At 38.0% G+C, this 72,089-nt stretch overlaps 2 protein-coding genes and 1 pseudogene across 3 annotated transcripts; 1 reads left to right on the plus strand and 2 right to left on the minus strand.

Annotated features, from left to right (window-relative positions):
- Positions 1 to 26,216: 26,216 nt before the first annotated feature.
- LOC114265595 (uncharacterized) lies at positions 26,217 to 27,197 on the minus strand. The gene has a single exon (XM_028206420.2). It carries the CDS (start codon positions 27,195 to 27,197, stop codon positions 26,217 to 26,219), a length of 981 nt encoding a protein of 326 aa, XP_028062221.2.
- A 6-nt stretch (positions 27,198 to 27,203) lies between these two features.
- LOC114265585 (uncharacterized) lies at positions 27,204 to 38,716 on the minus strand. Its single transcript, XM_028206412.2, has 3 exons — positions 38,632 to 38,716; positions 35,596 to 36,261; positions 27,204 to 27,262 (listed from the first exon to the last, which is right to left on the minus strand). Exons 1-3 carry the CDS (start codon positions 38,714 to 38,716, stop codon positions 27,204 to 27,206), a joined length of 810 nt encoding a protein of 269 aa, XP_028062213.2.
- An 11,250-nt stretch (positions 38,717 to 49,966) lies between these two features.
- LOC145806961 (uncharacterized) lies at positions 49,967 to 52,804 on the plus strand (annotated as a pseudogene). The gene is made up of 3 exons (XR_014350279.1): positions 49,967 to 50,054; positions 50,414 to 52,009; positions 52,094 to 52,804. The product of XR_014350279.1 is annotated as an uncharacterized LOC145806961 (transcript).
- Positions 52,805 to 72,089: the final 19,285 nt, after the last annotated feature.

Consider the following 72,089-nt stretch of genomic DNA (forward strand, 5'->3'; position numbering starts at 1 on the left):
TTGAACAATTATATGGTCTACGCAAGCAAAACATGCGGTCTACGCAGGTAATGAAATTAACATGCATGCAATGAGATGCGCAAGACAGTGCGATGCGTTAGACAACGCGAGTGCACAAGACAGTGCAATGGATTTGAAATGCACAAGACAGTGCGATTGATATGTGATGCATAGGGGGCAACTTTTGAGTTTCGTAAAAGTCAAAAGGATACGGAAAGGATACACCTTACACGAACTCGAGTGCCACGCACAGAAGACACGACCTGAGGTCAAAACGGAGGCCGGTTGAGCGTCGGAAGCGCACTGTTTTGCACTGTTTTGAGCAATGAAGGCCCTGAACCCCACGAATAACTCAAAAAAGGGTGTAGGAGGCTCCAAAATCACTGTAGGAGACCACCGGATGCCCACCAGCCATCAGAATGCATCACCGACCGTCCACCGGCCATCATAAAACTCCATCGGCACAATATATTGCCGACTGGCAAAAAGTGTGGCCAACCGACAAAGAATTCCTGTATTGGGGCAGTACTGTCATTTTGCTACGGGTCTTTTAAAATAGGGTTTCCAACCCTATTTTTTTCACTCCTCCTTGGTCGAAAATTGCCTCTCTCTCTCTCTCCAGAGCATTTTCCTCCCTTGATTCTCTCATTTTCTTGCGTTCTAGCTCCCATTTCGTTGTTCGATTCGCGATCTCCTCCGCGTTTCGGACATTTTCAACCGAACGAAACTTCGTTTCGGTGTTTCTTTCTTGATTTTCGCCACTCGGGGCTTGTTTCCCTCGAGTTTTTCTTGATACTCGTGCCTTTTCCACACCCCGACTTTTTCAGCCTTTTCCGACCCTCTCGGGGTTTGACTTTTTGTTGACTTTTCACCTTCTCGCCCGATTTTCTGCTTTCCGGCCATTTTCACATTCTCTTCGAGATGGCGGATGATCTTCCACAGGGCGGGGCTCCTCCGAAGCTTGAGATGGACCCCGAGGCCGAGCCCTTGCCACTCCGTATCCGGCCGTTCGATCTGGAGACCTACAGGCCTGCAGTTCATGAGATGATCCCCAACGGACTACGCCAGTTCCGGAGCTTCGAGAGGCATGTGCCATGCGAGCTACTACTGCGTGAGCTTACCTCCCACCTGTCCTTCGGTGCTTCCGAGGTAACTTTCCTTCTCTGCTTTACTTTCTGCAATGTAGGATGCAAAACTGCCGTAGCTAGTTATGCTCTTTAACTGCTTAATTCTGATATGCTGTATACTGTAGTTGATTGTAACCATACGTGCAATTGATATCTGTTTGAGACTGACACATGCACACACACTGCGCTGGCTTCGAATCACCCAAACACATGGCGCACACTGTATTTCTCTGCCCACACACTGGTACCCGGTATTGGCTTGAGTATGAAAATGTGCACGCATGCTATACTGTACTGAACTACCCAAACACACTGACACATCACACGTTGTAGTTCGCTGTAAGCACACCGGCACTCGGTATTTGTTTGAATCTGTTAAAACTTGCACGCATGCTACATCTACCGTGAACCACCCAAACATGCTGACACATCACACGTTGTAGTTCACTGTAAGCACGCCGGCACCCGGTATTTGTTTGAATCTGTTAAAACTTGCACGCATGCTACATCTGCTCTGAACCACCCAAACATGCTGACACATCACACGTTGTAGTTCATTGTATGCTTCTTAGAATTGCATTTTGAATATTGCCTTGCAAGTGTTGTTTTTGATTATAGGGGGATTCCCATACTATCCGCAGGTATGGGAACACCGTTGCTCAGGACTGGTACCTCGAGCTGCCAGATGCAGTTCGCGACATCATCGACGAGGCCGGCTTTGGCATCTTCTGCAGGGGGCTCTCTCGATTGACTACCTGCAGGCCCTTACTTGCCGCTCTGGCGGAGAGGTGGTGGGATACCACCGACTCCTTCCACTTCTCCGTCGCAGGGAATATGACGATGACCCCTTACGACTTCTCGATGCTTACTGGCATTGGGGTAGGGGGTGATCCGATCCCCTTTGACACGGATATGGACGAGTGGGACGCTGCCCAGCTGTACCTGCTTGGTACTCAGCCTCCCTTCGCTCGAGCGGGGTTTGTTAGGTACTCGTGGTTTGAGAGCCACTTCCGAATCTAGCCGGCCTTGGCAGAGGAGGCGCAGATGTCCCCGGAGGAGGTGGACCAGTACGCGTGGGGCTTCATCATGTTCCTCTTCGGGACGACTCTCTTCACCGATCGGGTGAACACCGTGCCCTTATGCTTGTTGAGCGCACTGGTGGACGTCAGGCAGATCCGCCACTACGACTGGGGTGACGCCGCTCTGGCCACTTTGTACGGTTATATAAGCTCTTCTTCCCGCCTCAGCGGATAGCTCCTTGGTGGCTATTGGCGAGCCTGGGAGGTACGTCTTCTTCCTATTTTACATTCTTGTTTTCTGCTTTCTGTATTCTGTACACTGCACATATACTGTACACTGCCCCACACTGACTGCACACTCGGCACACATACACTCTGCTTTACACTGACTGTATACTGCACACACTATACACTCCGCATAGTACACTGCACAACACACGGTTCTGCTATTTCTGCTTTATTCTGTATTCTGCCTTATCTGATAGTCATACTGATATCCGTTTTGCAGTTGTGGGTGTATGCCTACTTTCCTAGGCTTGCCCCAGTACCCGATGAGGAGATCCCACTTGGTGTCCCCTTCTTTCATCGCTTCAATGTGCGATGCGTGCGGAGACCACGGGAGTCTCTTATTTTCTTCCGCCGATACTTCGACACCATCACAGCGGCGGAGGTATGTTCACTTTTAGAGTTTATTTATTTTTTTTGGCTTTGCTTCACACCGTATATTTTCAATAATGGTAGATAATAAACTGCATATTATTTTCAGATCACCTGGCAGCCCTAGGCTCCGTTGCCGGCTGTGGTGAGAGATCACTATGAGGGCGCAGAGGAGACTGCCCGTTGCTGGATTCTGTTGGAGGGCCCGGTCTGTCGGGCTTGGTACCTGGGCGAGCGTTTCTTGCATCAGACCCTAGGTTTACCGGAGCAGATAGTTCCGGGTCTGCCTCCTACGCATATGAGGCATACAGAGAGGTTCTCTCTCCAGCAGATGAGGGACTACACCGTTGGCTGGGGTACAGAGCATCACAGAGGCGAGGGCGACTACATAGAGTATGTCCGGACCTATATTATGCGACCCTTGAGCGGTGGTCTCCGAGCTGAGGGGGAGAGGCTAGCGGCGCCGGCAGCTGGAGCGGGAGCTGGGGCTGGAGCGAGCACATCGAGGAGGGCCTGAGTGCATGGCAGGAGCGAAGCTCAGGGAGGATGGGGGACTGGCTGGCCCGCCTTGCCCACTGTATTGTCATATAGAGGCCAGGATGGGGCGACCTACCAGATCCCCTTTGCTCCTCCCCCGGCTGGTCATGAGTTAGCCAGTATTCCCGACTTGCCTCCGGTATGTATTACTTCATTTTGCATCTTGCATCTGCATTTCGTTTCAGTTTATTTGATATTCCGCAGAATACTGATGTATCTTATACTCTTGCAGGCATCCTCCGAGTACACCCGGCAGTCCGTGGAGTTGAATGCCTCCATGATGGGGATGCTGCAGCGGACCTTTGACCTCCTGGCCCTCTACAGTATTCCGGTATGCCCTTCTGATGACGGTATCAAACCACTCATAAGCTGATTCACGTAATCTGATGCACGACACAACACCTGATACACTGGTCTCACAGTATCTGATACACTGCATGCACTGCATTTATACACTGTACTCTACAATGATAAACTGCCCACGGCATTCACACATTGTGTACTGCATTCTGCACTGATAAACTGCTCACGGTATTCTCACACTGTACCCATACACTGCATTCTGCACTGATACACTGCTCACGGCATTCTCACACTGTACACATACACTGCATTCTGCACTGATAAACTGCTCACATTATTCTGATGTATTTGCCCTTTTATGCTTTTCAGCCTCCCTTCCAGATCTCTCCGGTGGGTGGTGCTCCGGCTGGGCCTTCTATTCCTGCTCGAGGAGGGCGTGGAGACACTGCACGTCCTCGTACCAGGGGAGGGCATACTCATGTAGGGAGTAGTTCTCGGGCGCTGACCCCCGATGATGATGATGATAATGATGACGATGACGGGTCCGAGGCAGAGGCAGAGTCGAAGGCGGAGTCATCGGAGTAGGAGACTGGGGGTAGTTCTAGCTCGGGCTCTGATGACGATGCTAATGATGCTCCTGGACCTTCGTCCAGGAAGAGGACTAGGACAGACTGATAGCCCTCGGAGCCGCTTGACACGGATACAGATTGTTGTTGTTTTTCTTCTTTCTTGTACTTTTTCCTTTTTGTTGGTAGTTAGGATACTTTGTACTGCCGCAGGCAGATTTTTGTTTCCAAAACTTGTGTACTTGAAAAGATGATGAAATGAAACAGGCTTTTTATCTGAAAAAGTGTTTACATCCATATATCTTTACATTTCATGCTTTGCATTGCATCATACCATATTACACCTCAATGTAAATGAAATTGATTGGTTGTCTGAAGATTGAACACTTGCACTGTAATAATCAGATAACTAAACAACCAACAACAAAAATAACCCAAGCAACCCACTGCCTGATTCTGGACACACAGCCCTTACTCTACTGGGGATTAATCTGTATACAGCTCGCAACATAGCATCTGGTTCATTTTGCACACAACAAATCCTGAACAAACAGCCCAATCTGACAAGACGGACTTCGAAGGTGAAACCGACTAGGGTTAAAACATGCTCGGATGCCCCAAATTTTCCCTTCCTTCTTTCGGTTCGCCTAGTTGTAGAGAATGGCACAGCATTCCGAGCACAAATGATTAACTTTCGGAAAAGGGGTTTTCTTACCTGGGGTGTCGAGCCTACAACTGGATACAGCGGAAAAGGACTCAACAAAGGTACATGACCTAAACACGACGAGACACGCTCGAAAAGGACTCAAAACAAAGGTTGAGGTAAACAAAACAAAAGACTCGACATACAGATGCGTTTAACGAAGATGGGGGACCTCAGATCACGAGGAGCCAGTTTCTCTGGGTATTGTTTCCCACCCTTTTCTCACTTGTGATTCTCACATCACTCTGGCACTCAAGCTCGGTTTTCTCTCAAAAACCCTTCGGCTCGCTTTTTCTCTTGACTTACACCTCTCTATTCTTTATTCTCTCATTTTTCGTCCCTCCCCGAGGTGATCAATGAATGAATAGGAAGTTGCGGGTTAATGCCTAATGCCGTTAGCTCACAGCTATTTCTTCTGGTGGGTAGAGTGCCCTCTTGGCAAGTATGTTGGCGACGGGGGAAGGACAGAACGCTTGACTCAACTACACCCCTAGTTCATCATTTTGACCATTTTTTTCCTTTTGGTTTTCTACTAAAACAGTTTTGACCAAGATGAGAGTCGGATTAATATACTTGTTCGATTTTTGATTTGGAAACCATGCAAGTCAGGCTGTAAGCACTGAAAATTTTCCTTTTTGGGTCCAAGAAAATGGTCCAGTTTTGGAAAATGGAATAGTTTTCGAGAAAATAGTCAACCTCAGTAAAAATTTTCAAAAACTATTTCGCAAACAGTCAGTGCTCACCGAGCATGGGACTTACTCTTTGAGATGCGTAACCCCGGATTGGAGGCAATGGAAAATTGCCCCTGGCTTGAAAGGGGTGGATGGCAACGGAAAGTTGCCCCTGGTTTGAATGGCGGCTTGCGACGACTCGTGGCAACGGAAAGTTACCCTTTGTTTGGATGATGCCGTAGCAGTCCGCAAACAGTCTTCGTTGGTGGTGGTCGAACTCTCGGACACAGAGATGACGAAGACGGTTATAACAAATATATGGACACAGTCACCTTGGAGGTGTTGGCGACTGGACTTTGGGATGAAATCGAAACCATTGTATGGACTGAGACGCTATGAAAGCATTGGGGGCTGGACTTCAGAATGAAGTTGCCTACATATCCCAAACATGGGAATCAAGCCTTACGTAGTTTCGGTTAAGGTACACTCGGGTATTTTAACCTTCACTTTTCAGGCTCTAACTTTTGCCAAGGCGCCCGATGCGGGTTTTCGACCTTGCGAGCTTCTTTTCATTTCTCTTTTTTTGATTTTTTTTGTATCTTTTTTGTATCTTTTCATTCTCTTTTCTTTTTCGCATTTTTATTTTCTTTTCTTTTCATTTTTGTATTTTTTTATTTTTGCTCTTTTTTTTTGCTTTTCTCTTGCTCTAACTTTTGCCTGGGTCGCCCTTCCGGGTTTTCGACCCAGCGAGCCTCTCAAAGGGTAAAAGTGTAACAAGTCCATGCCAAATGGTTTTTGAAGTTGAAGCCTCTCTGTATCTAGGAGAACGGCTGTTGCAATGATTTGCAGAAGAATCCATCATGGTTGCTCCACGAGCTTCTTCTAGTGAGATCTGATCCTTTTGACTCGCCTTCGGTGCCTCTTGCTCGAGGGCTGCTTCAAAACTGGCCACACGGGCCTCCTCTGACAGTTGACTGTTGAATGTTCCGAATGAATTCGAGTTTCAAGACAACAGGTCGAATCTTGAGGCTGAGAGCGATCCTAGGCTGCACAATCTCAAGAGTGATCCCATACAGGTCTTCGCAGGGCCGCGTAAAATATTTGTTTTTGAAAGTTTTTAAGAAAGCGACAAATTGCTCGCGCCGAAGATAGTGTGGGACCAATCTGGATCAAGCCAGGGTCCTTCTCAGTACTCACGTCGACAAGCGTGATTTCATTCGTTAAGGGCTTAGCATGCCTCTCCTTTTCTCAATTTGATCAAAGTTTTGCAAAACCCGAGGAATTCCTTCCTCTTCGTTTTTATCATCGCAGTGTTCAAAAGGTTTTTTGAAAAACTTAGGCTAATGCAATGAGCTTGGTGCGCAGGAGAGCAGGCGAGATGTACTGTCAATCCATTCAAGTCCTCTGGCACAATTAACTTACTGAAAGCAAGCATGAAAATGAGATGGCCACAGTTGTTTCATTCAGATTTGTTGGTATAACTGGCCCCTCGACAAAAATAGACTCAAAAAAACAAAAACGGGTAATTACAAAACAAAATGGCGTTCGAGGCAACAACCCCGGAACCACCTGGTATTCTATACAAAAGGGACTAACTCGCTACAACAAGACAGACCCTTAAGCAAAAAGACTGACTCAAGACAAAGGGACAGACTCAAAACAAAAGACTGACTCGATACCCAAGCCAAAATTCACAAAGCTAGCGTTCACAGACGCTCAAAAATGCGTGCCAGACGCCACATCCAAAATATACCAGATGCCGCCCGCAGGTGGTTCACTTTCTGATTACATACTTGCAGTATCTGTGTCCTCAAAATCCAATAACTGGGTGGTAACAGACTTGGCTGAGGTGGGCGGGAGGATAACCTCGTTGTCAATCAAATCTTGCACCTCATGACGGAGGCGGAAACAATTGTCGGTAGCATGGCCTGTCTGCTGGTGGTACGCGCAGTACTGAGCAGCATCATGCGTAGTAGGAAGATTCTTCGGGAGAGGCCGAGGCTCCAAGGGCTTAAGGTGTCCCCTCTCGGCAAGGATCTGAAGTGCCTTAGATAGAGGCATGTAGAGAGCATGAAAGGTCCTGCGTCCTCGGGGCAGGTACTTTGGAGTCTGAGCGTTCTTACTAGCCACACAAGCAAAAGGGTCGGCAGGCACTGCTTTGGCTTTCTGGTTTTTCCCGAGTGCCGGGGGGGGGGGGAACAGGAGAAACTGTTCTGGCATGACGGGGCCTTTCCCGATTTTCTGACTGACTTGAACTACCCTCAGGTGGAGTGGGGAAAGCATCCCCCATAGTTTTTGCCACAACTGCGGATATCTGTTGCTTGTTCATCCCCCCGGCTTTCAAAGCCTTGACTGCCCACAACAGTTGTTCAATGGGATCGGCATCTGCCTTCATTTTGTCTTTTCCTCTAGCCTCAGCCTGATCAAGGGTTTGGGTTGATGCTGATATGTCATTACCATAGTTGGAGGCCATCTCTGGTTGGCTAAGTTCAATCACAATTCACCCCAACAGCGGGGGCTCCTGGGGTACAAAACTCCCGGCATATGGTGCGGCTGGAGGTGAAGCCGACATTCCGTAGACGAGATCCGCCACAGACCTCTAGAGATCACCTATCATCCCCATTAGTTCAAATGTAGTAGGCTCGCGAGCCTGGTATAGCTGGGGGGCCCAGACCGGGTTCGCGATAGGCGACCTGGGTGGATGTGGCATATCAGTATTGGTCTCACTTTGCAGAGTGATCCCTTGCTCTAATGCAGCTGTCATAATTACGATCTCTTCTGAATTCTGCGTCATCATAAGTCTTGCCTCAGCAAGAGGAACACGAGCTATCCTGTACCAGCTGTCCGAACTGAAAGAGACAACAAGCAGTATTTCAGCCCAAATAGATCAAACACGGGTGTAGCTGAACAACTATACTCTACTGCTGATCACTGTTCCCCAGAAATCACTGTCCCCAAAACTGAACCTGATACCCGCAGATAACTGATTCTCAACAACATTGATACTGGTGCCCTCGGGTCTGATACTCAAACCTGCAAACTGATATGTACTTTCCCTGTAGAGATACACTCTAAAAGCACAAAGAGAGCCAAAACACCCCTATGTTGGGGTGGGGTTTTCCTGTCCTATTTTGTCAGGAGCTAGGGTTTTACTATGCACGTGGCAGTTTTCAAACAACCTAACATCGGGTAAGCAGCTTGTCCTAATTTGGAATGGTCACTATGGATCCGAATATGCACTAGGTCGAATGGTCGAAAAAGGGTGCCTTGGTAAAACCAGGGTTTGTGTTCCCATACTGTTAGAGCCCATAACCGGTCAGCCTTATGGTCATGCCTTGACAAGACAAGCCTCCGGCAAACCGTTCAGGAATGGCAGATGGCAAACACAGTGTCCTAGGCGCACCAATGCACATGCAATGCAAAGAGACACATAAATGAAATCAAAACAGGATATCACGAGTTCGGGTCAAGCTCTCTAAGTCCCCAGCAGAGTCGCCAGAAACTGCAGCACGTCCGCGAGGGGGGACCTCGCTGCTACAGCTCGGACTCGATTTGTGTCGCGGTCCTTAATCTGAACCAAAGAGTCCAAATCTGGCAAATCGTTTTGAGAAACAGATTTTTAGAAAAGAAGTGCCAAACATGGACTGCTTTGCCAGATACAGAGTCGCCACCTAAATATTTTAAAATGGGGGAATTTAGGAAACCCTGGCTCGGTGCCAAAGGCCACGTGTCCGTCATCACAAAAGTTGCCTCGGCTTGGGAGTTTGGGTACGATTGGGGAAGGTCAGCTATGAGCACCCCCTCTCTCCCGGTCCGAAGACCGGCCTCTACTAACCGTGATATCCGATTTTGAAAACGTTATGTGTTCTTATCCCGATTATTAGCCTAGAATTACTACGTTATGCGCCCAGCAAACAAGTATAGACTAGATTGCCTAATTTGGAAATAAGCATTGCATATCCGTTTGTCTTGGGAAAATGTTTTGGAATTTGCTACCCGCAAGTAGGCTAAAACACAGATTTCAACGAGTGTTTCCAACTCAGGCAATCCAACCTTCACCCACAGGCATTCAAATAGTTTATCACATAAGCATCTAGCCACATGGTAAACATGCTGTTATGATAGCATTCACACGCATGCGATATGCTAAAACATGAAAATACTTACATCGTACTCCATGCCAAAACAATAAACTCGTTAGTAAACGATGCATGATCCAAGTCCATGTTTGAATGTCTAATGCAACACATACAGGATGCAATTAGAGTAGGCTTGGCTAACCTAAACATGGTATGTGAAATGCAATCAGTTGATGCACGTATTCAATTTGGATTTGAAATACAAATGCAGTTAGCATGATGTACCGAGCCCGGTGCATGCAAGACAAATGTATGGATGCACGCATGCATAGCATAAGGTATGCTAATTTAAATATGCCCTAGTCTACCATCATAAGCAGGTAAATAAAAGGGAAGAAAGAAGTGGGGATTGGAAGACATGCACACACTCACCCACACTTATTACAAATTTACCCTCGCTCGGAGGGACCGAAAGAATAATACAGATTAAATAACGAATTAACTAACCTAGCTAATTAATTATTACAAATCACCTAATTAGTTAACAAACTAACTAAGCTAGAGAAAACAGTAAACCGCTTCGGGAAGAGAGTTCGATGCACGCGTGCTCGGGTCTTGCTCGGAAGTGCACTGCCATGCATAGGTTGTCTCTGTTTTCCTTGCTATACTCCTTTGGAGACTGCCAAAGTCTCAGGATTGCTTCCTTGGACATTGGGAGACACCACCGGTTGAATAGAATGGCCACCGACAGTGGCATGTGATCACCGGCTATGAATACCTCCATCGGCCATGGGAAGATTGCCGGTCGGCACCTAGCACTGCCGGTCGGCAGAAAGTTCCTGCAGGATCTGCAATTGACAGTAACAGAGGGCAAGGCAGAGCATGGCAATGCAATTCAAGCCATATATGCACCAATCATGTCCCTTATCCTGTTAGTGACTCAAAGGGACATGCTCCTTGGTTCTCGGACCATCAATCGCGCATTTCCATGCGTGATGGCCCAAGGGACCAAGTGTGCACATTTTGATGTCAAATGCAATGCAAACCAACAAACCAAAGTCCAATTCCTATCACTAGATCAAGGAACAAGACATGCATGCTAGATGCCATGCAACCTAGGCATACAAGCTAAGGATGCAACATGTAAATGCAAGATGTACATGCAAGCATGCAAACAATCATGCAAGGTAAGCATGCAAGCAAGCAAGGGATGGATTTAAACATGATTTGGACAGCTCTAATTAGGCCCAAAACAGTGGCCATAGTGTCCAAAATGGAGGACTAAAACATACACACACATGCATGCAAAGGATGTCCAATACTTCAAGCATTTAAAAGCAATTCTCAAGCACATTTAAGAGGATGCAAACATGGATGAATGACATGCATTAAGCTCTGAAAATTATGCAAGAATATGGTGTTAAACCAAGCAAACAAGATAGGCTAAGCATGCAATAAATGGCCCAAGTACTTGAAGCAAGTCAAAGGGATTTGAACCATGGCTAAGCCAACCAAGCTTCACAAGGCCTAGAGGGCTTAAAACAGGTCCAAGGCAGACCTAGACCATGCAAAGGGTGGGGCCCCCTAGGTGGCATCTAAGTGGCTCAAATTCAAAGGTATGTACAATGGCCAAAACATGGAGCATATAACACAAGCTCATAAGGCATCAAAGAGACAACCAAGGCAAGCATACAAGCATGCAAAGGGGACTAAAATGGTGCTATAAATGATGCCAAATCATTAAATCAAAGCAAGTAATACATGCCATTCCCTCACATACTTAAGGCCGACAAGCCAAAAATGCAAAGGGGCTATACTAAGCATGCCAAAGTCGACCCAACCAACTATGGACAGACCTCAAACATGACAAAATAAGCACAAAAGCTTCACAAGGCTAAGCCTAAAACATGCTAGAACAAGGGTTTACAACCTAAGGCATGTTAAGACAACAAAGTGGCATTACCAGGTAGGTATGCTAAGCATGCATGGTGTACCAAAACCAACAAAAAACAGAGGCATATTATGACATAATAAGCACAAAAAAATAGCCAAGGCATGGTCAACATGAAGCTTAGCTAGGTGCTCCCTCAAGAGGCCAAAAATAGTCCATTTCAAGGACAACAAGGAGAGGGGGTGGCCCTCTCCTTCTTGGGACTTCAAGGCACCATCCTTACCACTGAAATCCCTCAAGATTTCAATGGTGAGGAGGCCCAAACACCAAAGTCTCGGAGCTTACACAAAATAGCACAAAAATGGAGGCTTACAAGGCTTAAGAGGGGTCAAACAACCTCAAACAACAAAATACCCTAAACAAAATATTTAGAGGGCCTAAAAACAGAACTTTTTTGTATTATATGCAAAGCCAAAAAACAGTTGCAAGATAGGTAAAAATAAAATGCAAAAATGGGGTAAAATGGGACTAGTTTCTTACCCTTGTTGACTTTCTTCAAAGATGAAGCTCCAGCAGCTTCTTTGAGCTCAAAACAGCTCAAGAACCTCAAGAACAACCTCTGGCCCTTCAAGAAACCAAGGAAAGGTGTAACACTATGTGTTTGTGTGCAATAGTAAGACACAAACACACTTAAACACACACAAAGGCTAAATGAGAGAGAGATAGAATATATATCAAACCCTAAACCTAAAACCAGAGCTCTCACAATGTTTAACCTAGAGCCAAGAGAGGAGGGCTCCTCTTATAGAGGAGCCAATCTTGTAAAGCTTACAAGGTAAGCTAACAAGGAGTCCATCCCTCCATACACGTGTATGGAGGGGAACAAAATGCCATACAGCTGTATTAAAATATCTGCAAAAGCAGATGAACAGTAGTCGGCTGCTCAAAATTGCCATTTTGTCAAAATTGAGTGCCGACCGGCAACAAATAATGCCGACCGGCAATATACATTGCCGATGGCACCAAAACACCAGCCGGTGGCCTCTGGCCATGGCCGGTGATGTATGGGGATGCCTCACAAGGCATTCCCTGCCCCTCCAAGGCAAAACACAAGTGTTTGGTGCAAAACCAGACACTAAACAGTCGAGTTTGGAGATCCTGAGGCAAGGCGCGTAGCCGAAACCTCCGGGAACTCCAAACGAACACAAACATGGATAATCACCGGGTGTTCAAACGGTGACGTCCAAGTCTTGAGGACGGTCAAAAATGGGGTGTCTACAAGAATGAGCATTTAACATGCTTCTAATCATTGTATTTATCAGTTAATAGTACACTGATCACCAGCTGAGTTCTTGTATCACCATCAAGGAAATACTTTTCTACTGTTTCCCAAGGAATGGTGAGTTTTTGGCTTTGAAAATTGGTAAATGATAATTGCACCGCATAGAAAAAATCTTCCTCCTCCTTGTTGTTGACCCTCATTGATGATTTTCTGCAAAGGACAGATCCAAAATAAGCCTATCTGATCATGGCATATGGTAGTTGACAATATATGTCTTAGAGGAAATACATCAAACATGTTACTATATTCAACACTATCCTATTGTTATGAACAAAAATTGGAAACCAGTGCCATGTGGTAGGTTGTATTATCCAAATGGGTAGAAAAATGATGAAACAAAAATTCACAAAGATGGCAACCCTAGGTGCTCTGTTTGGTTCTTGAGATTAGAAAGAAAGTGAAATTAAGTTGTTCTATGATCTTTTCGTCTAAATCTAACAATTTCAGTTTTTCTTGCTTGCATACTGAAGACATATGAATCATACATGTATGTCTCTATAAACATATACTAATACATATACATATATTCGTGAATGAAATAAAATAATCATCAAGTTCTTGGAAAAAGACCCAAAACACTATTGTTATAAGTAAGCTTCTGTGTTGGGGCTATGTTAGTGGAATCTATGAATCAATATTCAAACATCTACCACACTGATTGAACTTGGAAGATTGGCAAATGGATGCAAAAATGATGAAACAGAAACCCACAAAGATGGCAACCCTAGGTGCTCTGTTTGGTTCTTGAGATAAAAATAAAGAAAGTGAAATTAAGTGGTTATATAAATTTTCCAACATTTTTCAGTTTTTCTTGCTTGCAACCTAAAGGCCCATGAATGAATTCATACATGTACAGATCTCTATAAACATATATACGAGTTCTGTTATTCTTTCATGAATGTAGCCCAGAGTAGAAGTAAAGGTTACATAGATGACCATAGTATACATATATATAGACAAGAAAAGGACAGATAAATGTATAAATGAATGCATTTATAGATAGAAAGATAGATAAAGATTGAAGATTCAACACATTCATGAAAGAACAAGTTTCTTGGTGAAGGACAGTACTTACATCTCTTTTGATTTTGGTATAACATTTCTGCTTCTCTGATCACAGCTTTCTAAATCCATATGTTTTTGCTTTGTTGATGGTGGATTAACATCATCTGCCTTCTTTTCTGCTTCATCATCATATTCTTCTTCAGCGTCATATTCTTCTTCTTATTTCTTATCTAACTTCTTCATCGATTTCCCTCCTTCGTCACTGCTTTCAGACATTTTTCTTGATTGATTCTTTCTTGAATATGGTGGTCGGCCTTTCTTGTTATCATCGTTCTTGCTGGGCTTTTAAATCGAATAGCATAGTAATTGTCTTCTGAAGGCAGGACATGTTTGTAAAAGAAAATCACATTGCTTGCTTCCAATTTGTGGTTTGTAACAAACTCAGTCTAATCCATCTTGTACCCATATTTTTGTTTACTCTGGTTTGCCACTGGAGCCACATGGAATTTCATCTCCCACTTCTTGTTTTGAGCATCAGAAATTTGTAGCATAGCATGACTTGGTTTATTCGTAATTAGACGAGGGAAATGGTTTTCTGCAGCTTTTATAGGAATAACGAGCTTCTGCGAAACATCAGTAGTAGTTAAAGTCTTCTCAAAGAGGAATTTTAGATATCCAATGAGGTAATGCTAATTATGAAATGGTTGGAGGAGAGGTTTGTAAAAGCGAAGCAAATCCATAGCTTTGAAATTGTGTGCACCAAAATACTCTATCCATCCATGTATAACCAAGTTGGCACTAGGTTGTGGCGAGAATGAGAGTGTCATACGCCACTGATTGGCATATTTATCAGAAAATTATAGATTGATCTCCTGGTGAGTTCCTGTATCAGCAACAAGGAAATACTTTTTTGTAGTTTCCCAAGGAATGGTGATCGTGCTGCTATCCAAATTGCTAAGTGATAATTGCACCTCAAAGAGAAAATTTTCCTTTTTAGCTCTAGTTCTACCTCCTTGTAGTTCATTGTTGCTTCTCCTAGATGATTGTCTACAAAGGATAGAACCAAACCTAACAAAGTCAATTTGATCATGGCATAGAGCAATCGACAATACATCTTAGAGGAAATTCCTCGAACAGGTTACTGTATTCAACACTATTTTGTTGTTATATCAATCAAAAATGGAAACCAATTGTGACATATATATGCTGTCATGTGGTAGGTTGTATTATCCAATAGGTAGAAAATGGATGAAACAGAAATTCACAAAGATGGTAAACGCTAGGTGCTCTGTTTGGTTCTTGAGATAAAAAGAAAGAAAGTGAAATCAAGCTGTTTCTATAATCTTCTCATCTAATTTAAACCATTTTTCAAATTTTCTTGCTTGTAATATAAAGGCCCATGAATCACACATACATGTCTCTATAAACATATATAAATATACATATATCTGTGAATGAAATAACATAATTAAGAAGATCTTGGAAGAAGACCCAAAATTGTTCTAATTAAGCTTCTGTGTTAGGGCTATGTTAATGGAAAAAATGAACCAATATTCAAACATCAACAAACAGTAATATGCTTTACACTCATTGAACATGGTAGATTGGCAAATGGGTGCAAAAATAATGAATAAAAAATTCACAAAGATGGTAAACCCTAGGTGCTCCGTTTGGTTCTTGAGATTAAAAAAGAAAGAAAGTGAAATTGAAGTTGTTTATAATTTGGGATTTTTGGTGAAAAGCCCCTCCCATTTGGCCTATTTTGTGTGAAACCCACGGAATAAAACAATGAGCCCAAAAGCCTCTCAATTAAAAAAATATTATGAATTGACTGAAATGTCCTTCCATATAAGTGCGAAAATATGAAACAATCCCACCGTTTTTCTCCCTCACTCTGTTTGATCGATTGACAACCCTCCTCTGAATATCTTCATTCGAAAACCCTAGCCTCATTCGAAAACCCTAGCATCGATTGAAAACCCTTCTCCGAGTCTCATTACTCTCGCTCTCTAGAGCTATTTTGTCTTTTTACCCCTGGAATGTTACAGGTTCGTCACTTGCGCTCGAATTGAACTTCACATTACGCTTTACTATCTCTCTTGGACACACATTTTGCAGGTGATTTTTTCCACTTTATGCTAGTTTTTTTTGATGTTATGAAGTCTGTTTGGGTTTGTTTTCATTTTGCGAGTGGTGTATGAGATTACGTTGGCATGGTATGGGGTGGGATTGTAAGGCTGCTAAGGATTTTTTTTTCTTTTTTTTTTCATTGTCGCATTAGGGTGCGTAGAGTTTGGGATTTTGGGTTACACTAAGGATCATCTGTTCTAAAATTTTTATCACTATCTTAAAATACTCTAAATTACTAAATCATGTAAGAATGTTAAGGTTTAAAAATTTTGAAAACTAATTTAGGTATTTTAGAATGGTGTATGCAGTTTTGCTTCAATTTCGTTGCTTTGATTTCTGCAGTGTTTTGGTCCTGCAATTTCAATGCTTTCAATTTCACTTGCTTCATGAAATGTTTAGAGTAAAATTTTTCTTCCAACCAGAGTAAAATTTTACTTGCAATGAGCGTAAAGTTTTACTTATAAACAGAGTAAAATTGTACTTTAACTCTAATCTTTGCTCGTTACATGAATGTGCATATCAATTTGTATATAGATATGTACGTATTTATGTATGTGAATGTGATTGTCGTTTCGTCATTTCTCTGATTTCGGTTTGAATGTGAATTGTACATGTTAATTTCAGAACTATGTTGCGTATAGTCAAAATTGAGACAAGGTTTTCTTGATTCTTGGTTCTATTAATTTTGTATGTGTTTTTGGTTTATTTCCTAGGGTATTGTTCAGAGTAAAATTTTACTTCCAATTAGAGTAAAATTTTACTTTCAATAAAAGTAAAGTTTTACTGCCAAACAGAGTAAGACTTTATTGTCTCATTACAATGCTTGTGCATTTTCTTTAGTGCTTATTTGTTTTGTCACTTTGTCGTTTAAAGTAAAATGTTACACTGTTGATGTAGGAAAACTTTTTACTGTTTTAAAATGGTTGTTACAAAAAGAAAATGTGGTGATGATAATGATGATGATTTTGAAGTTCCACCAATAGCTATACAAAAGAAGAAAGTCCCTTAAAAAACAAAACAAAAGTAGTAAAGAAGTTCAATCCAATGCTAGTGATGATGAAGGCTGTAATGAAAGCAATCCAATGCCTTCAGCAACAAAACCTTCAAAGTTGAATATTGTACACTGAGTATGGGAGAGGGAGAACTATGTGAAACAATATAGGTCAAATATTGTCTCACTGATAAACCTAATGCGAGACACGAGGTTCACTGAAAGACATATTACTACCCTCGAGAGAAAACCTTTTGGGATGTTGTTTAAATGTTTTTGGAAGAAAGAAGATGTGGTGTTAAAGAAGTTCAAGAAAGTTGATGATAATGTCATGGATGTGATCAAATGTTATGACTTTCATGCAAAGGGATTTAAGTTTGGGGGGAAAACGTGTGACATACGGGACAGTGACGTTACTTTTATTTTTGGGATAAAATCGGGAACGAAAAAAGTAGACGTCTCATATGGAAAGAAACAAGAATCAGCTTTTGTGCAGAGAAGGTTTCATAATATGTCAAGAATATCTGTAAAGAGTTTATGAGAGGCATTAGGAGATGCATTGGAAGGCACAACGACAGTTGATGTTGAGGATGTTGCCTGAATACTGTGTTTGTTTGTTGTGGCAACTTTGCTATTACCAACAACTGGTCTAACAGTTGGATGTGCTTTTGTCGCCCTTGTAGAAGATTTGGAAATGATGAATTCATATGCATGGTCGACTGCAGTTGCATCCACGTTGACTACTTCAATCCATTCCTCATTAGGAAGTTCTGAAAATGTAACTGGATGTGTACTTCTTCTTTTGGTAAGTAAATTGAACTACTTGAAATATTATGCAATCTATCTTTAGAGAATTAACTAATTTCGATTTTTTATTTTATAGTACTAGTTATGCGAGCATACTACCCTCATTCAACCTCAAGGAAAAAAATTGTGTCCAAGGCTTCTTCGATGGGACTTATAAACGTTGAGGAAAAATCTAATGAAGAGGTCATTGCAAACACTAAAACCCGAAGAGGTATCATTTTCCAAACTCAGCCTTATTGGTTTATTTTGCTTAAAATTATACTTACATAATAGAACTTACACTTGAACAGAGTAAAAGTTTACTTAAAATTGGAGTAAAAGTTTACTTACAATCAGAGTAAACTTTTACTTTGAAACAGAGTAAAATTTTACTTACTCTTGAACAGAGTAAAAGTTTGCTTACAATTAGAGTAAACTTTTACTTACAATCAGAGTAAAATTTTACTTTGAAATAGAGTAAAATTTTACTTACTCTTGAACAGAGTAAAAATTTACTTATTATCAGAGTAAAAGTTTGCTTACAATCAGAGTAAACTTTTACTTACAATCAGAGTAAAATTTTACTTACTATTGAACAGAGTAAAAGTTTACTTACAATCAGTGTAAACTTTTACTTACAATCAAAGTAAAATTTTACTAACTGTAGCATGTCCGCGAGGGACCCCGCTACAGTTCGGACTCGATTTGTGTCACGGTTCTTAATCTGAACCAAAGAGTCCAAATCTGGCAAATCGTTTTGAGAAAACAGATTTTTTTTTAAAGAAGTGCCAAACATGGACTGCTTTGGCAGATACAGAGTCGCCACCTAAATATTTTATTTTTGGGGGAATTTAGGAAACCCTGACTCGGTGCCAAAGGCCACATGTCCGTCATCACCGGAGTTGTCTCGGCTCGGGAGCTAGGGTACGATCGGGGAAGGTCAGCTATGAGCACCCCCTCTCGCCCGATCCTAAGATCGGCCTCTACTAACCGTGATATCCGTTTTTGAAAACTTTATATGTTCTTATTCCATTTATTAGCCTAGAATTACTATGTTATGCGCACAGCAAACAAGTATAGACTAGATTACCTAATTTGGAAACAAGCATTGCATATCCGTTTGTTTTGAAAAGCGCTTTGGAATTTGCTACTCGCAAGTAGGCTAAAATACGGATTTCAACGAGTTTTTCCAACTCAAACAATCCAACCTTCACCCACGGGCATTTAAACAGTTTATCTCATATAAGCACTTAGCCACATGGCAAACATACTGTCATGGCAACATTCACACGCATGCGAGATGCTAAAGCATAAATACTTACATCGTACTCCGTGCCAAAACAGGAACATGTTAGCAATCAATGCATGATCCAAGTCCATGTTAAGTGCCTAATGCATCGCATACAAAATGCCACTAGAGTAGGCTCGGCTAGTCTATGAATGACATGTGAAAATGCACAACTAACATGTATTCAATTCGGAATTTGAAATACAGATGTAGTTAGAATGATGCGCCGAGCCCGGTGCATGCAAAGCAAATGCATGAATGCACGTATGCATAGCATAAGGTATGCTAAATTAAACGTGCCCTAATACTAACCATCAAAGCAGGTAAATAAAAGGGAAGAAAGAAGTGGAGATTGGAAGACATACACACACTCACCCACACTTATTATAGATTTGCCCTCGCTCGGAGGGACCAAATAAATAGTACAAATTAATTAACTACGCAATCTAATTAAACATTACAAATTTCATAATTAGCTAAGAAACTAATTAAGCTAGGAAAAGCAATAAACCGCCTCGGGAGGAGAGCCAGATGCAGCGCGTGCTCGGATCTTGCTCGGAAGTGCACCGCCATGCATAGCCTGCCTCTGTTTTCCCTGCTCTGCCCCTCTGAAGACTGCCAAAGTCTCAAGGATGCTTCTCTGGATACTGGGAATCACCACCGGCTGAGTAGAGTCACCACCGGTAGCAAATTGTGGTCATCGGCACAAAATTGATCCATCGACAGAAGAATAATTGCCGGTCGGCAATGTACACTGCCGGTCGGCAAAGAATGCCTGCAGAACCTGCAACTCACAGCAGCAGAGGACAGAACTTGCATGGCAATACAATTCAAGAAATGTATGCACTAATCATGCCCCCTATCATGTTTGTGACTCAAAGGGGCATGTGTCTCGATTTTCGAACCGCCAATCACGCATTTCCATGCATGACGGCCCAAAGGATCAAGTGTGCAACTTTCATGTCAAATGAAATGCAAACCAAACAAACAAACCAAGGCCCAATTCCCATCACCAAATCAAGGAATAAGGCATGCATGCAAGATGCAATGCAACCTAGGCATGCAAGCTAAGGATGCAACATGGCATGGCAAGACACTTATGCAAGCATACAAGCAAACATGAGGCAATGCAAATTGATGGAAATGTGGACCTACACATGATTTAGGCAACTCTAAATAGGGCCAAAACAGTGGCCAAAAGTCAAGGAATTGGAATCAAACATACATACACACATGCAAGTAAGTTGGACCAACACTTAGGCACAAATGCTCAAGCCTCAAAGGGCTACTTCTAAGCACATTTGAATGAGGCAATCATGGGCATATGGCATGCAAGGTAAGCATTGAAACTCATGTTAGAATGGTGTCAAACCAAGCAAACAAAATAGACCAAGCATGCAATGGATGGCCCAAGTACTTGAAGCAAGTCAAAGAGACTTGAACCATGGCTAAGCCAACCAAGCCTCACAAGGCTAAGAGGGCTTAAAATAGGCTCAAGGCCGACCTAGACCATGCAAAAGGGACCCCTAGATGGCATCTAAGCGGCTCAAAATCAAAGGCATGCACAATGGCCAAAACATGGAACATGCTACACAAGCTTTCAAAGCATTAAAGAGGTGTCCAAGGCAAGCATACAAGCATGCTATAAGGTCTGAAATTATGCTATAAATGATGCCAAATCATTAGAATGAATCAAGTAATGCATGCTATATACTCACACACTTGAGGCCAACAAGCCAAAATGCAAAGGGGCTATATTAAACATGCCAAATCCGACCCAAACAACTATGGATAGACCTCTAACATGGCAAAATGAGCACAAATCCTTCACAAGGCTAAGCCTAAAACATGCTCGAATAAAGGCTAACAACCTAAGGCATATTAAGGCAATAACATAGCATTACATGGTAGGTATGCTAAGCATGCATGGTGTACCAAAACCAACACACAACAAGGTTATATCATGGCATAATAAGCATGGAAAACAGCCAAGATATGATCAATACACACTCTAACATGATGCTCTCTCAAGAGGCCAAAAGAGGTCCTTTTCAAGGACAACAAGGAGAGGAGGTGGCCCTCCCCTTTTGGAGACTTCAAGGCACCATCTCCACCACTGAAATCTTGGTGAAGAGGCCCAAACAACAAAGTCTCGAAACTTGCACAAAATAGCACAAAATGGGGCCTTTCAAGGCCTAAGAGGGGTCAAACACCTCCAAACCAAAAAACACTCTTAATAAACAATCAAGAGGGCTAAAAAATAGAACTTTTTTGTATTATACACCAAGCTCAAAAACGATTTTAAGACAGGTAAAAATACAATGCAAAAATGGGGAATATAAAGGTAAGATTGTTACCCTTGTTGACTTTCTTCAAAGATGAAGCTCCAACAGCTCCTCCAAGTTTGAAACCACTCAAGAACCTCAAGAACAACCTCTTGGAACCTCAGAAACTAAGGGAAGGTGAAACACTATGTGTTTGTGTGCAATAGTAAGACACAAGTGCACTTAAACACACACAAGAGGGAGATATAGAGATAGAAAGTGTATGGTTTCTAACCCTAGAACTCAAAACCCTAAAAATGGCTGTCTAAAAATATCCTAAGTCTCTCAAGTGTCTAACCCTAAAGCCAAGAGACAAGGCTCTCTCTTATAGAGCTTCTTGTCTTGTAAAGCTTACAAGACAAGCTTCCAAGAGAGAGATCTCTCCATACACGTGTATGGAGGGGAGCCAAAAGCAAGACAGCTGTGATAAAATATCTGCAAAAGCAGATGCACAGTAGTCGGCCGGCCAAAAATGTCATTTTGACAAAATTGAGTGTCGACCGGCAACAAAAAGTGCCGATGGCAGCAAAAACCAGCTGGTGGCCTCTAGCCACTGCCGGTGGTGTGTGGGGATGTCTCACAAGGCATTCCCTGCCCCTCCAAGGCAAAACACAAGTGTTTGGTGCAAAACCAGACACAAAACGGTCAAGTTCGGAGGTCCTGAGGCTGGGCGCGTAGCCGAGACCTCCGGGGACTCCAAACGAACACAAACATGGATAATCACCAAGTGTTCCAATGGTGACGTCCAAGTCTTGAGGACGGTCACAAATGGGGTGTCTACATTTACTCTTGAACAGAGTAAAAGTTTACTTTAAATCAGAGAAAAAGTTTACTTACAATCAGAGCAAACTTTTACTTACAATCAGAGTAAAATTTTACTTACTTTTGAACATAGTAAAAGTTTACTTTAAATCAGAGTAAAAGTTTACTTACAATTAGAGTAACCTTTTACTTATAATCAGAGTAAAAGTTTACTTTAAATCAGAGTAAAAGTTTACTTACAATCAGAGTAAACTTTTATTTACAATCAAAGTAAAATTTTACTTACTCTTTACAGAGTAAAAGTTTACTTAAAATTAGAGTAAAAGTTTACTTACAATCAGAGTAAACTTTTACTTTGAAACAGAGTAAAATTTTACTCTGGTGGTTAAAGTTTGCTTCATTGCTGACTTCTTTTCTTTTTCTATTTTTTAAATGCAGGTAAATCACGATGAACTGAAGCCCATTTCCAGAGAAGAAATGGATCTCATTCGCAATGATGAGGAAGAAGATGCATTGGACATGGAGGAAAATTTGGAGACTAAAGAAGATGAAGATCATGTAGCTGAAGCTTTAGGAGATGATCAACCTTTGAAGGACTTCATTGATCTTGGGAAATTAGAATGAGTTCAAAAAGAAAACAAGAGGCTGAAAAGTGAGAATATGGCATTAGTTGAAGAACTGAAGAAAATGAGAGAAACAATGCAAAAAATACAAGAGTATCAAGAGGCAAAAACAAAAGAAATGATGGAAAAGATGAGCAACACAGAGAAAGAAATGGAGAAACTGAGAAAGGAGTTTGAAGTACTCAAATATGAAAATAAACAGTTGGTTGAACAGATTGAAGAAAATGCAGTTCATGCGGTTATCCAAGCTTTTGCTTCTATAGAAATGCCACATGCTAAAGGAGTAGAACAAGAGCAAAACTTTGGGATTGACACTACATTGAAAGAAACACCTATAGTCGTAGAGCCATTGCAAACATCCATGGTCAAGAAAATCAAAATCAAGGCGAGGAAGAAAAAAGAGATGTCTGATTTTGAATGTGAGCCAAGAGAGGCAAAGAAAAAAAAGACCACAAAACAGGCGATTGAAGTGATATCAAGTGAAGTGATTTGTGTTGACAACTTGCCTCTAAGCCAACTTGTCTCTAAGCCAACCAAAGCCAGTCGGAAGGGTTGTGTTTCTAGACAAGGCTGCAATATGCAAATTGTTTGATGAGAATGATAAGTGTCTACTGAACAACATTTACAATTTGGAAACCATAGAGTAAGACCATTTTAATTTTATTAAACAACATATTTTTATTATTATCAAACTGCAACGTGTTAATCAACATTTTTTTTTACCTTATGACTAGTGCAATCATTTGGTCCGGCACAGGAAATGGAGTATATGTTACATTGCATGATGTGGATGCAATTATGAGAGATGTCAATACTGCAAATAATGTAAGTGGCCATACAATTGTCAATGACTAGTGTTCACTTCAATAACTAAAAATAGTTCATTTTACTAATATATATTTAATTAATTTTTGTTTTTGTAGGTCATTGACAGCTTTGTAGAAATGCTTCAGATTGAGCAACAAGTGAAGAAACTAGAAAAGAATAAGTCATTCTTTTTCTCAAGCTTTTGTTGGGTAAGCCATCAATTTGTGTTTAGTTTGAATGGTACTATATTTTCACTATGGTTTAGTGTAACATTGTACTATATTTTAGAGTTAATTTTTACTATTTGGTTTGCCAAAGATTGGCAACTCACACAGTGTGTCACCAACACAACTTGAGACATGGCACTCTTATGTGATTAAATGCAGTCGCTAGTGAAATGGGGTTATGGAGATTTGAGAAATCATTTAAATGACAAAGTGCTTGAGTAAGATTTGAGTGGATACAGATACCTTCACTTTTGCATGAACTCCAATGGGAACAAGAAGGAAGAAAAACCCTACCACTGGACACTTCTTTTATTTGACACTGAATTTGATGAGTGGAGACATTACAATTCTTCAAGGCCAAGAGACAACAGAGAAGATCCTTATCTTAAGGATGCAAAAAAGATTGTAAGTGCTTTGTATCATATTAACAGTAATTTTTTGTTGTGTTTTATTCTTGAATTTAATTGTGACCAAACAATTATGCAATGATGTTAGATAACATATGTGGAGAACAAGTTGGCCAACAAAACGAAGAAAGGTAGAAGAAAGTTTGCAAACTTGGTTTCGGTGAAAGATAGTCCACAACAACGCCCAACATCGCAAGTATTTCACGCTACTATTACATGCTTGAATTGGTAGTTTTCAAATTTGACTAAATCTAACAAGATGTTGATTGTGGAATTATTGTATGTTATATCATGCACCAAATCATAAGAGATGAGCCTATTGAAAATTCTATGGAAGAGGATGAAATTAACAATTTCCGAGCGTCAATAGTGCATCAATTTTTGAATGATTATCCAAAAGCATTGACTGAGGAACAATTCAACCTCAAAAAAAAAAAAAAAAAAAGGGCAAGAGCTAAGACCTCAAGATGAGAATGTGGACAACTTCTGGGGAACTACTGTGAATGATGTATGTAATTTCAATTTTTATAAATGAAAGAATAGTGAAAAAGTAATTGTAAGTGAAAGAATACTAAAAGAGTATTAGATAGTACATGCTATGTCTATTGTTCTAGTACATTTTACTGTGGTTTAGTGATTAATACATTATTATAGAATGATATTGTTTTGACTAGGAATGAACGTTGTTATGGATAGAATACAACGATACAGGTTATACTTGCGTATCTTTATTGATATATGTAGTTATGTTGTTAGATTATTTTTGCACAAAGATTGCATGATGATCATCAGGGGAGTTTGTGTATTGTGGTAAATTTTGGTGCAGGTTGGAAATGTTTTTCTAAAGGGCTAACATATTTTCTGAAATGAAGTAAAATTTTACTTTGAAATGAGGTAAAATTTTACTCTGCATAAAAGTAAAATTTTACTTTACTCTGAAAAATGAGTAAATTGTTGCACTCTGAATCTAAAAGTAATATTTTACTCTGCATAAAAGTAAAATTTTACTCTGAAATAAGAGTAAAATGTTACAAAAAGAATCTGACAGTAAAATTTTACTCTGCATAAAAGTAAAATTTTACTCTAAAATAAGAATAAAATGTTACACTCTGAATCTAAGAGCAAAATGTTACAGCCTAAATTTAAAAGTAAAATTTTACTCTGTATAAAAGTAAAATTTTACTCTGAAAAATGAGTAAAATGTTAGACTTTGTACAAAAGTAAAATTTTACTCTGAAAAACGAGTAAAATTTTACACTCTGATTCTAAAAGTAAAATGGTACTCTATACAAAAGTAAAATTTTACTCTGTATGAAAGTAAAATTTTACTCTGAAGGGCGAGTAAAATTTGGACTCTAAATTTAAAAGTAAAATGTTACTCTGCACAAAAGTAAAATTTTACCCTATATAAAAGTAAAATTTTACTCTGAAATAAGGTAAAATTTTAATCTAAAAGCAACATTTTACTCTGAAATAAAGTAAAATTTTACTGTGAAACCACAAGCTTATCACACCCATAGACAACGATTCAACAACATAGTAAATTTGTACTTTAAAATGCAATAAAGTTTTACTTTCATGTGAGTGAAGGCAATGCTTTACTTTGGAAAAAATAAAATTTTACTTTGCAATAAAGTAAAAGTTTACTCTGAAATACTAAAAAATTTTACTTTGAAAGCACAGGCTGAGCACAACCATTTCAAACTTTCACACCTACTGAACAAACTTCATTATAAGTTCATTTACATGAAACTTATTCAACCACATTAAAAAAAATATTAAAATGTCAAACTCAACCACAAAGCAAATCAGAAACTAGAACAGACAACCATTCAAGAACATAGTAAAAATGTATTATATTGCAACGTCTCCTTACAAATCTAGTCTAAAAGACTATACTATTATTGCTATAGACTATTTATTGCAGAAGAACTGCATTTCATACTTCTATTACAAAATCAATAATGTCTTTCACGGCAATGTCTCCTTGCAAGTCTTCCTATTATGATCGTACTTCTCACATCTACCACACTGTACTCGTCTTATCTTCTTACCCCTAGATGGGATCCTATTCTTCCTTGGCCTACCAGGTGGCTTCTTACAAATTGGAGGAAGGACAACAAGATCATCCATAGCTACAAAAGGTTTCTCAACAGTGGGTATTGGATAAACGGACTCAGCATAGCAATCTTTGAACTTGCTAGTGTAATAAAATGGTTCTACATGCGCATACAAATCACCTCCGCTCTTTTGGATAGCGGTCGCCGCGTGAGCACAAAGAAATCCATTCAATTGCCATTGGTAACATAAGCAAGTTCTATTCAAGAGGTCAACGCTAACCGATGGCCGGGATTGAACCTCAAAAACATGATCACTTGAACGACTAACCAACCAAGTTCTTCCACTTTTAAAAGCATTTACTAATGTTGAATCCATCTCTGGACAAAGAAAAGTATTCCATTTCTTAGCTTGTTCTCTCCTTCTCGACATCAAATCCATGAACTTCAATCTAATTGAATCAATCATCTTCGTAGTGGGCAAATGACGAGCTTGGCAGATCCATGAATTGAAATACTCTATCACATTCGAGTGCATTTCACCGTATTTTTGTGCTTTAAAATATGTATTAGTCCACTTGTCATAGGGCAAATTGGAAAGAAACCTACAAACGATCCCTTTTCCCTCATCTTGTAATTCTTTCAAGCATTGATTAAAACATCCCACTGTCGGAGCATAAGCATATGAAGAAAACAAAAAAACTATTATACTCCTGAAAGTATTGCTAAAACTTGGACCAGAGAACCTATCCCTCAAATTGCCCTTCAAGTGTTGGAGACAAAAATAGTGGTAAGCAGTAGGTAAAACCTTGGGTAAAGCCTCCAAAAGTCCTGTGTTCCGATCAGATATGAAGGTAATTGGTCTTTCATCCAACAATATATTTGACAAATGCATAAAAAATCATTCCCAACTATTTGTAGTCTCCATATTGACAATTGCCATTGCAAGAGGGAAAAAACCTGAAAAATAACATTTTACAATTAGTAAGTTGTGGACGCTCCCCGAGGGATTTATGCTACCACAGTTTGGACTCATTATGTCACGGTTCTTAATCTGATCTCGCAATATGCAATGTAAGACTGATAAATCACCAAAGAGTCTAAATCCGGCAAATCGTTTTGGAAAATAAATTTTTAAGAAAGAAGTGCCAAACATGGACTGCTTTGCTAGATACAGAGTCGCCACCTAAATTTTTTATTTTGGGGGAATTTAGGAAACCTTGACTCGTTGCCTAAGGCCACGTGTCCGTCATTACCAAAGTTGCCTCGGCTCGGGAACTTGGGTACGATTGGGGAAGGTCACTTCGTGAGCACCCCCGCTCGCCCGATCAAAGATCGGCCTCTACTAACCATGATATCGAATTTTAAAAACATTATGTGCTCTTATTCCGGTTATTAGCCTAGAATTACTATATGATGCACACAACATACAAGTATAGACTGGATCGTTTGAGTTGGAACAAAACATTTCATGTTTGTTTATTTGAAAGATGGTTTGATGGTGCTACTCGCAAGTAGGCTAAAACACGGGTTTCGACGAATTATTCCAATTCAAGCAACCCAACGTTCACCCATAGGCATTCAGATAGTTATATCACATAAGCACATAGTCTCATGGCAAGCATGCTGTAATGTTTAACACTCACATACATGCAAGATGCTAAAGCATAAACACTCACAGTGTACTCCGAGCCAAAACAAGGAACATGTTAGTAATCAATGCATGATCCTAGCTATGTTTAAGATGGCTAATGCAACGCATGCAAAATACAACTAAAATAGGCTCGGCTAAGCTAAGAATGGCATGTGGAATGTGACAACTCGATACACGTATTCAAGTTGGAATTGAAATACTATGCAGTTAGTATGATGAGCCGAGCCCGGTGCATGCAATATAGATGAATGATGTAAACATGCGAGCATAAGTATGCTAATTGAAACATGCCCTAAACTAACCATCAAAAGCTAGTAAATAAAAGAGAGAAAGACGTGGGGTTGGAAGACATTCACACACGCACGCACACTTATTACAAATTCGCCCTCTCGACGAAGGGTCCGAAAGAATAATACAAATCAAATAAATAACTAACTACTCTAGCTAATTAATTATTACAGACCCTTAATTAATTAACAAATTAATTACAAAATAAACTAAGCATGAAGCTCAAAAGGCCACCGCAGCTTCGCCTCGAAATGATTGGATGATGCATGCTTGATTTGCCCTGCTCGGAAACCCGTTGCCATGCCTCTGTTGCCTCTGTTGCCTCTGTTCTGCACCTCTGATAATTGTGAAAATCCTAAGGTTGCTTCTGAACCACTCCCTGAGCACTTTGGGATGCCACCGGCCAAGATAAAACACCACTGACCATGTAAAAATGGTCATCGACCAAAAATGGGATCACCGGCTGGATATTTTTGGTAGTCGGCCGGCACTGAAAGTTGCCGACCGGTCATTTCTTCCTGCAGAACACTAGTTTTGCTGCAACAGAGGACAGACAGTGCATGACATGGAATTTGCAAGCCAAATGTATGCACGACCACCCTCCCTATCATGTTATGAACTCAAGGGAGTATGGCTCTCGACCCTCGGGCCACCAATCACACATTTCGATGCATAATGGCCAAAGATGTCAAGTGTGCAAATCAATATGAATGAATGCAACAAAACAAATGAATGCTACACACTCTATCATGTTGAATCAAGAGTGTCGGTGACCGAGGATTGAGGTACGTTTCGTCACTTCAAGTACGAACGTCCCTCATTCCTTATGTTTGGTTTGACACCCCAAACCAAACATAATGCAATGTATGTATGCCATATACAATGCAAAGCATGTAACCAATGCAATGCAACATGGGAATGTAAGACAATGTAACATGAGTATGCCAAATACAATGTGATGCAACCTAACATGCAAACATAATGGCAATGCAACAAGTATGCAATACTATAATGCAACCTAGATATGGGAATACACAAAGTCATAGGCGTGCAACAATGATACCAACCACAAAGATGCGACAGCATGCAATGCGGTAAGCCTACAACAATACATAAATACATGATCCATGGACTTACACTAAGGATGGATAGGCCTCAGCCATGTCCAAAACAGTGGCCAAAGTGCCTGTAGACACCCCATTTTTGACCATCCTTAAGACTTGGACGTCATCGTTTGAACACTCGATGATTACCCTTGTTTGTGTTCGTCTTGAGTTCTCGGAGGTTTCGGCTATGCGCCTTACCTCAAGACCTCTCGACTTGTTTGTTTTGTGTTTGGTTTTGTATCAAACACTTGTGGTTTTGCTTCTGAGGGTGGGAAGTAGCTTGTAGGCCATCCCCACACCTTACCGGCCATGGCTTGAGGCCACCGGCCTTGTTTCCTTGCCACCGGCCATTGGTGATGGCCGGTCGGTACTATTGATGGTCGGTCGGCATTGTGTTTGGTCGGCTGGCCACTCTTTCTGATCAATCGGCCACTTTTCTTGGCCGAGACCTTTTCTTGAGGGAGCTTGACCCTTTTGAACTTTTTTTTTAGCTTCTTGAGGAAGCTTGAACCTTTTTAGCTTCTCCAAGAAGCTTGACCATTTTTTAGCTTCTCTAAGAAGCTTGATCCTTTTTTTTAGCTTCTCCAAGAAGCTTGAACCTTTTGACCCTTTTTTGGCTTCTCCAAGAAGCTTGACTCTTTTTTTTTAGCTTCTCCAAGAAGCTTGATCCTTTTTTTTAGCTTCTCCAAGAAGCTTGAACCTTTTTAGCTTCTACAAGAAGCTTGACCCTTTTTTAGCTTCTCCAAGAAGCTTGATCCTTTTTTTAGCTTCTTGAAGAAGCTTGAACCTCTTGACCCCTTTGGCAAGCTTCTCCAAGAAGCTTGGCCCTTTTGCTCCAAGCTTCTAAGAGAAGCTTGGCCTTTTTGCTCAAACCTTCTAAGAGAAGCTTTGCCCCCTTGGTTTCTCTATAAAAGAAGGGCCTCTCCTCCCATTTCAAGGGTTAGAAAAATCTGATATATATCACATATATATCACTCCCTCTCTCTCTACATTTGTGTGGATTAGAGGGTCCAAAAGCGGCTTGTTCTTGGCCTATTGCACACCACTTCATAGCCACACACTTGCATCATCACTTGGAGGTTCTTGGAGCTTGTTTTCAGAGGTTGAGGATTGGTTTTTGCGACCTAAAGGCTGCTGGTTCTTGCTGGTCTCCAAAGGTAACTTCTTACCCTCTTTATTCCCCGTTTTTGCACACCCTTTTAGCCTGTCTTACTTACGGATTTGGGATTTGTATATAACATAAAAAAGTTCTATTTTTTTTTGTGTTTAAGATACTTCATTAAGACCACTTTTGTGTTTGGGGTCATTTACCCCTTCTTAGGCCTTGTTTGGCCCCATTTTTTGTGTGATTTTGGTGAGCTCCGGGACCACCTTGTTTGGGCCTCCTCACCACTGAAATCTTGAGGGATTTCAGTGGTGAGGATGGTGGTTTGAGGTCCTAAGAAGGAGAGGGGGCCCTCTCCTTGTTGTCTTGTTTGATGCCCTTTTTGGCCTTACAAAGAGGCCTATATTTGCATGCTTCCAAGCCTTGTTTCAAGCATTTTTCAAAGGGTTTTAGGACCCCCATAAGCCATTTCCAGAGTTGGTTTGGTCTTGTTGAATGTCCTTATTGCATGTGTAGAGTAACCCTCTTGTTGGCCTTTCAAAGGAACACCCCATTCTAGCATGTGTGGACCTTGTTTCCATGGGTTTTTGGGGCTTATTTGACATGCCATATTATTGTTTTTTCTTGGTTTAATGGTCCCTTGCATGCACCTTACACTTGCCTTGCATTCCTTTATTTTGCCTAGAAAGGCATCTTGCATTTGGACAACCATGCTTGCATGTTTTGGCTTAGCTTTGTGAAGTTTTTAGTCATGTTTTAACATGTTTAAGTTCTGTTTGGTGTCGTTTTGGTCATGCTTGCCATGCTTTGTATAGCCTCTTTGCATTCTAGCTTGTTAGCCTTGGATGTGTGTGTCACTAGCATGCTTTACTTGGCTTGTTCTCATGATTTGGCATCATTGGAGACCATATTTCAGTCCATGTTCCATGCTTTCATACTTGCATTTTCCATCCCTTTTCATGCTTTGGAGAGTTGATAGCTTATGCTCCATGTTTAGGCCTTTGTGCATGCATGCTTGTGTGTGAGTTTTCATGCCTTTGTTACATCATTTTGGCCACTGATTTTGGCATGCTTGAGAGCTACCTATATTAGTTTAAGTCCATCTTTGCATGATGTTGCATGCTTGTCTTGCATATTGTCCCATCCTTGCTCCATTTTGCATGATTGTTGCATGCTATACATATTCACATGTTCATGTTGCATACTTAGCTTCCATGCCTAGGTTGCATAGTATTTTGGCATGCATACTTTTCCTCTTGAATGGAGTATGATAGAGGTTGAGTTTATTTTTTGTTTATGTGCATTTCATTCCACATTGAAATTGCACACCTTGGTTTCTTGGGCCATCACGCATTGAAATGCGCGATTGGTGGTCCGAGGGTCGAGGGCCATGCTCCCTTGAGTCCCTTGCATGATAGGGAGTGTGGTTGGTGCATACATTTGCTTGAAATACATTGCCATGCCTTGTCTGCCCTCTGTTGCTGTCAAACAGGTTTCAGCAGGAAGAATTGGCCGACCGGCAGTGTTTGGTGCCGACCGGCAAAACAGGTTTGGCCGAGAGCACAATGTTTAGCCGATGACCATTCTAAATGGTCGGTGATGATCTCACTCAGCCGGTAGTGTCCCACAACACTCAGCGAAGCAACCTTGGAAGTTGTGCAATTTTCAGAGAAGCAGAACAGTCAAAGCAGAGGCAAACTTGTGCATGGCAGTGACTTTCCGAGCGGAGCCGAGCGCGCATTGCATCAGGCCCTCTTCCCGAGGCCGTTTACTGCTTTCATTAGATTAGTTAATTTGTTAATTAATTAATTGGTCTGTAATAATTAATTAGCTTGTAGGTTAATTAATTTGTATTATTCTTTTGGTCCCTCCGAGCGAGGGTGAATTTGTAATAAGTGTGGGTGCGTGTGTGCATGTCTTCCAACCCCCACTTCTTTCTCCCTTTTACTTACCTGCTTTTGATGGTTAGTATTAGGACATGTTTACTTTAGCATACCTTATGCTATGCATGTATACATCATTCATCAGTATTGCATGCACCAGGCTCGGTGCATCATACTAACTGCATAAGTATTTCAAATCTAACTTGAATACATGCTACTTGTCCATTTTCACATGTCATTTATAGACTAGCCGAGCCTACTCTAGTGACATTCCGCATGTGTTACATTAGCCATCTCAACATGAACTAGGATCATGCATGTGATTACTAACTGGTTTCTGTTTTGGCTTGGAGTACTAGGTGAGCTTTTATGCTTTAGCATGCCGCATACGTGTGAGTGTTGCCATAATTGCATGATTACCATGAGGCTAGCTGCTTATGTGATATAACTGCTTGAATGCTTGTGGATGGAGGTTGAATTACCTAAATTGGGATAACGCATTAAAACTGTGAGTTTTAAGGCCCACCAAATAGTGGCAAAATCATCTTTTCTAAAGCCCACTCGAGGGTGGCAAAACCTACATTTCAGCCTACTTGCGAGTAGCAAACCATTTTCAAAACAAACATGCAATGTTTTGTTCCAATTTAGGCGATTTGGTCTATACTTGTTTGCTGTGCGCATAACATAGTAATTCTAGGCTAATAATCGGTATAAGAACACATAATATTTTCAAAACTGGATATCACAGTTAGTAGAGGCCGATCTTTGGATCGGGCGAGAGGGGGTGCTCATAGCTGACCTTCCCCAATCGTACCCAAGCTCCCGAGCCGAGGCAACTTTGGTGATGACGGACACGTGGCCTTTGGCACCGAGTCAGGGTTTCCTAAATTCCCCCATAAAAATATTTAGGTGGCGACTCTGTATCTGGCAAAGCAGTTCATGTTTGGCACTTTTTTTCAAAAATCTGTTTCTCAAAACGATTTGCCGGATTTGGACTCTTTGGTTCAGATTAAGAACTGTGACACAAATTGAGTCCGAACTGTAGCGGGGTCCCTCGCGGACGTGTTACAGTACCAAGAAATGATAGAAAAAACACACCCAAACGTGCACATGTGAAGGTCCAACACTTAGGCATGAAAAGAGTCGACTCTCAAGCACATTAAGAAGAGACAAATATGGACAAATCACAAGCATGACAAGCTCTGAAAATGTGTAAAGGATGATGCCAAATCAACTAAGCAAGACAAGCATGGCATGCTAATGGACTTAAAGCTCAAAGCTAGCCAAAGGACTTGAACCATGGCCATATCAACCAAGTCCCATAGGACCAAGGCGACCCAAAACAGTCCCATGGCAGGCCAAAATAATACTAGAACATGCATGGGATGAGGCCAAAACATGCTAGGAAATGAGTGCAAAAATGAGAGGCATTCAAAGCCACAAAGAGGGCACTCCACTACAACTACCTTAACCACACATGGCATGGATTATTCAAAGAAAAACAGAGTTATAATATGCCAAAAGGAGCCCCAAAACCCACTGATATGGCAGCCCAAGGACTTAAACAAAGAGGCATGCACAATGACCTATTTTAAGGCACAAAAGAACAACTCTTCAAAGCTTTGAAAGGATGGTAAATGCAAGCATACAAGCATGGAGCATGGACTGAAATAACATGATAAATGATTCCAAATCACTGAAATAACTCAAATAAAGCATGCTCATGACTCATACACTCTAAGCTAACAAGCTAAGGTACATGGTGGCTATACAAAACATGGCAAACATGACTGAATCAACAACAAACAGAGCTTAAACATGTCACAACATGGCTAAAAGCTTCATGAAGTCAAGCTAAAACATGCAAGCATGATGGTCTAAATGCATGGTACATGTTATGACAATAGAGGGGATTACAAAGCAAGTGCATGATGCATACAATAGGCCATCGAACCAACATGAAACAGAGGTCTAACATGATAAACTAACACCAAATACCCTCTGAAATGGAGCCAAATAAAGCTATGCAAACATGCTACCTTTATAAGCCCTAAATGCAAGCAAATGAGTCATAAGGGGAGAGGGGTGTCCCTCCCCTATACAGGACCTCAAAACCACTTCTCTACCATTGAAAATCCTCTGGATTTCAGTGGTGAGAAAGCCAAAACAAAAAGGTTACAAAGCCCAAAGAGGAAGGCACAAAAAGAGACTAAACAAGGCCTAAGAGGGGGTGGACGACCCCCAACACAAAAGTGACCTTAATGAAACATCTTAAGCATGAAAATATATAACTTTTATTAGTTATATACTAAGCTCGAAACAATATGCAAATAGGTCTAAAACCTTAAGAAAAAATGGGGAATAAAAGGGTAAGTTCTCACCCTTGAAGAACACTTCAAGAACACCAACTCCAACACCTCTTTTTGATCAAAACCCAACTCAAAACTCTGAAATCAACCCCTTAAAATCTCAGCAACCAAAGTATAGTGTAACACTAGGTGTTTTAGTGCAAAACTAAGAACAAAAACCCTTTTTGAACACTATTACACACACAAATATATAGAGAGAGTGATATATAAGTTATATCTCAGAGTTGTTCAACCTCTGGAAAGGGAGAGGAGGCCCTCCTTTTATAGGAATTCAATTCCTAAGCTTCTTGGAGAAGCTAATACAAGGGAGCAAATCCCTCCATACACGTGTATGGAGGGGGTGTATTGTGGATGCCAGCTGTGACAGTTGGCATAAAATATCTGCCAAAAGCAGATGGAAAGGGGTCGGCTGGAAAATATGGCCGATTGACCAACAAAAATGACCGGTCGACCAAAAACATTGCCGACTGACCAAAATATTTGGCCGGTAACAAGAAAACAGGGCTGGTGGCCTCAAGCCAAGGCCGGTGAGGTGTGGGGATGGCCAACAAGCCATTCCCTGCCTTCAGAAGCAAAAACACAAGTGTTTGGTGCACAACCAAGCACAAAACAAACAAGTCGAGAGGTCTTGAGGCAAGGCGCGTGATCGAAACCTTCGAGAACTCAAGACGAACACGAACATGGATGATCATCGAGTGTTCAAACGGTGACGTCCAAGTCTTGAGGACGGTCAAAAATGGGGTGTCTATATAAGTATATTAAACAAAAAAGACAAATATAGTAGATTTTTACTCTGAATAACAGTAACATGTTACTCTGAAAATAAGTAAGATGTTACTCTGAGAATAAGTAACTTGTTACTTTTGAATAAACTATAGTAATATCTACCTTGATTCCCATCATTCGCTGTAGCTGTTAACAAGGTGCCCTTATATTTCTCCTTCATAAAAGTTCTATCGATAAGCAATAGAGGATGACAATGCCTAAACTCTTGAATGGAAGCATTAAATGCAACAAAAAACCTCTTGAACCATCCACTTTGATGGTTATAGTCAAGATGCAAATAGCTACCAGGATTTGTGCTCATCACAATATCCATATACCATTGAATCTCATAATAAGACATAGAGAAATCTCCAAAAGTAGTAGTCCTAGCTTTCTCAACTCCCAACCAAGCGAGATTGTACGTAATGGTGAGCCCGTATTGATCTGTAAATTGACGCACAACATCAATTGGACAAGTTTGGGGATTCCCACGAACTTCATTAACAATCAAACTTGCAACCAAATTTGAACTCATCCTTAAGTTTTTAGAAGTACGAACTGCAGCTCCACAAGTATGCTCATCATGAAGAGTCCTAATGTAGAAAAAATTATTAGCACTTTCTAGAGATGCATGTACTCGCCATAAACAAGCTTTGGACTCCCACATTGAACACACAGCAGTGACTCGACACTTTTCATTCTTCACATACACAAACTCAAATCCTATCTCAATGGCATATTTACATAATGTAGTCCGGAAATCCTTTGCACCGACAATAAATCTTTGACCTACATGAGTAATTCCATTCACCAATCCACAAAGACAACAAAGTCCTTTCTTTATGTTGACAAAACATAGGGAGTAAATCCATTTCATCATCAATAATGTTGGATCCACTAGCGTCCCCTGATTCTCCAACTCTATGTTTTTCATTTGAAATGCCCATTTTAGTAATAGTCACATCAACCCGGTCAACACCAAGAGGATAAACAAGCGACAACATATTTTGAAAATCAGAATCATCATCAATCATGCATTGCGAATGTCCAGGCAAACAGTACGATAACAGTATGTCAAACTTCTTCAATTTACAACTTAAGAAATCAGTTCAATCCTTCAACGTCTAGTTTGACACAACCTTGAACACAATGGTACGATCACCATACTTGCATAACAACATAAGAGGTGGAACCATTTTACAAATATGCAATCAATTAACAGTAAAAATTTACTGTCAATCAAAGTAAAATTTTACTATCACTATCAAAGTAAAATTTTACTGTTACTACAAGTCCAAAAGTCAATTTGTGTTCAGTTTGAATTGATAAAATTTTACTGTGGTTTAGTGTAACATTGTACTATATTTTAGAGTTAATTTTTACTATTTGGTTGGCCAAAGATTGACAACTCACACAGTGTGTCACCAACACAACTTGAGACATGAACCTAAAAGTAAAATTTTACTCTGCATGAAAGTAAAATTTTACTCTGAAATAAGAGTAAAATGTTACAGAAATAATCTAAAAGTAAAATTTTACTCTGCATAAAAGTAAAATTTTACTCTATATAAAAGTAAAATTTTACTCTGAAATAAGAATAAAATGTTACACTCTGAATCTAAGAGTAAAATGTTACCCCCTTAAATTTAAAAGTAAAATTTTGCTCTGTATAAAAGTAAAATTTTACTCTGAATAAGAGTAAGATGTTACACTCTAAATCTAAAAGTAAAATTTTACTATGAAAAACGAGTAAAATGTTACACTCTCAATTTAAAAGTAAAATTTTACTCTGTATAAAATCAAAATTTTACTCTGAAAAACGAGTAAAATGTTAGACTCTGAATCTAAAAGTAAAATGCTCTTCTGCACAAAAGAATGTTACTGTTAATATGATTTCTGTAGTGTTTTGATTTCTGTGCTTTATAAAAATGGTATTATTTGCAGAGAATGAACTTGTTTGGTGCAATTTTTTGCTACTTAAAAATTGATAACTAAAACGCAAAAGCTAAATAACATATCTCTCCTATCTTCTCAATAATCAAAATTTTTGCTTATCTAAGCTATTTTTGCCTAAGCAAAAGTTGCAACAAACATGATCAACGTCAGCGGAGGTAGTGTTTGTGGCGGCTGAAGTGTTTGGCAATGACCACCTCTTGACAGTAAAATTTTACTGTCATTCTAACACCAGAGTAAAATTTTACTCTCATTCTAAACAGAGCACTTACCAGAATAAAATTTTACTCTAATTCTCTCAAACAAAAAATAGAGCAATAGAACTAGAGTAAAATTTTACTCTCATTCTTTGAAACAAAAAACAGAGCAATAGAACCCGAGTAAAATTTTACTCTGATTCTGTCAAATGAAATCAAATCAAACACAACAAAAATAAATAAATAAATAAATAAATAAATAAATAAAACAAAAACAAAAAAAATTAATTAACAAATCAACATACCTAATTAAGAAAAAAAAACCTCTAAAACTCGATCAACAGTCACAAATCTCAATGAAACTCTCGTTTAATTGAGAGTGTTGATCGTCGGCGGCGAGATCGTCTATTGTTGACCAAGTAAGAGATGTTCGGCTGCGAGATCTTCAGATTTGGAGATCATCTTCATCGATTTCATTCCTGCAAAATCTTCAGCTCAGCTTTCAAATATTTCAAATGTATGATACGTATATATAGAGGGGCAATATTGTGATAAAAAAAAATATAAAATATAAAATGTCCTTATTAAGGTAGGCATTTCCTACTCAGGGAAATTTGATTGGGTTATCCTTTACCCTAATAAAAAGGCCCAAAAGAGGGGTTTCACCAAAAATCCCTTATAATTTTTCCAACATTTTTCATTTTTTCCTAAAGACCCATGAATTCATACATGTATGCATATCTCTATAAACATATATACAAGTTATGTTATTCTTCCATGAATGTAGCTCAGAGTAGAAGTAAAGGCTACAAAGGATAGATAAATGCATAAATGAATATATCTATAGATAGATACAAAATGAAGAGTTCAATACATTCATGAAAGAACACGTTTCTTGGTGAAGGACAAGTAATTACCTCAATTTTGATTCTGACAGAACATCACTGCGCCTCTGATCAGAGCTTTCTGTGAAATGCACACCTTTTTTGCTGCTTTAATGGTTGATTACCGTCGTCTGCCTTCTTTTCCTCATCATCATAATATTCTTTTTCTTCTTCATCATTATTTGAGTTGTTCACATTGCTTTCAAACATTTTTCTTGATTGATTCTTTCTTGAATATGGTGGTGGGGTGTGTACTTGGCTGAGTCTTGGAAAGAGAGAGAGAGAGAGAGAGAGAAGTTTTAATCAATGGAACTGGTCACTATATATAGTTGACAGGTATGATATTGTTGCTTTCTTGGCAGTTACCATCTTGCAGTTACAGTTGGGTACTTGTTTCTTGAGGTGGGAAAACTAATTTCAAACAGATGATAGTACAAGCGGTTCATGCACCAAATTTGTACAAGCGACTCATGCATGCAACGACGGTGTTTTACTAGTTTCAAAACACAATTGAAAAACAGAAAGAGAGAGAAGACACCCATAACGACCGGACACGCTCTCCATCTCTCGTCGGAGTTCCGCCACCTGTTGTGGCGGGAATCTTTCAAAGCTGAAGGAGAAGAATAGGTCTCTCTCTCTCTAACCCTAATAATTGATAAACATGTTAGAAAATTTCTTCATTTTAGTGTGCTTGTTTGGTTTCCAAGAAAATTATATCTTAAAAGGATTAAGAATTGGATAAGTTGTTGTTATTGCAGTTGAAAATTGAATTTGTTTTGTGCAACCACGTGATTTTATAATTTTCTTTCTCCTTTTATTGGGGAAAAAAAAATTGAACTTTGGGTTGTACTTTGTTTATGATTCTGATGCTTTGAATTGGATATGTAAATTAGTTTTGTGAGAGGGAGTTTTTATGTGCATTTGGGCCGAGCTAGGCCCAGGCGTAGTAATGCGCTGATCTATGGGCCGTGGTAAAAAGGGCTTAGCAAAGTGTACCATTGCTGTTAGCTCGGTCCAAGTATGGTTACAATCACCACGGTCGTAGTGGTGATAATTAGCTCGGTCATAGTATTCGGGGCCGAGGTGCTTGGGCTTCTTACGGTGGACCTTACCCTTGTTAGCTCGGTCAAAACTTGCTGCAGCTAGCCCGGTCTAAACAGACAAAACCGAGGTACAAGTGAAACAAGAGCCGAGCTATGTCGTACAATTGGGAAGGCACTGGATTAAGTATGACAAAGGGCTAGTGTTAGCTCAGTCATACTGTTGTCCAACCGTGGTAAAACCATCTCACTTGGTTTAAGTAGTAAGAGGGGTGTTGAAGGATAAGCATTATCTTTCAGGAGTGCGATTCCTAGGAGGACTCTATATGGAGGAATAAGAGTCCTACTAGGATTGTGCCAGGCAAAAGCTATAAAAGCTCTTAGCAGAACCTATGTACAGGTAACACAACTTCAATTTTTGGAATACACAAAGCTTTTGTCTATTTGTCTATTTTACTGACTTAGGCATCAGAGAGGTATCCGGCACACACCTGCCGGCTAGCTCACGTTTGTGTTTTTAGGGAATAAAGCGACGACGTTTGGAGGAGCGCAAACTTGATCAACAGGATTATACGAGAACATTATTTCGTGCTCGTACACTTAGGTTATCACACTCATGCATAGATTAGGTAGCTGATTGATTGGGATTATTAAATTTAACGGATGTTGAATTGTTTGTAGATTACTAGCTTGGTATATGCCAATTTCTTTTTTGTCTGCTTTAGTACACTGTTGATCTTGTTGAGAGGCAAACCCGGTAGTTGAATTGTTGGTAGCTTCATAGAAAGTCAGTTTCTCTTTCCTCTGTTTTAGCACACTATTGAGTTGTTGTCAGGGTAGAAGGAGAAGAGGAGGAGAAGGGGAGGGGTGGGGTCGTTGGGAGGGAAGGGGAGTGGCGCCGGAGACGGATAGGGTCTCCGGTGGGTGTGGGTGTCTTCTCTTTCTCTCTCCTCGTTATGTCATTTAGATTAATTGTAGGAACACTCCAGCAAAATAAACTCTAGAGGATCTGGACACAGAGGTTTATTCCCAAAGAGCTGACAAGGGGTTCCACTTCGGATTTGAATCCTAGTATTTCATAGATAAATAAAGATCTCCATTCTATTCATGAAATGGAAAGGATCTGAATCTCACTACTAAAAATTCTAGTGCTCTCTGCTTGTTGAGAAAAGAAAAGAAAGGAAAAGAAAATTATCAGCAAAGAAGCTTTATATTAGTACCACTCTAGTTCTCAACAGTTTTCTGTTGTGGTCACAATTTTTTCCTTGGTTTAGTTGGCTGTTTGATCTTGTCCACAGATCTTAAATCATTTTATTATAAATTAACTTCGAAAAATAAATCCAAAACTTTCAGTTGCTCTTAGTACTTGCCTCAATTTACATTGCTTGCAAATGAATCCCTACTTAATCAGCACAATGAAACAGTTGTTAGCAACTGTAACCAAGTGATCATTTGTTCTCTTGTAATTAAGATAGCGCACACCACATATCTTATAGATCAACCTACTTACTAATCCTAGACTAAACTTTAATTACTTGAAGCAGCATAAATGAAATAGGTCCATTTGATATGCACATTTCAAGCACTTGACGTTGTTGTCAAATTTGCTACTTTCTCATAATTTTCAAGGTTGCCAATGCTATATTCTAAATGACACCTATGAATGAGTTCTTGTACCAATCTATAAGGACAGGGCAGTACCACCAAACCATAGCAAGTAATTCAATGATCCATCCGCAACCCCCCTCCCCCCCCCCCAAAAAAAAAAGAAAGAAAAGGTTGCGAACTACAAATCTGAAAAGAAGACCGATTAAGGTTTTCTGAAACATGCATCTCAACACTGATTTCGGCAGACTAGGTTGTTTTTTATTTGTTAACTAAGATTCCATTTTGGCAACATATACCAAAGAATTCTCCAGTATGTGAAGAAGGGCTGTAAAGCATAATACTGTTTATTGATGAATATATGTATGAAAATTGAAAATTTACAATCTCAGTGCAGTAATGTGTATAGGTAAGCTCATATACCTTGTACTTTTCAATGAAACAATTCCTATACAATTATTTTCACAAAAAATGAGCTTAGTATCCAAGTATTAATCCTACTATTATCCGCATCACTAATCTGACTACTCAGGCTTGCTCTGAATCATCACATCAATGGTGCTGCAACTTTCAGCCTTGTCCTCAATCAGTTTGACTACAATTCTCTGGATGTATCAGTATTTCCTTGCCAAAGAATCTCCAAACCCTAGGTTTGTTCCTTCTTTTTCTTTTCAAATCGAATAGCGTAGTGATTGCCTTTCAAAGGCCGCCCAGGTTTGTAAAAACTAATCTCATTGTCCACTTCCAATTTGTGCTTCTTAACAAAACTTTTCCAAGTAATCTTGTAGGCATCAGAATTGGTACTAGTCTCCGGATACACTAGTAATTTCATATTATAAGTCTCATTTTCAGAATCGTAAATTTCTATCTCCACTTCACTTATTTTATAGGTATTTAGAGCACGGAAGTGTTCTTCTGCCTCTTTTTGAGAATATAGAGCTTGTTCTTCGTAATATTAGTAGCCACTAATTTCTTCATAAAGAGAAAATTTAGGCTATCAAGAAGGTAATGCTCATTATCCGGAAGCTGGTAGAGAGGTTTGTAAAAGTGAATCAAATCCTTAGCATTTAAATTCTGTGCAGCAAAAAATTGTGACCATCCAGTTATCTCAACCATGTGGGCACCAGGCTGTGGAGAGATTAAGAGTTTCATCAAAGGTGACTTCATGTTATATTTATTGAAAAATGATACATTGATCTCCAATTGACTGCCTGTATAAGCAGCATGGAAATACTTTTCTACAGTTTCCCAAGGAATGGTGAGCGTCTTCTTTTGATAATCAATAGGTGATAATTGCACCTCAAAAAGAAAGTTTTCCTTTTTGAAATCAGCGAAAATACCTTGAGGTCTAGTGGAAGAAGATTGATCAGCCTCATTCTTGTCCTGCCTAGATGAGTGTCTGCAAATGACAGAATGAAAAACCTAATTAGTCAATCTGATCATAGCACATGGGAGACAATACACCTCAGAGGAAATACATCAAACAGATTACTGTGTCAACAACACTATATTGTCTAATTATCAACCAAAAATTGAAACCAACTGATCTATCAATTGTGAGATATGGCAAGACACGGGTATCATCCAATTGGGTGCAAAAATGATGAAACAGAAAAATCAACAAAGATGGCAACCCTAGGTGTTCTGTTTGTTTCTTGAGATAAACAAGAAAGAAACCGAAACTAAGCTGTAATTTCATATTATATATACATGAGTGTTTGCTTTACAGATTTGAGTATAAATTCGCTTCTATTTTTCTTTCCCTTAATTTTTTTTTAAAATTTTTTTATTGGAAAGTGTTAGCACCATAAATCTGTAATTTTTATTATTATTTATTATTTATATAATTGCAGGACACGTGACATCCTCTTATTCATTTGGAAGTTAAAAGGAGTTATAGAGATAATGGAGAATATAAAGGACAAAGTGGATGAGTGGGAGGACAAAGTGGATGAGTGGAAGGACACATGGCAAAACAAGAATGAAGATGGAAGAAATGGGTAGTTACTAAGTAGTTATTGCTATATTTTTTCTTCTATAAATAGCCATTAATGGCCACATTGTAAAGGATCCAGAACTTAAATCAAAGACACTTGATTTCAATATTTCTTGTCATTTTCCTTATCTTAGGAGTAGTTTAACATAGATTTATATTTCGAAGCATTTATTTTCAGCATTTCCATTTCGATGCATTTTATGCACTTCCTTTTCGAAGCATAGGAGTAGAGGTAAGTAATTATTACTTTGATTGTTCACTCAATCGTCCTTCTCCGTCCCTCATTCTTCTTTTAATTTTTCTTTTCTCTACACTTTGGCAATTTTGAAGTCCTCTTTGTTGAGGCAAAAAAACCGTCAACACAATCGCTTGATAATTGGCTTGAATTTAATCTGTAAGGATTTTTCAATCCTTGCTGGCACGCTCGCATTTATGATATTTTCCTTCGTAGGAAAAATAAGCCAACAGTTTTTGGCACGCCCAGTGGGACAGCCAAGTGTAAGAAATGACAAACAATTTGGATTTCGCCATTCGAACTTGTCAATATGAAATATATTGGCGTGAAAGAGAAATTTTGGATCTTCAAGAAGAGATCCATTTTCTTGATGAAATAAACTTTCATCCCTTACAATATTATTTGGTGGAAGAAAAAAGACACCATTTAATTGGAGAAATTCATCAACTTGATATGGAAATTCGCCAATGGAATAATGAGTTATCAACTCTCACTACCAAGTCTTTAACTGAGGCTTTAATGGCCGGAATTGGTGAATTTTTTCAGAAATTTTCCATGGTTAAAAATAGCAAAAGCAAAGAGTTGATTTCATCAATGGCTGGGGGGGTTCAAGAGTCCGTTTTAAAAGAGCCAAATTATGAAATTAACACAATGAAAGAGCATATTCTTGAGCCAAATTTGGCTAAGAATGATGTTCCATGTATGACTATGGGTGATTTTCATAAGCCATTAATGGCTAACATGGAAAAACAACCCACTTTGCCAAATAATTATGAAAACCTATTCAGCAAAAGTCATGTTTTTAAAACAAACATGGTCAAGAATAATAAACAAGTCACTGTTCATGAATTCAAAATTTTTGACATTTTTCAAAATGTCAAAAAATATGAATTTTCATGGTCACACTATACCATGACTTTTGGTGTTCAAAATCCTTTTTGGATTTGTGGTTCACATCAAAATATAATTCTGATGATGTGGCTAATAAAATTAACAAATTGTTCTTATGAGTTCGAAGCACTAAGAAAAAGGGATGACCATTTAAAATGCATGAACTTGGCTAGAAAAAGCCTGAGCATTTAAATAAATGGTTGAGAATGGCTTATCTTGTCAAATTGATGGCCAGTTGTTTGTATGTACACAATCAAAGCATCGAAGATACATTCGAAGCATCAAGAGTTGTTTCGAAGGTTGATTACTTCACCTTTGAAGCTGTATAAAGCTTTGAAGAGACATTCGAAATATCAAGAGTTGTTTCGAAGGTTGATTACTTCACTTTCGAAACTGTATAAAGCTTTGAAAACTTTCGAAATGTGTACATCTCTTCAAATATATGTAAAATGACAATTAATTAGTTGTCGAATAATGCCTGTTTTTGGCATGATAAGTTGGTTCGAAGAACAACAGTTTTGGTGTCTTCAAAGAATTAATAATTGGTTCGAAGCACGAAATTAATATTTTCATTAATTATGTATGAACCAGAACATACAAAATGTGAATAACTACAATGTTGGCCAAAAGCTGCTTCGAAGGCTCTTTTGCCATAATTTTGTAAGCTTCGAAGCACTCCATCTTGCATTAACAACTTCGAAGAAACAATAATGGTGGTTGTGAACCTTCGAAACTTTGCCGAGTATTTCTAAAGATGTAATTTGTCCTTTGTCGGCACTTTCAACATTCGAAAGATGATTTTGGTCCTTTGTACCACTTTCGAAGCTTGTTACTAGTCCGTAATAGCTAGCATTCGAGACATCTAGTTATAATTTCATATTCATCCGAAACACTTCATTGGTGCTATTATATCATTCGAAGTACTTTGTTGATATTATTCGAAGCATTTTATTGCTTAGATTAGTCATGTGCTTGGTTCGGCCATTCAAAAATTCAAGTAAACATCATTTTTAAGGGCTGTGGGGGGTAATGTTGGCATCATAAATCTGCAATTTTTATTATTATTTATCATTTATATAATTGCAGGACACGTGGCATCCTCTTATTCATTTGGAAGTTAAAAGAAGTTATAGAGATAATGGAGAATATGAAGGACAAAGTGGATGAGTGGAAGGACACATGGCAAAACAAGAATGAAGATGGAAGAAATGGGTAGTTACTAAGTAGTTATTGCTATATTTTTTCTTCTATAAATAGCCATTAATGGCCACATTGTAAAGGATCCAGAACTTAAATCAAAGACACTTGATTTCAATATTTCTTGTCATTTTCCTTATCTTAGGAGTAGTTTAACATAGATTTATATTTCGAAGCATTTATTTTTAGCATTTCCATTTCGATGCATTTTATGCACTTCCTTTTCGAAGCATAGGAGTAGAGGTAAGTAATTATTACTTTGATTGTTCACTCAATCGTCCTTCTCCGTCCCTCATTCTTCTTTTAATTTTTCTTTTCTCTACACTTTGGCAATTTTGAAGTCCTCTTTGTTGAGGCAAAAGAATCGTCAACACAATCGCTTGATAATTGGCTTGAATTTAATCTGTAAGGATTTTTCAATCCTTGCTGGCACGCTCGAATTTATGATATTTTCCTTCGTAAGAAAAATAAGCCAACAGAAAGTAAGAAATTTTATAAAGATTGAAAATAATACATCATACAAGGGGCATTTCCCACTACACAGAAGAACAATGAAACAAACAAGAAGTCTACATTTTATAATCAGCCAGTAAAGAAAAGAAAGGCCTCCGTAAATTTCTACTCATTCAATGTTGCTGATCCAAAAAAAAAAAAAAAAAAATTCTACTCAAATTCAAGATTCAAACAGAAAAGAATCAAGAAGTCCTTGGAAGAAGACCCCAAAACTTTATTGACACAATTAAACTTATATGTTGGGGATATGTTAAATTAATCAATGAGTCAATATTCAAACATCTCAACCACACTCATTTGAAGTTTCAATGTGGAGATATTGCCCTGCTATATGTTTAACTGACCGTGCATATGATGATACTTTCTCATCACAATGGGTTGAAAAATGAAAAACCCAACAATAAAAAAAGTTGACAACCATAGATGCTCTGTTTTGTAGTAGAGAAAAAAGAAAGAACTGTGATGCAATTCTATAATCTTCCTGTAACTACGACATCAAGTTTTGTTGTTCTTCTATGAATGCAATCCAGAGTAGAAGTAAAGGTTACAAAAGATAGATACACATTGAAGATTCAATACATTGGTGAAAGAACAAGTTTTTTAGTGAGGGAAAAGTAATTACCTCAGATCTGGTCCTGACTTAACATTGTTCAACTGATTAAGGCTTGCATATTTTTGCTTCTTTGATGGTAGATCATCATTTTCTTCTCCAGAAGACAGCACAACCAACTTGTCAGAGACCTCTGCATCAGCAGCAGCTTCTGTATCTGTTTCTTCTTCTTCTTCTTGTACTTCTTCTTCGGTATCTGTTTTCTTGTCTTGTTCTTCAGTATCTGAGTTCTTCATTGATTTCCCTTCTTCGTTACTGCTTCCGGACATTTCTTGATTAGTTCTTCAATATGGTGGTGGATACTTGGCGGGGAGAGAGAGAGAGAGAGAGAACTTTAATCAATGGAAGTGGTTACTTACATAGTTGACAGGTATGAGTGGCAGTTACCTCTTGCAGTCACAACGGGTTCTTGTTTCTTGAAATGGCAAAACTAATTTCTAACGGATGGAGGTACATGCACTAGATTTACCTGTATGAATTTAATTTAATTTTTTTTTTAAATTTTCCACCTTTTTAAAAAAAAAAATTTATATTCTTTTTCAAAATAAATGGTGATGAGTTGTTAATGAGTGTCTCAAAATGCAAAAATTATTCGGTGACCCATGCCACAAACCAATCACAATCCATTTGGCCTCTACGGTCTCCTGTGTTTTCTTATTCTCAGTTCTAAATTTTTAATTTTTTTTCCTAGTTAACTAAATGCAGAGAGTAAATTTGGATGGTGAAATTGTTTATTTTTCCAATAGTATTGAGTTTTTCAAGGAGTTGAGAAGGGTTGGAATTTTGGATTTTGATCTTATCTATATAAAGTAAAATGGAGATGTTCGCTTCATTTTCACAACATTGTACGACTTCATTGAGGATCACACTGTGAGACAGCGAAATAGAGAACTCAATTCATTCCATGAAATTAACAAATTATAATCTCTTATATCATCCTATGTATCTGTGCCATCATGAACATATCACTGCTTAAAGATAAATTTATGTAAGAAAATCTTACATTCGACTAAACATATTTTTATTTCTTCCTATATATCATGAATTTACAAAAGAGCTATTGATTAATCTCAGGCCTATTCTTTGATCACCAATCGCACTACACTCACACATATCTCAGGCTTGCACTGGTGCTGGTCCTTGATTTCCACGATGACCACCATGTTTCTTGCTGTCATCATCCTCATTGTCATCGTGTTTTTGCTCACCCGATCACGTCACTCTTAGTCTTCTTTGCTTTTACACATTTGACAACATAGTGGTAAACCTCCCAAGGATACTTAGCTCCGTAGAAGTGAACCACATCCATGGCTTCCAAATTGTGGGCAGCTGCAAACTCCTGCCACCCCTGTTGAATCAAGTAGTTACTATTCCGCGGATTGATTGCCACTGTCATCTGCCAATCTTTGTTTTGACTGTCGGAAATGAGAATCGTTGTTTTATGGGGCCGTCTATGGGAAAGGAAGTGCTGTCCTGCAATTGTCCATGGGATGGCAAGCCTGCTGCGTAGCATGTCATCTGGCTCAACTTGCTTCTTGAAGAGAAATAATTGTGCATTCCACCAGCCAGTGAACCTGCGGATTGTGTGTGACCTTTTTTTTCTTCTGGTTGACCAATTAGAAGGTGGAAATGGAAGTGGAAGTGGAGCACCAGGCTCTGGTGATTGCCTGCAATGAGAAGGATACGAATTAAACCACAAGAGATGCTGAAATTGGGGAATGCAAGCAAGAGAATGAGGAAATACAGAGAAACAGGACATGGAATGTATACCCAATGTGAATTCGGTGTCAATTTCTATGTTTGGTTTGTGTTAGTATGTGAGATATCTTTGTTGGTGTTGATCCGGCATATGCCATGTAGTGTCTCATGGAAATTACCAGCGTAGCCTCACAGCCACTTTACGTGGGTTTAATTGCGAACTCCAAGTTCAACTGACGTATTGATTATTGACTCTATAATTAGATATCATCCTAATCTATGCAAACATGATATAATACAGAAACTCAAAAAGATGGCATTGGCAATATGTGCTCTGTCTGCTTGTACAGGGAGGGAAAAAATAAAAGAAAAAGAAAAACATCAGAAAGAAGGTCTATATTAGCAGCATCTAGTTTGTGATTCCAAGATATTTAAACCTAAAGATCTGAAGATGCTACATATACGTATATGTAAATTTATACCTTCAAATGTATTTGTGTACATGAAAAGGAACAAAACTTGGAGAGAGAGAGAGAGAGAGAGAGAGAGAGAAGTTGTTCTCTTAAAACTTTCTTGGTGAAGAACAAGTATGCAGTTTACCTGGGATTCTGATCATGGCCAACATCAATGGGGTTCTGATAATGGCCTTCTTGCATTTCATCAATGGCGTCCTGATCATGATCTTGTGTGACAATCTGGCGCTTCTTAATCGGTAGAAGCATTTTCTTGATTCTTTCTTGAATGTGGTGAGCCATTCTGAGTGCTAAAGAATCTTGGAGAGAGAGAGTATACTTTGGGAGTGGGTAGATATATATAGTTGATGGTAATGGGATTTTACAACTGTCTGTCAAGATGACACTAAGAGAACACAAGCTAATTGCTGTGTACTTCAACTATTATTGGGGAAATTAGTTTCTCTGCAATTACCAACCACAGTAAGACTGGTTCTTGAGTGTCAAGAAGATTAAAAAAAGAAAAAAGAAAAAACTTTATTGCCTGTGCTACTGTATCTCTTGTTTAGTTACTAGGTTGATCATCTCCTTTGAGGACCTTATAATGTGTGTATAGACAGTGGCGGAGGGAAGGGGGGTCGGGGGGTCTTGACCCCTGCAAAGTCAACAAAAATCATACATATATATATGTTAAATATATATTTTTTATGTAATCTCTTAACAGTGGCCCCCCTTGTTTGTATTCACCTCTGGTCTTCTTTTCCTCCCATTTCAAAGATTGGGCCCCACCTCATCCAATGATACAAACAAATATCTGTGAATAAAAAAAACTAAAAAACAAATAAAAGTCATGTGATACAAGTTACAACTCACAAGTGAGTCACGTGATGGGATGGGATGTCAAGCTTGTAGAGGAAGTTTGGAGTTTTAACAAACAAGCAAACATCTCAGATTAGAGCAGTTCAAAAAAAAAAAAAAAAAAAAAAAAAAAAACAAATAGAGCTCTCATTTGAAAGGGTTTTCTCTTCCTTTTTTTTCTGCTATGAACTAGGAGAACAATAACTCTTGACGGCAAAACCCACCTTTTAGAAAGCAATTGACAAAGAAAGGTAACATTCAATAACTCATGAACTCACTTTGTTTTTATTAATTTATTTTAAAATTAAAATATTTAGTTAATATATAGAGAATGAGATATTCATTTTTATTTTGGTTTTTTCCTTATGATTAGTAGAGAAGATGACTCCCAGTTTTTGGACATGTTCTCACTTATCACTATCATCAGTATTTCTCCTTTTTTCTCAATAGAAGGTAAGTCTTCTTGTTTTTATGTTTGTTAATTTTAATCTATTTATATAAATTGTATATTTTATGTTTGAATTTATTTAATGTTTTGTATATTGTTAAAGATGATATGTGCTTGTAATATAAATAAAATTTGAAGTTATCAAAAGTTTAGATTCATAAAAAAAATAATGTATAAATAAAATTTTCAAGTTATCAGAAGCTTAAATGTGTTCATGTCATGGGGAAGCTAAAAACAATTGATACATTCTTTAAAAGAAAGAGTGTTGATAATTCAACATCTGATGTGCCTAACTTGAACTTTAATATTGAGACTTCAATTCCTGATCAACATCCTTCAAAAAATCCATGAGTTGAATGTCAAGATGTAGACACTTCTTCCTTAGAGCGTGATCCTGGGATACGTCCTCAAATATGGGATTATCCAACTAATCAACAAGATGAAACTCGAAGGGCTTATATCAAGGCAGGACCATATCAGTTTCTTTTTTCAAAATATCCTCCGTCTGGTTCTATAAATCATCCTCGTCGATTTTAATCATCTTGGTTCATATATTTCATTAGTTAGAGTACTCTCCTTCAAAAGATGCTGCATATTGCCTATCATGCTATCTTTTTAGTAAAAAACCAACTGGTCGGCTTGGAGCTAATGCATTCACTATTGATGGATTTTGAAATTGGAAGAAAGTGAATGATGGAATTAATTGTGCCTTTCTATGCCATATGGGTAAGGATCCGTGTCCAACTCATAATAATGCCGTGAAATGTTGTGATATTTTGATGAAGCAATCCCAACATATTGATAAGGTTATGGATAGGCAATCTTTTGAACAGATTATGAATAATCGTTTGCGACTAAAGGCGTCAATAGACAGTGTTCGTTGGCTAACTTCTCAAGGTTGTGCTTTTAGAGGCCATGATGAACGTCCCAATTCAAAAAATCGAGGTAACTTTCTTGATCGATAAAGTTTTTAGCCACATACAATGAAAAAGTTGTTGATGTTGTCTTGAATGCCCCTAAAAATGCCAAATATACTTCACCAACCATCCAAAAAGAAATCTTACATATTTTATCAAGTATGGTGCGAAATAAGATTCGTGAAGAACTTGGGGATTCGAAGTTTTGCATAATTGTAGATGAAGCTCGAGATGAGTCCAAAAAGGAGCAAATTGCTATTGTTTTGAGATTTGTTGACCAAGATGGTTTTGTAAGGGAGCGTTTCTTCAATCTTCTACATGTTAAAGATACTACTTCCTTGACTCTTAAGTTGGAAATAGCTAATGTCCTTTGTAGAAATAGTCTTGATGTTCAAAACATTCATGGACAAGGATATGATGGTGCTAGTAATATGCGTGGCGAGTGGAATGGATTACAGGCTTTATTTCTAAATGAATGTCCCTATGCATATTATGTACATTGTTGGGCTCATCAACTACAATTAGCACTAGTTGCGGCATCAAGAGAGGTAATCCCAGTTCATAGTTCTTTTCTAAGTTAACTTTCATTGTTAATATTGTTGATGCATCTTGCAAGCGTAATGATGAACTACATGAAGCTCAAGCTACTGAAATTGCACACTTGATTTCCATTGATGAACTTGAGACTGGAAGAGGGGCAAATCAAATTAGCACTTTGCAACGAGCTGGAGATACTAGATGGAGCTCACATTTTAAATCAATATGTAGTTTAATAAAGATGTTTGGGGCAACTTGTACAGTTCTTAAAAACGTATTCAAGGATGGATCCACTTATTCTCAACGTGGGGATGCCGATGCAGCGTATGATATGATTTCATCCTTTGAGTTTGTTTTTATTATGCATTTAATGAGGGAAATTATGGGTAGAACTGATATTCTTTGTCAAGCTTTGCAGCAAAAAACCCAAGACATCTCAAATGCTATGCATTTAGTTGCAACTACAAAAGCACTTATTCAAAAGTTGAGAGAAGATGGTTGGGACAGTCTCGTTGGGGAGGTAAAATTATTTTGTGAACGATATGAGATTGAAATACCTGACATGAGTGCTCGATACAGTGCGAGTTGAGGTCCACCTCGTAATCAACAAAATCACATAACAATCGAGTATCACTATCGAATAGATATCTTTACTGTTGTAATCGACTCTCAGTTACAGGAACTAAATCATCAGTTTAGTGAGCAAGCAATGGAGCTCCTTAATCTTAGCTCAAGTTTGGATCCTAAGAGTGCATATAATTCATTAAAAATTGATGAGATTGGCACGCTTGTTGAGAAATTCTATCCTCAAGATTTCACAGAGCAGGAAAGAATTCATTTGAAATTTCAGTTGCAACACTTTGAGCTTGATGTGCCTCATCATCCGGATTTACAAAATCTCCCCACAATTTCTGAACTATGCCGGGGGTTAGTTGAAACGGGAAAGTCAAAAACTTACCATTTGGTTCATAGATTGATTCTTCTCATATTGACACTTCCTGTTTCAACCGCTACTACAGAAAGGGCATTTTCAGTAATGAATATTGTAGAAACTAGCCTTCGCAACAAAATGGAAGATGAATTTCTTACAGATTGTTTGGTTGTTTACATTGAGAAAGAAATCGCAGAAAATTTTAGCTCAGAAATGATTATAGATGATTTCTATTCTCTGAAGCATCATCGAGCACAACTTTGATAGGAAATTATGTGCCTTTTTGTTAGTTTTACAGTAAAGGAGACAAGATATAGTCATTTTGTAACACACTTTTTGTTATATCATGGTGTTAATATATAAAGAATTTTAATCTTTGTTGTTTCACAAATGGTTATAGCTAGTGGATATTTATTTATTTATTTATTATTTAAGTCCACATTTATAATATTAATTTGGCCCCCCCAATTAAGAAATCCTACCTCCGCCCCTGTGTATAGATGTATTATATAATATATATGCATATCATCTTGGTATATATAAAAATGGATAAACAAAATTACAAAATCTTAGGTAGATGAAGTTGTAGGAAATCTCAAGTGTCATTTTGTATTTGTTAAAATCATGGGCTATACATTTTATTTTACTCCGTTAAGCTCAAAGTGAGACAAAATCCCAAAAAACAAATGGAAAGAAGCCAAAGTTTTGAATTAATGGATGAAAATCTCATAATGGACTAGTGTTTGCATAGAAACACTTGTACTAATCTTTTTCTTTCTTCCTATAATATCATGATTTTACAAAGGAGCTATTGATTAATCTCATGACTATCCCTTTGATCACCCTTTCTTGATTTCCAACATGGAGACTCGACCCTCCATGCCCATGTTTCTTGCTACCTCCACCACCTCTGTCATCACTGTCCCCACCTCTATTTTTTCCTGGTGTACATGATTGAGTCACAGTAGCCCCTGCAACATCTTCTGCTTTTACATAATCAATGAAGTATTGATTGGCAAGCTCAAGCTTGGAAACTTTGAAGACGCGAATCACATCTGATTCCTTCAATTCGTGGGCATCTATGAACTCACCCCACCTTCCTGCAATCATGTAGGAGTAGAAGACGTCACAAAGCTTGCAGAATTTGAATCTTATCCAAAACTTCTTATATCCAGGGTCGTAAACTTGTATCCCCACTTCCATATAATTTCCGTCACGCTTCTTCAGGAGAGGGAAATGCTCTTCGGCTTCTTTGGTTGGAATCGGGACCATCTTGTTTGTAACATAGTTATGAGTTAATTGAACTTGAAAGAGATAATTCAACCTGTACCCATCAATTATAATATCGGATTTGGTTGAGACAGTTGAATTTAGCACACCCCCTTTCTCCTTTTTCTTCTGATGAATGAAAGTTTGCGGAAAAATAATTTATTTAAAAAAATACTTTTCAAAGAAACACCACCTGATTACACAATCTAAAATACCTCAATCCAAATGTGTTGTTGATAATACCTCACCAAGCGATCCAAGTGTCTTGCCTCCAAAGTGATTCACCTTGCACCCTCTTACTTTTTATTTTTGTGTATATATTTTCTTCAGACCTTAAAAATTCTGATGGCCAATTTTTGTATCAAATACATCTGATATATATACACAACACATGATAAAGTTTGCATGTAGGTGGGATCCTTAGGGATCTCTATCTTTTAGTTGTGGGGATAAAATAAAAGATGTATCTTTTATCTTAAATATGCAGGATACAACTTATCCAATTTTTCATTAATTATCTTTTAAACAGATAATATAGAACTTCCACTAATTGCAATAATGTCCATCAACACATTACAATTAAACCCCTAAAAGTAGAGAATTACAAGTGAGGCCCTTTCTTACAATTAATCACAAATTTCCTTCCACCAAACTATATTCCACATGAGCTATTAGGTATGGACAAATTTATCACTATCAAAAGCCCTAACTCATGTAACCGAATTCTAAATTTTTCCGTCTTCTAATTGGACCCTAAAAGCATTTTCCAAAAAATAGTATTTTTACAATTATATATGTATAAAATATTTTTATGAAAAAGTAACCATCTGGTTTTTCTTTTGGTCCAATGTTAATAGAAAAATTACTTGAATATACTTTCTCACTTTGAGAATTGTGGATTCCATGTTAAGCACCTATATAAATCAATTACCACTCACATAACCCAACATGTCCGTGTATAGCCTTTGGTTTGGCGTCACCGATTGACAATGTCAAAGTTAAATGAATAGTTAATTAATTTATACAAGCCTCGCAGGTCAAAGGAAAATAAGTGTATTGTAATAGAACTACCTTTTAAACTGACAGTGATCATTCCATAGGCGTTCTCAAAACCGATCCTGTTCAGTGCATGTACTTATTGCATAACACCCACCTATTTGCCTAAGGTCATTACCTCAATGATGGAGTTAATCATTCTATCATATAGCAGCAAAACAGGTGTAGGCCATAGTAGTGTGATGCCCAATCAACACCCATAGCCTAGAACATTAATTGGGTCTACAAGGCACCGAAAAATCATAACTCCCAGCTTTTGGTTCATTAACCATTAGCATGTTTTCCTACAATGTTACCCAAGGGACCTTATGTTCACATCATATGTAACATTAAATATAACATTACCCATAATAATAATAAACAAAGTGCAAAATAAAATGCCAAGCAATTATTTAATCAGTCAATAAAGTCAACAAATTGGTTTTTGAGGGCACAAATGCTAACAGCACTGGTATTGTTATCTTTTCATTTTTTCTGCTAACAGCAGCCTTTGTGCCCTTGTAGCTACCAGTAAGACTAATTGGTCTTCCATGATCACCCTGTTTCTTGCTCAAATTCTCATTTTTCTTCTCATGAAGTACTGATGGTGTTGGATTTTTGTTTCCTTCAATGACGATACCCTTGGCGCCCTTGTAGCTACCAGTAGGGCCAATCAGTCCTCCATGATTGCCCCGTTTCTTGCTATCATCCTCATTGCTCCTCCCCTTGTTCTTCTGATTCATTGGTGTTGGCTTTTCATTTTCTCTAATAACAATACCCGTGGCAGCCTTGTAGCTTCGACCAGGAGGACTAATTGGTCCTCCATGATCACCTTGTTGCTTGCTATCATCCTCAATGTTCTTCTCCTTGTTCTTCTGATTCATTGATGATTGGCTTTTCATTACTCTCAGTCTTGTTTGATTTTAACCTTCCCTGCCTGGTTGGCCTAACAATTCATGGAAATCGGGGGGATTGACGCAAGTCATGGAAAAATGCATTTTGTGAAAAATAGTTGACATACACACCTGAGCCAAATCAACCATTGAGCAAATAATCAATCATGGTTTGAGTCTTTCTTTCAAAAGTGAAGTTGTTTAACAAATATCAGAAAATTATCACAAGTCAGGGCAAATAAAAAAAAAAAAAAAAGTAGTATCATCTAGTTCTATGATTCCAAGATTTATTCTTTATGGCTCAAGAAACTTAAATGTCTGAGCATGCTACTCAGAACTATCTGTAAATTTATATCTACAAATGTATAACAAAACTTATTTGTACATCAAAGAATCAAGAAGTTCCTGAAATAAAAATATAAAAAGGCCATTGTAATAACAAAGCTTCTTTGCAAGTATCTAGTCAACAACATGACGAAGATGCTTTATTGTTCCTTTGTGAAAGATAAATTTGGCAATGATGACAAGCCCAAGTAATGTCTTTGGTTGTCGAGAAAACGAAATAAAAACTGCAATGAAAATCTATTAAGTCTTTTAGTAACCAAGTTTTTTTTAAAAAACATTTCTTGGTGAAGAGCAAGGATTCAGTTATACCTCATAACATCAATGGGGTTCTGATGATGGCCTTCTTGCATAACATCAACGGGGCCCTGATCATGATCTTGTATATTAAGAATATGCTGGTGCTGTCGCTTCTTATTCGGTGGAGACATTTTCTGATTCATTCTTGAATGTGGTGAGTATTTCCTAGTGCTAAGAATCTTGAAGAGAGAGAGAGAGAGAGAGAGAGAGAGAGAGAGAGAGAGAGGGAGGGAGGGAGGGAGGGAGATTATACTTTGGGAATCGGTAGATTATATATGGTTGATGATAGTAATGGGGTTTTATAACTGTCTATCAAGATGACATCAAGACCGCTGCTAAAAAAGATGACACTAAGACTGGTTCTTGAGTGTTAGGAAGAGAAAAACCTTATTGCATCTATTACTGTATCTATTGTTTTGTTAATGGGTTGATCATCTTCTTTGAGGACCACAAGATGTGTGCATAGGTGTATTATATATGTATATAATATTCGTATATAAAAATGGATAAACAAAATTACAAAATCTCAGGTGGTTGAAGCAGTAGGCTTTTCATAGAAATACCTGAAAGCAAAATTAGCAAAAACACTGACAGTTAGTAATGTTGCATTGGAATAATAATTCTGTTTTTCATACATTTCATGCACTTGATATTCTTTGTCAAATTTGAGTTCCAAAGAATTTCATAATTTTATATTTTGTTGGACCATATTTGCTGTATATACTGTCATTATGTTGGGCAATATACCGCAGCCCAACAGTGCTGTGACCACCCTACACATATAGTAATTAACTTTTAATTAATTAAGGAGATTTGAATTTGAATTGTCTATTATTCTAATTTAATTTGGGGTTTATAAGAATTATTCAGTTTATATATGATTGTATTGAGGATTTATTTTGGAATTAGAAATTGAAACCCTACATGGCTTAAGAGAGTATAATTAGTGAATTGAATTATTTTAATTTCGAGTATCGGACTGTATGAGAGTTTAATTAAATATTCGATTCAAATTTGTAAAATTGAGATTTGATTAATTGGATCCGAATTGGAGTTAATTAAGTTACGAGAATTGAGAATTAAGGTTATTATGAATCAAATTTATTTATGAGGTATTCAATTGAGTATGTAATTTATTGGCGAAAATTTTGAAGTTTAATCTGAAATTGAAGACCTTAATGATTTAAGAAACCAAATTGAGGATAAAAATAAGTTTAATTTAATATTTGGAGCCTTTTGAGAGTTTGATTAAAAATCTGATTCAGAGTGATAAATTTTAATATAATTAATTGAGCTCTAAAGGAAGTCAAATTAGATTAATTAAATTATGTGAGATTTATGGTTAGTTATGATTTGTTTAATTATGTGTTAATTAAGATTTGTTGAGAATAAGTGTTATTTAATTAAATTAATTTTAACCATAAATTAAATTGTAGAATGATTTAGAGTTTGAGGATATATGTTGGTGTGTGTGCTGAGAAGTACGTGTGTGTGTGTGCAGAGAAATTTGTGTGTGTGCACGTGTGCCTGTGTGCAATGGCGGAGCCAAAAAATTAAATCAGAGGAGACACTTATTAATTGTAATATTGAAAATTTTTATAAAAATATTTCACATAAATTTTTAGGATAAATTACAAACACACCCCCTGAGATTTACTTAAATTACAAATTATCTCATGTAGTTCTAGAAATTACATTATGCCCTCTAAAGTTTCTAATTTCATAACAAATAGGTCATTTTACTAATAAATCATCTTGTTAATTAACAGTTTTTAATAATGTTAAAATTTTATTTCAATTAATAATTCAGATAATTTTATTATTGTATAGGTGAATAGTTATAAATTTTACTTTTTCAATTAATTTTGTTAAATAAAAAATTCTGGCAAGGAGGTATTTATAATTTTCTAAACTACATGGGGCAATTCGTATTTTAAGCAAACCTCAGGGGTGTATTTGTAATTTATCCAAATTTTCACCATGGACTTCAAGAAAGATAAAAAAAATAATGTTATTTGTATTAGTGTATCATGGACACTATTAAAAAAAGTCATGGATATAAAGTTTTAAAATAAATTATATAATGATAAAATAATTTTTTATACAAAATGTGTAAAAATTCAATATAATAGTCATACCAGGTTATCATTAACATGTGATATCACCAATCAATAATAAATAAACACATGGAGGATGAACCCTACGTATCAAATGTAACGAACAATTCAATAAATTCTATTATTTCATTGAAATTAATTATGTTTACATGTCAATAATAATAGACATCACCATTATATTGGAATTTTCATAAATAGTAATATCGTAGTCTCTTTATTTTTAATCAAAACAACCATTATTGTTCTCATAATTTTAAAAATCCCATTAATATTTTACTTTAAATAATATTGTTATAAATTTTTTTATTTAAAATATTTTCTTAATATTTGCAAAAAAAAAAAAAAAATTCAAAACCCAAGAGGGGCATGTGACCCCCCTAGACCCTTGTTAGCATCGCCCCTGCCTGTGTGGGTCAAGAGATGAAGGTGTGTATATATGTATTATGTTGAGGGATGGCTTTCAATTCCTTTGTTGGAAGAAAGAAGAAAAAGGAAAGAGAGAGAGAGAGAGAGAGAGAGAGGTGCTGGAAAAATGCAACTAAAGAATCCAAGTATGGAAGAAGAACAACAAGACTAAAGGGAAATCACTTCTAATTTTTGAATTTGAAGTCTTAGGTAAGAATTCTAAGTATAAATTTCGTAGATAATCCTCCATGCATCGTGAATTAAGAAAGTTATGGAATTAATCTCATGGATTTTGTAAGAAATGAGATTTTAAGTAAGAAATTAAGTTAGATTCATAGTTATGAAAATTAATTTGAAAAATTAATTATTTTTGATTTGATTTTGTAGTATTTTCTTATAATACTTGAGAAGGATTTGAGATTTTATTCATGGAATTAAAAGGAAATTGGGTTCTAAACATGAAATGGGCTACATACATGTTTACGGTTATGGAAATAATTGTAAGAATTCTTCAAATTGAGCTTAGGTTTGGAAACCTTGATATGTGAAACCCCGTATTTTTGAGGTATTAATATTTTAGTGAGCGGTATTGGTGGTGAGATATTTAGATGAGAATCTAACTTATTTTCTCTATTTATTTTATCTCTTTTTCTCTCCACCTCATTATTATTCATCTCCTTTGTTTTCTAATATTTTTTTTATTATTCTTAGGCACCAAGTAAATTTCATTTCTTTGGCCTCAAGTCTTTATTTTCTTTTGCCCCAAACCAGTACATGTACTTTTTATACTATAGTACTACCAAATTAATTTGTGAATCTCTATATATACATTGGGAATATGCCCATAGTACTCATATATTGAATAAAATATTCCCCATTTCCCTTCCACATGGCCGGCCAACCTAGGAGAGTGAGAAATCAATTTTTAGGCTTGTAATCATGGCAATCTAGAAGCAAAAGTACCAAGTACCCCTAAATCAAGGGTTGTGTTCCCAACCTAGTTCCATTCCAATTAGAGGCCAACTAAATCTTGTCTAATCACATAATTAAGTCCCTTAATCACTCCCTATTCTTTAGACTCCAAGTTACTTTGTCTCCAAGGAAAGTTATTTTTCTTTTTCTCCAAGTACACCCCTTTCTTGCCCACCAAGTAAACTTTATTTTATTATTTTTCCTTTTCTTTTGTCTCAAGTATCCTTGCCTATAAATTGAGCTCACTTCTCAACCATTTCTATCATTCTTCTTCTTGGTCCATCCATATCTCTATCTCTCTCATATTGTTCTCTCTTAAATTATAGAAATTTTGAGTATAGATTAAGAGTGTATAGAGTGAGTGTAAGCATTTTCGTAAAGGAGGAGAGTTGTAGATTTTGTGAAACCTTACATACCTAATGCCACTTTGGAGATTCATGGAGAAATATCGAGATTCGAGTGTTGGAGATGGAGGAGATTGATTTGAGGTAATTCGGTGGTATACAATATGATTCCTTTAAATCTATTTGCAAAGAGTGTTTATTTTAATTACTTCCAATTTGTATTCTCTTGATTATTGTGATCATTTGATAAACCCTGTGAAATCATTTTGTTGACACGTTTGAGTACTCTGGTCATTTGATAAATCCTATGAAGTTGTTTTGTGTAGTCAGTGTTGATTTTGTCTAGCTAAATGACATGGAAATGCTCCGTATATGGATTGAGTAGACCTTGCCAATAGCTTGCACCAATAGCCCGGATAAGCGGTTGTGCTTGGGTGAGGTGGGTGAGGCCGGTCACTGGTCATGTATCGAGTAGGACCGGGTATTTAGTTATGGATAAATTATCATATGTCGAGTTGACTTGTTTGTGCAATTTAGTAAATTGCTTGATTATCGAATCTAATCAGTTGTGTAATTGTTGGATTTCTGTTGATTTATTTTCTGTCCGAGCCTTGTTATTCCTGTTGTATTGTATACTTCCTGAATTAATTTATTTTTCAGGCGTGAAGCAAATTTAGTGGCGATTGGGGTTGAAGCATCTAAAGAGATTATTTGAGTTGGAGATTTTTTTTAGTCCACAACTATATATTATTTTTGGAGATTTGTATAATTTATGTCTTGGAGACATTTGAGTTAATTATTTATGGAGACGATTTGTATATTTGAGATTATGAGTTATCTGAAATTATAAATTTGAGGTTGATTTGATTTATTAATGGCCCAGAAGTTGGGGCGTTACATGATAAATATGAGATGTATATTTGCATGCACCACGAGTTTAAAAAGGGTTTCAGCCATGCAAGTTTATTATGCATTTGATTTTGAAGAAAAAGTTTTGAAAACATTGAGCTCATGAAAAGGGTTTAATCATGGAGTTAAATGAGGTTTTGATTTTATTTTGAAACCTAAAAATTGGTTTTATTTTAATCTCTAATCCGTGCATGTAATGTAATTTAAGAGTTTTATTTAATTTAAACATGTTATGGAATATATTAAATTAGTTAGTTTTATTTGAATTACATATATGCAATGTTTGTTAGGAAAATTGACAAGAAAATGAAGAATTGGAGCTAAGATCAAGTTTATGAAATTTAATTAGAAATTAATTATTTTGGATTTGATTTTGAAAGTTGTAATTAAATTAAGCTCCATCAATTATATGCAATTTTATTGTGCATTTAATTTTGAAAAAATCATGAGTTCATGGGTTTTGATTTAAATATTGTGATTCAAGATTTTGAGCAAATAATTTATAAATAAATAAGTGTTTATGTTTTCTAAAGTATTTTCAAAGTTTTGATCAAGATTAGTATGGGTTTAAAGATTGAAAATGCATTGGGAAGCTATTTTTGGGAAATTTAGAATTCTGAAATTTTACAAACCGCTCGAGCGAACAACTATTTTCAACATATTTTGAAAAATCACACTTTGTTCATATTTTTATTCTCATCTCTCCCAAAGCATTCTAGATATGATTTATGGCTCAATAAAGATTAATAAGCTAACAATCAACATTAATTAGTTGATTAAAGAATAAGTCATTGACTTAGTGGTAATTGATTAAGAAGCCAAGTAAGAAATTGGTTTATCTAGAAAAGAATGATTTAGTAATGAAAGAATATGTGAAATGAGAACTCAATTCATTTAAATAAAGAAAGAATAAGCATAATAGACTTTTGGATTATTTAGACAGAAGACAAGAGAAGTCAAGTTTGATCAAGGAAATAATATTGTGTTTCAATGTGTATATATTATGTATTTGTGTAGGTCACGCGCTATTGTCTGTCTAATCCATCTGTTCTACTCCTGGAGCTGTCTGTGAGTAATAACTCTGTAAAGTTATGTTTAACTTTAAGTATTTTCTGAATGACTTAACATGATCTGTTTCCTGAAATGTTATTTTCTGTATGAATGAATGATAGTCTAAATTTTTGAAATGTATTTGTGGTACTCTTAGCAAAGGTCCTCGCCCAGGGAAAATAATACTGTGGCTTATGGTTATGAAGCCCTTGCTCGGGGGAAACAATACTGTGGCATGAGGCCCTTGCCCTAGGGAAACAATATTGTGACATAAGGCCCTCGCCCGGGGGAAACAATACTGTGGCCTACGTAAGTTATATGAAACCCGGTATCGGAGGTTCCATTATGGAACTCGCTATGATTGACCAATATGATTTGTTAACACTGATGGATGTACCACACATGATTTGAATATGAATATGAAAATGACTCTATTTCTGATACGAATACGAACATGACTATGTTTCTAATTTGATAAGAGATTTGAAATCTAATTTTTGAATCTGTTATGGACATAATTCATTAAAATCTTTACTCTGTTATTATTCAGTAGGCTCCAACTCACTGTCTATATTTATATATGTAGGTGATCAGGCGCGTGACCTGGCCTAGAATTTCTGCTTGGAATTTGTTTTGTCAGCCAACCTATGTGCCTCTCGTGCAGGTTATGGATATGTCAAGTGGTTATGGCTATGTGCATAAAGTTCAAGTTTTGTTTTCTTGTTTTGGTTTAACAAGTGTTTTACTTATTCTGTATTTAGGGCTAAGTCCCTTTTTGTCTAGCCTACATATATGATGATGTGTAAATGTATGTATATAAAGTTTAAATTTTTTTGTCTCATATAAGTCTGCGTAGCTCAATGGATGTTGTATATTTGTTATTTGCTTCCGCTAGCCCCTAATATTATGTTAATCTGTCTTAGAGGCCTTCAGTAATCCCAGGATTACTGGCTGGTTATGATGCTAAACCTATAGGGCCGGGTTTGGATTGTGACAAGTGCCCTGCTTTGCTTTTACAGGCTAGTGATGGTATCAGCTGTTAAATCCCCAATTGATTTTACAAGAACCCATATGCCCATATCCCCAATTGGTTACTAATCAAGATATGTATGGAAGATCACAATCATACATTATGCAGACGTCTTAACAATCGAAATGTAAAATTTCATGTTATAATTAACTGGCTCTGTTTCTTCATTTCCAGCAGCAATAATGTAAAGAAAAATGTGGTAAAACTATATGAGAATTTTTTATTATTATTTATTTCTAGCTATCATTTTCTTTTTTCTTGTCAAGGCTTCATATCATTTCTTAAGAATGTGATGTAGTGTCATGTGCATAGCATGTGTTAGATAGTGCATCCTATAAATAGAGGAGTATCACATCACTCGTAACTAACTTGGATATATTGAATTTGAATTGAATTGAGAATTTCTCTCTCTAATATCTCTCCCTAAGTTCCTCTCTCTCTAGTTCTTGATTGACCTATCATATTTTGGTATCAGAGCTTCAGGTTTATTATTCCTAATTCATGTTCTGAATGCATGAATTATGGGAGAGATACTTACCTGAAATTTGAAACCCTAATTACGAATCACAATCACGATCATAGTTGTGTGAGAAGCCATCACGAAGCAGCAGTGGAAATTCCGTCGAACTCAAGACATAGAATTGAAGTTCATGGTTCACAAATCTGTCTCAAATCGTGATTCGCAACTTGGGGTTGAATTGATTTCGCGAGTTGTCCTTCGTGATTTTTGGGAGCTCGATTGAAGATTTTTGGTTCTTTCGTGATCAAGATTCAACTTGCGATTCTTCGAAGTTGGGCTTCTCACAGTCGAATTCAGAGCCAAGATTCGACCTCGAGTCCAAGCCCTAGTCAAGATTCGAGTCACAGCGGCAAATTGAAGTTGTTGTTTGCATTACGATTTCAGAATCACAGAACACATCGATTCAAGTTTGTTGGATTTTTGCAATTGCGAATTTGGGTTTTGTTCTCTTGCGATGAAATCATACCCGGATTGTTCTTTGAAGTTGTTTTGGACTCGATTGACTGAAATCAACATGTGGGCAAATGATTCTTGGAGTCTTTAATCCATCTATGTTGAATTTCCTATGTTATATCAAGTCTTGAATTCTTTAGATTTGTGTGCATCAATCTAAGTTCAATTCTTGTCTTCATCATTTTGGGTTTTGCCTCTGTTGTGACATTATCTGTTCACCGTGCTGAGATTGTATATTGGTGCATTGTTTTATTAATATTCAATTGGGTGAGATTACTGTATCTGCAAATTCTTGGGAATTGTTCAATGGCTCAACGAGGTCAAGGTCGTAGGGGTGGTCGTGGTAGGGTTTATTGTTAGGATTATGGATACCCAGAAAATGAACAACCAGTAATCACACACACAAAAGAAACACAAATATTTAACGTGGTTCAGCCCAATGCCTACGTCCACGGGAGAGAAACCAATATCACAATAACAAAGAGATTACAAAGAGAATACAATAGAGGAGGAGACTGACTCTCTCTCTCTCTCTCTCTCTCTCTCAACTTAACACTCAACTCTTTCTCTCACACTGAAGGAGCTCTCTCTTTGCCACAAAGAGTCTCTCTGTTTTTTTTTTCTCTCTCTCTCTCTCTCTCTATACATTTTGCTCACTCTAAGGTTTTCTCACTCATATCATCTATTCACACTTTCTCTATTTATACACAAGGATGAGAAAGAGAGAAGGACAAACCTACCAAGACTTCCATCTCCTTTTGGTGGAAGTCAGAAATGGAAAGAGGAAGACTCATTCTTTCTTCACTTTCGGTGGAGTTGATCACTTGCTCCGTGACTTGAGCCAGTCTTCATTGTTAAACTGCTTAGAAGAAGAAAGATGATCACCCTTTTCACATGGGGTGACCTCACAACAATCACCCCTTTAGCCCATGTGAGGTGATCCGTAACAAAACATGCTGCCCATCTTGTTACGCTCAAAACTGGCATAGTTTGCATCTCCACACTAAGACACCTGCAAAGCCTGACAAAATACCTGACACCCCCTTTATTCAAGTGTCTATGGTAGAAGCTAGAGATAAATACCAGAGAAATACAGAGATACAAGAGGATGAGGGAATCTAACATCCTCAACTCAACTCACACCACTTTTTGATTCTCTTCTAGAGAGAGCCCTGCTCTATCTCACACACATCTCTTCTACGTTTTCCTGTCACGGATGTCTTCACTTGCCATGCTTAAATCCGCGTGATCAAAATATTCGGCACCCCTAATTGGATGCCCAGCACCCCCTGCCCAGGATGCCTTGCACTCCCTTAAGTGCTTTGTGACACTATAGCTCTTTCCTGAAATGCCATTATCCTGCCATGTATTTATTTGCACGGCCAAAACTGGGGCAACAGAAAACTCTTCATTTGCTTGGTCAACATTCTTGGTTTTCTTTGCTCGGATTTTCCCCTAAACTATCCTGAACTATCAGCATTTGCCCTTTGCACTCCTGAACAACTTCCCAGTGTTTCCACACACTTGTTGTTCATGCCTTTTACAATCCTTGATCTCCAGTTCAGCGATACGCGTTATATGCGCATCTTTCACTTGTACTACCAGATTGCCAGTTGACAGTAGCTCTCTCTGCCAAATCAACTTCAACAGATTTGTACAAGTCACCAACTATGCAACACCTAGCATAGTACTTGTAACCATACTCCTTGAGTGCTTATCGTGGTTCTATCTCTCCTCCTGCGCTTGAGCACCCCTGAGAGATCCGCAACTACTTTGTTTCATCAAGAGGTGCGTTCGCCGCCACGGAATCAAAACCGATACCATAACCTAGGTATCCAACCATTAGTCAAAACTGAATGCCATCTGTTATACAAAACATAAGCACTCTTCCAAAACGCAGCAGATTCTATTGCTCAAAATGACATTGAGCCAATGCAAAGAACATGCAGAACTAATTGAGCTAGCTCTTCGATTTTCTACAACTCAAGCTCCATCATAGTGCCAAGTTCCGATTTCCGTAGGCACCAAACAAGTTGTCCTTGACAACTCCAAACAAAACACGATGAGCAACCCGCTTGAACTAGTATTGAGGAGACTAAAGAAGAGAGGCTTCAAATTCTCCATCAAAGCAACTTTAAAAGCGGTACCAAAAACATCATGTCCGATTAACCATTGAACACAATACTGCTCTCTTCATGCTCAAATTAATCAAAAGAGCCAAACAAATTCTCTGAGAACTAAGGCAAGTTCTCTACCAAACAAAATTGGACTGTGGATGCAATTAGGCTCTAACCAATTTGGAAGTATAGGAACAAACTTCAAATGAACTAACAAAATACCAAGAGCTAAAAAGTTCTGAAGTGTTGAGCAAACTCCAGATTCCTCTAACTACAATTCCAACCAACAGACACAAGATGATGCACCATCTTTACAGCTGTCAAAATCACCCAAAGGTGCATGTACTGTAAATGCACAACTCCAACAGTCCTCATTGACTCCACTGAGTCTGCAAACGATTTATCTCTTCCAAATCCAACGGTAGATTGAGGGATGGATCCCAAACATGAGATTCACAATCACCATCTCGATGTTTCTCCTCACCAATCTTCAACGAACACCAACGATCACACCGCTTCCACAGAAGCAAACATACGGAGTTTGAATCGTCACCCAGATTACCAATAGTTGATGTCTTCAAAACGATCAAGAGAAAGAAACAATCAAGTCTCACGAACCGGAGACACCCATGGATCTTGAAACGTCCCAAATTTTCATGCCCAAATGATAATACAATAATCATGGCTCTTTAAAGTAAAACTGAAAATAAATCCCACTCTTGCATTTCATGATACAAATAGTCTTCATGCGATAATACATTTACTTCAAATCAAAATAACATAAACAAATAAATACCCTCATGGGTTTACAAGTTTCCAAGGCTTAGGCCCGGTTACATAAATCGGTTATTCAAATCCACACAAATATAGCCCTTGGCTTACAAAATAGAGTCACGCAAAATGAGAGCATTGTACTCCCAACACACACACTTTCACGCTTTCAGTTAGGCGGAATCACCACATCTTTTCCTGCACAAAAATCCCGTAGGGTGAGCATAAAGCCCAGTAGGAAATCCTTAACAAAGTATATACATTTTATACAAGTCTCAAGAGATGAATGCACATACCATGCCATGCCATGCCCTTTTGAAAATAAAACACGTCTTCATCTTTTGGAAACCATCATGCTCAATGATGTCATGCAATTTCAACTGTTCAACATTTATCAATTTTATTCAAGGGGCGGTAAATACAACTCTGTAAATCCCTAGGTCTGTGTCTGCAAGTAGACTATATAAGTACTACCAATTTGTCATTTTTACTAGTATTAACTGGAAGGCTCGACACTTGTAATCTGTCATTTTTACCAGTATTAATTGGAAGGCTCGACACCTCTAATCTGTCATTTTTACCAGTATTAACTGGAAAGCTCGACACCTATCCTCTACACCACCTTTCAAGACTTACCACTGTATTTACCCGAAAACCATTTCATGAAAACTTGTTTCTCAACATTCGTTTCTAAATGCAAAGTTTTCAAATCAAATTTCAAAGCTCTTCATTATCAAATGAATTGATATGCCAATGCAATGATTAATAATACAATGCAATATTTCTTCCACTATCAATACTCCCACACAATAGTTCCATTGTGATCAAAATTCTCATTTCTCATTTCAATGCAATTTCACAAGATAAATAAATACTTTTATTTCAATTCATCCAAGGGATAACATAATTCCCACATTTCAAACATTCTTAACAATTTATTCATCTCAAGACTATATTAATACTTTTAAACAACAATTTCCAAAACTTCAACAATTCCCATATTCCATGAAAACATCATTTATATGTAAATCAATAAACAATTTTCTAAAATCATTTATTTTGGCACAGAAAATAAATATAATAATATCTTCCAAAGATTTTCACCATTTTTCTAAAAACCCCCAATTTCTAGGTTTTCTCACCAAAACCAACAATTTTCAAATATTTGAGAAGATCTCACCAAAAACATCTTTCTTTCATCAACATAGTTCAAAAACCCTCAATTTCTATTTTCAAAGGAAAATGAAGTAAACCTACTTTCAAAATCACTCATCTTCTTGAATCAACAATCAATTTTCAAAACTAATCAAAGGATGATTTCGAAAATCATCTAGATCTTGCAAAAACATATATATAACTCAAAGAAAATCCCTACCTCAAGCTTAGAAGAAAAGATGAGCAAAACAAGGTTGAAATTCCAAAGATGTCGAAACCAACTTCTACTTGGATCAAAACGAAGCTCTTGACAAGATTTACACTTAATCTCAAAGGAGCAAGGCAATGAGATGCTTCCAAGTGAGTAGATCTAAAGATCTTTGACCAAAAAGTGATTTTGAAGAGGGAGAGAGTGACTCACGACTTGGAGAGGGAAAAAGAAAAGAAAAAGTAAAGAAAAGGTTAAGTGAGGGACCTATTTATAGTGCTAAAATGAAGTCCCAAAGTCAACCCAAAAGATCAAGTCAAAATCCCCAAAAAGTAGGCCCAAAACCAGACTGAAATCTGAAAAAAAGTTCGTAGGTGTCGACCCTTGCAACACAGGTGTTGACCATTATGAAGAAAAGCTGGAACACTTATGTTTGACAGCAACACAGGTGTCGACTCTTCCCCAGACTAGTGTCGACACCAAAAAACAGTAAGCAACTTCCAGATTCAGCAACACACAAGGGTCGACCCTTCCAGACTGGTGTCGACCCTTAAGGCCAAAAACAAAAAGCAAGTGTTGACACTACCAAGATTGGTGTCGACCCCCGAACAAGATTTCTAAGTTCCCAAACAACTTTGCAACGTAAACAAGCGTGAACGAACAATCCCAACAAGTTTAAATCGGTTTTCACTCATCCAAAACCAAAATACAACAACACAAAAAATTTCCAAAATAAAAATAAAAGGTTCAAATACTTCCCTAAAAGCTTTGAAGGACACAAATGCTATAGATCTAATCAAACACGATCATAGATCCTAATTGTGATAGTGAATCTCAACAAACCATGACTCCAAAGAAGTTGCCAATAATCCGTGAAAGACCGCTAACAACAATGCCTCCAATAGACATTGAAGGAAAGAACGCCAAAGCTCCACCAAAATCTAAAGTAGATTGCCACACCTTCTCTTTCAAATCGGCAAATACGGAAACCAAGGCTTCACCAGATACTGGTCTTCTAACAATGATCCATGAAGGATCTCCAACACCTCCATAGAGGCCAATGCCAATAAAGTACTACTATTTGAACTTATTACACATGCCAAATCTTTGTAGTACACTCTGCCAACACTGGTTGTCTCTATCCCCTAGAGAAATCCCAATGAACTTTGAAGTTCTGCAACTAACCCGAAAGTCTCTAAATGAACTGATAACTTTTGCAATTGACTCTGAAGGGTCTTCAATTCGCTTCCAATTGGCTTCAACTGGGTGAACAAAACTTATGACTCCCATCACCTACATGGGTGGTAAAATACCATTGTACAAACAAGCCTCCATTCCATTGAGCATCCGAAGTGAATCTACACCCCCTACTTAGAATGTCTTCAACCACCACACAGTATCCTGCATGGCTCGCACCTCTATCATCAGGAATGCTCATAGTTTCCATGTTGAGGTAACTCCACCTAAACTCCTGGGTGTTTGTCGTGACTCCACTGCCACGAACCAGATTCAAGATAAAGAAAAAAAAGATCTGTCTCTTACTAGGTGCACATTGTCGTGTCTTATCCATCTCAATTTCTCTGTCTGGTGCTTTCTTCTATGAACTACACTACAAAAAAAATCACTTTTAGCGACTAAAATATTGGTCGCCAATTGTCTGTTTTTTGGTCACCAATGACATTTTGCGACCAAAAATTTTGGTCGCTACGTTTGTCGTCAAAACCTTATCGGGAAAGGTCTTGAAGGGTTTTGCCGGCCAAAAAACCTTTGGTCGCCAAAAAACTTCAATGACCAAAATTTTGGTCGTCAATAGTCAATTATATTTCTTTAAAATTATACATTTACCGACCAATGTTTTAGTCGCCAATAGTCAAGAAATCGCCGACCATCACCTTCAGTCGCCAAAAGCTTCAAACGTGGAAAAAAAAAAAGGTTAACTTGATCCGCTCTTGCGAAGACTCAAACCACCAACCTCCCGCACTATAAACCTTATGCACCACACTCTTCCTATTATGCCTTTATAGCACCACATGACTGTATATGTGACATATATTATTTACATAGTACATACACCCATATTTATATAAAAGTATATGTATAAACATAATTATTTTATTACATAATTTATGTAAAATAAACTATTTAGTAGCAAAATAAAAATAAAAATTAACTTTTAGTGACCAAAATAATTTTAGTCGCTAAAAATGACCACTTTTGGTGACTAAACTTATTTTTTTGTCGCAAATTGTAGACTTTTGGCTACTAAAATTTTTTTAGTCACCAAAAATCTTTACTTTTGGTTACTAAAAATTTTTTAGTCGGTAAAACTCATATAATCAGCAACCAAACTTATTTTTAGTCGCCAATTGTAGACTTTTGGCTACTAAATTTTTTTAGTCGCCAAAAAGCTTTACTTTGGTCTACTAAAAATTTTTTTAGTCACTAAAACCCATATAATCAGCGACAAACTTATTTTTAGTCGCCAATTGTAGACTTTTGGCTACTAAAAATTGTTTAGTCGCCAAAAAGCTTTACTTTTAGCTACTAATGCTATTTTGGTCGCTGAAAGCTATACTTTTAGCGACCAAATTTTTTTTAGTCGGAAAATTTGGTGGTTGAATGTGCTTTTTCTTATAGTGTTAGTTGCTACTACTAAGCCAATATCCTGCATACTGCACCTCTGTACGACTCTACTGCATACTCTTTTGTACTGTTGTACATTTGCACCTTATACGACAATCTTGCGTACTCATTGGTGCTCTCGTAGCCACGTGCTCGTGTGCTTTATGTGTGCAATACTGTAGCTGTTGCTGGTTTGACTCCATGAAGCTCAATTTGGTCAAACAAATCTCAGCAGTACAAGACATCTTCCATTCTGGGCTTTCAAATTGCATAGTTGGAAGTATTCAACTTTATCATGGATCCTGAAGTCGACGTTGATTCCTCCATCAGACTTTGCCGTTGAGTCCGGACTGATCAAATTAACTGGAAAAGCACTTTGGATTGCCAAAATAAAAACTACAAATTTTTGAAAGCTAATTTGCAAAATCTGACCGTACGGATGTGTCCGAAATATTCCAAATAGTTGGAAAACACTATTGGATTGTCAAAAAGGGACTCAAAATGGCTCAGATCTAGCCAAAACAGGTTGGACGATTCAAATCGGCGAAATCTGGTGCGGCTGAGAAGCACTGGATAATTTCTTCGGTTCAACTGGCATTAGGATGACATCAACGGCTTGGTCAATGACGGTTTGGTCAGCGGCTGGTCAACGGCTTCGGCTCGGCTTGGAGGCTCGGCGGCTTGGTCAACAGCTCTAGTCAGCAGCTTGGACGGCTCGGTTTCGGCTCAACTCCATTGGATTTTTCAATAAAAAAAAAAAATATTGTTGCTAAGGAGTTTTGAACTCTTGACTTCCAGCATCTACACCTGGGCCTTGGCATTCTGCCAACATAAGATTTGTGTTGAATACCTTCACAAATAGGTATTTATTACATAAAAACAAAAGGGTCGTCTTCTTCTCTAGTTTCGCGCGTGAAACGCATGTGATCAGTCTCCGACACGTGAGAATGGCGTTAGATGCGCGTGGGGTGCGTGCTTCCTACTTTGACATCCATTTTTTATGAGGTTTTTTCCTATGTACTCGTTTCGTCGAGAGCTTCAACCTGGTCTGATCAAAAGTGGATTTCGACCACTTTGATTTCTGAGCAATTTTTGAAAAACACACTCTGTTTTTTGAAAAACGCACAAAACTGACTCTGTTAC

Source organism: Camellia sinensis, chromosome 14 (genome assembly GCF_055761805.1).
Source record: "Camellia sinensis isolate YWXY chromosome 14, ASM5576180v1, whole genome shotgun sequence".
Taxonomy (NCBI): Eukaryota; Viridiplantae; Streptophyta; class Magnoliopsida; order Ericales; family Theaceae; genus Camellia; species Camellia sinensis.

Bases quoted from the DNA above. Each gene is read 5' to 3' on its own strand.
- LOC114265585 (XM_028206412.2), bottom strand. From the start codon at position 38,716: ATGTTTGAAAGCAATGTGAACAACTCAAATAATGATGAAGAAGAAAAA. The intron at 36,262-38,631 runs GTAATCAACCAT...TTACTCATGTAG, and splicing joins GGAAAAGAAGGCAGACGACG to GTCAAAGATTTATTGTCGGT. The intron at 27,263-35,595 runs GTAGATATTACT...GTTATTTTTCAG, and splicing joins AGCGAATGATGGGAATCAAG to GTTTTTTCCCTCTTGCAATG.
- LOC114265595 (XM_028206420.2), bottom strand. From the start codon at position 27,197: ATGCATTTGTCAAATATATTGTTGGATGAAAGACCAATTACCTTCATA.